Below are 72089 nucleotides of genomic sequence, written 5' to 3' on the forward strand. Positions count from 1 at the left end.
AAGCTATCTAGTCGACGAGGTGACTTTGATCGAGTGCTCCTACAAAAAGAGAAGTGGTGGGTGTACCGATTAAAGTCCCTCATCCCCCTAAGCTTAAACACTGAATTGAATTTACAGGCCTTCTTAGAAAGCTAGACTCAATGACTACTTATCTGGAAAGCGATCTCACCCATAAACATAAAAGATTTCCATCTGATTAAATCATGCGAACACATTAGCGCCGTTTGGAGTCTGAACTAATGAACTAATGATCTCAACCCCTTAAAAGTAATTTTATGTCTTAATGTTGTTCCTACTGTTCCGAAGTATTGTCCTCTCTATGTGACCCTATGTACTTTCCCCCTCCCCCTCCACTAGATAGGCAGTAATCTGTACTCTTTTACTACATCTCTCCATACATAATGCATACTATGCAAAATGCTCTGCAAAGGACTCTATAAAGCTGCGGATGTATCGGTCAACCTCATGTCTTTGCTTTATTTAAATCTGAAGGTAATTGTTAATAACGAGCGGACCGTATGCTTTACATTGCTTTATAGCTAGAGACAATGTTTCTTGTTAAATCACACAGTTGATTGGATACACGGCTGCCAAAGCACACAATATAAAGGTGTGCGTCGGCCTCACCAATCACACGTCCAGGATGAAGCTACGCTAATAAGCTACAGCGAAACGCGTTGACATCATCCACTGCGCCGTCGCGATCCACCGAGCGGGTTGTGATAGGCGAGCGGAACAGCTGAGAGGTACCAGCCGAACGCCCAAACACACGGGGACATTGATCCGAGCCGTCCTGGTGATCGGGAAGGAGCTAGGCGCCTGCACACTACAAAACGCACGCCAACACCACTTGATTGCCACAGTCAGCAGCAGGCACTCTGCCGCCTCACATGCCCGTTGGATCCCGTCACATACCCAGAGGAGCTGATCCCGGATTAGCCTCCTAGGTCTACGAAGGGCGGTAATGTATGAGCGATCCTAGAAAGCATCCACTTTGGAAAATGCATATACCTGTATGTTGTGAAATACCGCCTTCATCGCTGCCAAACATACCGGTTTAATACATCTCTTATATGCCCGCATTTAGTGCCTAGTTCAAGAGGTTGTTAAAGTTTGCTGCGAACTGTGACATTTATCTCCTTCAGCAAAATTATCATCAGATCACCCTGACCAACCAGCGCTTTCTACACCTTATGCTCCGATCACCAACTTATGAATGAATTCACAGTCCTACTGTTGCTGAACATCCCAGGCTTGAATCCACGCCAACCGCCCACCCTCTATTAGCGGATTGCTAGGCAACCACAACTGGTGACCATCCATTAGTTCCCTCTCCCCTTCCCTCCCTGTTCCCATCATATGCTCCTCAGAAGCATACTTTACCTAATATTTACACCTAAATATATGGCTGCAACACTATTGGGTGATTGCTTTAGGCTAATTTGACTCATTAGCTGCTGAGTAACATATTTAGTCCGGACCGTGTTGGTGCCGTTATATGTGTGTATGTTTTATTTGTTGTCTTGTCTATAGTATTACCTTTTGATACTTGATGTCCCTTCCGTTACCCACATTGTAAGCATCATCTCCTTGATTGCCTCAATATGCTCTGCTGATTTTAATATTGTTTAATAAATTGGTAATTTTACGAAACTATTTTCTGATCACTTATTGCTGACATAACCGCTTTCCCACTTGATATCCTTTATATCGAGAGTCCCCTTCCCGTTCCTTCCCCTTATTCCTTGTATTACTAACCCTGCTTTATACTTCTTCACAACTTTATCCCTGACCTGTCTGGTGTGTTCCTTGGCCTTCATAATGCTGTTTGTTCACTAAGGTTCTCTAACAAACCTCTGAGGGCTTCACAGAACAGCTGTATTTATACTGAGATTAAATTACACACAGGTGGACTCTATTTACTAATTAGGTGACTTCTGAAGGCAATTGGTTCCACTAGATTTTAGTTAGGGGTATCAGAGTAAAGGGGGCTGAATACAAATGCCCCCCCCCCACACTTTTCACATATTTATTTGTAAAAAATGTTGAAAACCTTTTATCATTTTCCTTCCACTTCACAATTATGTGCCACTTTGTGTTGGTCTATCACATAAAATACATTTACGTTTTTGGTTGTAACATGACAAAATGTGGAAAATTTCAAGGGGAATGAATACTTTTTCAAGGCACTGTAAGTACTTATTCTCAAACCCTTTGTGATGGAGAATAAAACGGAAAATTGTATACTCACCTTTCCGTAATTTTCCTTTCCTGTCGTATCTTCATGGCAGCATACACTTTGGGTTGTGACTCCGCCCCTCACAACCTGATAGGACCACATAGCTATAAGTTGTAAAGATGGCCCCCGCCCCAGTATTCTCCGTATATATCACCTTAGACGGGTGGGAGATTGTATGCTGCCATGAAGATACGACAGGAAAGGAAAATTACAGAAAGGTGAGTATACAATTTTCCGTTTTCCTGTCTCATCATGGCAGCATACACTTTGGGGAGTAACTCGCAAAGACTGGGTGGGAATTCAAACGAAGTTTATTAACAAAGAATAGAAGAATTGGCCTGGATAACGGATCTTCCGAAATCCACTGTGGATAAGCAGGCGGAATCCACCTTGTAATGGGCCATAAAGGTGTTCCTGGAAGACCAGGTAGCCGCTCTGCAAATTGTCTCCGCCGAGACTCTACAATATGCTGCCCAGGAGGTTGCCACTGCCCTGGTGGACTGATGACTACTCAGTGAATAGGCCTTTTTGATGGTCTTCACCAGCCATGACGCAATGGTGCGTGAGGATGCCGCTTGACCTCTCCTGAATCCATGCGGAATGATTAGGAGACTTTCCGTTTTCCTGATGGACCTGGTAGCTGAGAGATACTCCAAGACATTACCCTTGACGTCCAGTCGGTGAGGATCGCCTTGTTCCGTACTGAGTGCCGGAAGGTTAATCTCCTGGTTGAAGTGAAAGGATGAAGACACCTTGGGGATGAACTGGTCCAAAGGTTTTAGGACTAACCTGTCTGGCAATACAACCAGATATGGATCACTGACCATTAAGGCTTGCATCTCTGACACCCTCTTAGCCGATGTTATGGCTATCAGGAATGAGACTTTCAGCGTCAGATCCCATAAGGATATGTTCTCATTAGGAAAGAAGGGCTCCTTAGATAGAGCTTCCAGTACGACTGAGAGGTCCCAGACTGGGAAGGAAGGTTTTCTAGGCGGTCTCAGCTTTAGACAGGCCCGTTGGAACTGAATCACAAGGGGATCTTGTGCCCATCTGACTCCTGTCAAGGCTGACAGGGCCGAGACTTGGACCTTTAGGGTACTTGATCTAAGGCCCTTCTCTAGACCTAGTTGAAGGAACTCCAGGACCTGTGACACCGATGGTGAGGATGAGTCCCAACCTTGCTGTTGAGCGAAGGCGGTAAACTTCTCCCAGACTCGCCTGTAAGTATTATTCGTGGTAGGCCTCCTGGCCTGGAGTAGGGTATCCACTACCCCCTGGGAGCAGCCTTGCTCTAGGTACTTAGCCCTTTCAGTCTCCAAGCCATCAAATGTAGCTTCTCCGGGTTCGGGTGAAGAAGATGACCCTGGGAGAGTAGGTCTGACGACAACGGAAGGGGCAGGGGATCTGCCGTATTCAGCTGCATCAGAGTATGGCTGGAGCGGCTTCTCCTGTGTGAGGTCTCTCTTCGCCTTGATTTAGACAACCTTAATGACCTGGTAGGGCTGACCAATTAGGCAGCATTAGTACGATCCTGCTCTCTTTTCAATCTTCACTACTTACCATGAACATCCCCCCCCTTACCTATTGGGCTGATGGTGATCTGCTGGGGCAGTGGTCTCCATGGAAAGGATAACTGTGATACCCTGGAGGGACACAGGCAGGTATAAACATGCAAGCAAACAATCAGAGGTACCAAGGGAAGAGAGAAACACTTACCTAAAGGAGAGAGTGTCAGAGATAAGGCAGAGCTGATAGCAGAGTAATAAAAAAAAAAAAAGACACCTGAACACAATTGTGCAGCTTTGACATGTGTCAGTAGATCTGTACATATCATCACAACTACTTTGTGTATCCGGGTGGACTATAGCATGTTTTTTTTTCCTGGAAAAATAGTTTTTTTCATTTAATGGTAATAATCTCCTGATATATTTTTTATTATCTAAGGAAAGCTGGCACAAAATAATTAAAAAAAAAAATTTTTTTTCTTAAATCTAGCAGTATTATTTCTTGCTATTACCATAATCCACCACCTAAAACCAATGCAAAATAAATTCTCCTGCTCTTGATGATCGCAGCGATAACGTATCCTGTATGCATAGATAGTATTATATGAAGTGTCCTGTATGTATGCAATGTTTTATATAATGTATCCTGTATACATACAACGTATTATAGAAAGTATCCTGTATGTATACAATGTATTACTGTATATAATATATCCGGTCAGGGCTGGTCCAAGACATTGTGCTGCCCCCCACCCCAAAAAAAAAAAATCATGCCCACCAAAAGTCCCCCACATCCATTATAATCCATAATAATTAAAACTGAAATTAAGTTGATCAGAAAGTCAAATTTAAATGCAACAGCACCTTGTCTATATGCAAAATTATATAACATACCATTATGTTCAATTCCAAGGGGCAGGCTAGGGTAGAATATAGGACAGGCTAGGGCAGTATATGACAGTGATATCAGTGGCAATGCTGGTGTGTGTGTGTGGGGGGGGGTGGGTTCAGTGGCAGTGCTGGGGAGGGGGGGTCTGTGGCAGTGCTGGGGAGGGGGGGGGGTCTGTGGCAGTGCTGAGGTGGCAGTGCTGGGGAGGAGGGTCAGTGGCAGTGCTGGGTGGGGGGGTCAGTGGCAGTGCTGGGAGGGGGGGGTCAGTGGCAGTGCTGGGAGGGGGGGGGGGTCAGTGGCAGTGCTGGGAGGCGGGGGTCAGTGGCAGTGCTGGGAGGGGGAGTCAGTGGCAGTGCTGGGAGGGGGGGGGGGTCAGTGGCAGTGCTGGGAGGGGGGGACAAGGGCAGTGCTGGGAGGGGGAGTCAGTGGCAGTGCTGGGAGGGGGGGTCAGTGGCAGTGCTGGGAGGCGGGGGTCAGTGGTAGTGCTGGGGAGGCGGGGGTCAGTGGCAGTGCTGGGAGGTTAATATTACAGGCAGTTGTACTCACTGTGGTGTCTGGCGGCAGTGACACCTATGCTGAGTGAGTAGATGGGGTCTCCTCCAGCCCCTCCCACTTCAATCACGAGTCAGCTGACCTCTAGTCTCCACCCCCCCGCCATTCCGCGAACTGAATGGGCGGCTGCAGGCTCCAGGGAGATCCCAGCTGCTGTGACTGCTTTGTGCACCACATGCAGCCCGGAGGCTGTGCTGACTGGGATGCCCCAACTGCCCGCCTGGATGGGGGGAGAAACGGTGCTTCTCGCATCCGGAATTCCCCTTTCCTTCTGCTGTCCCTAACAAGCACAGCCGGCCATTGAGCTGCACGGCGCTCCTGCACACAAAAATGCTGGGAAAGAAATGTGGGCGTCAATTTGCCGCCCCTCTCAAACGGCCACCTGGGACCAATGGACCCATGGCATGGGTGGTCCAGTATCCTGTATGCATACAATGTATTATATATAATGGATCCTGTATGCATACAATGCATTATATATAATGGATCCTGTATGTATACAATGCATTATATAATGGATCCTGTATGCATACAATGTATTATATAATGGATCCTGTATGTATACAATGTAATATATAATGGATCCTGTATGCATACAATGTATTATATATTGTATTATATATAATGGATCCTGTAGGCATACAATGTATTATATATAATGGATCCTGTATGAATACAATGTATTATATAATGGATCCTGTATGAATACAATGTATTATATAATGTATCCTGTATACATACAATGTATAATGTAATGTATCCTGTATGCATACAATGTATAATGTAATGTATCCTGTATGTATACAATGCATCTTTCTCTCCAGAAAAAATGGTCAGGCTGCAGTGTGACTGAACACTGATAGCCAATCACATGCCATCATAGTGATCAGGTAGCCAGGAACCAGAAGTCCTGGTTCCCAATCATTAGTATGAGACCCGGAGCTCTTACACAAACATTGGTATGCATATATGTGCAGCCTAATGGATATAGACCCAGACCTACGCTATGGAGTCATCTCTCGGTGAAGAACACCTCCTATTTTTTATTTTTTTTTTAAATCAGCATCTTCACCTGAGCAGCATACTCGCTAAATACGCCTTACATTTTCTAAAAAGGGAAACTCCACGAGGAACAGTGGAGTGGAACTGTGAGGAAAGGAGGAGGTGAAGGTTGGTTGGGGCTTTCAATCGTTTCCTGTCCAGATCAGGTGGGGTGGGCATTCTCTCAGTTACCTATCATGAAGGAGGAAAATACATAAAAAAGAAAAAAAAAAAAAAAAAAAAAAAACACAGCAGGAAGAGTGGGAACCTCTCATGACGGGAGAGCTGTGTCAAGCAAGGAACCAAAGTGCACAGAGATCCCAAGAGAGTCACCCCAGAAGATATGATAAGCTGACAGCTGGATTAAATCTCCTAACAAAAAGTGAACTATCAGTTTTGGAAGGGTTGACTTTTAAAAGAACAAAGAAAGCAATTTCCCCTTTATAGTAATCTCTATATGAACTAGTAAAGATGTTAATTCATTGCATTGGGTTTCTTTTTATGCGTCTTGTTAAAATGTGCTCTTTTATGTGTTACCCTCTACTCCCCCCTAGTGCTGCTTCAAATAATTACAACTGTTAAAGTGGCATTCCAGTCAAACCCTAACTAAGCCAATATCTACTCCCAGTCCCATTCCAATATTATTTTATCTATCATGTAAATGGAAAGATGCTTATACTTACCTCTTGTGAAGTTGCTCGGGTCCGGTCACATGATCGGTTCCCAGCACTGGCTTCAGTGTAGAGTAGAGGAGGGACAGCCGCCGAATAGTAAGCCTATGGGTGACGTCATCACCCAGGCTCTGTGTTCATAATGCAGCAGGGCAGTCGCTTGGCCCTGGACCCAGAAACTAGTGGAGATCACTGGAGTTGTGGTGTCTATAGAGAGATCTCCAGCTTCTAGAAGAGGGGCGGGCAATTAATATTTTGAAGAGGACACATGAGAAATTGGGATGGTTGTTGACTGGCCGAACTTAATTCTTTTTACTCCTTCGCGCCAAGTGTATGCAAACAGGCGCCCCCACTGGACTGGGATTTTTTTTTCCCGTGGGGTGGCATTTTTGCATATCTCCCTTTGTGCTGGGGGCTCCTGATCACTGTGATAGCCTCGGATTGACTATCACAGTGATCAGTTACTGTGAAGCTCACCCCCGTGTTTTCTCTCTGTGATTAGAGGAGAGAGAGATGCATCCTATCTCGCTCTCTCCTTGCAGAAAAAAATAAAATAAAATAATAATAAAAAAATAAAATAAAAAATACCTAGATCAAGGTTTGATCTAGGTCAGCACCAGAGGAATTTATTTTGGGTTGTTCTTTGGTGGTAGGAGGTTATGGTAGTAACAAGAAATATACAGCTAAATGAAAAAAAAAATTCTTATTATTTTGGGCCAGTTTTTCTTTGATAATAAAAAAAAAAATAAACATAATCAGGAGATATCCATTTACCACCAAATGAATGCCCAATATGTCCTGAAAAAGAAACGGTATAATCCACATGGATGCGCAAAGTAGTTGCAAGCAATTTTACTAATGCATTTCAAAGTTGCAAAATTGTGCTTAGGCATTAACATTCGTTTTACCCTTAGGTGTAAAGGGGAACGTCTAAGTATGTAAACTAGGGATGCACTACGAGTACAAGTACAGATACGCTTTTTAGCATTCGCCAATTCCAATAACCGATACCTACCGCAACTGTTGTGTTTTCACTTCAGCTGTCAGCAATGGTACAAAAGCATTGAAAAGTTATTTACAAATGAAATAAATTGATTTTCTTTTTTAATTTTGCGCTTTTTCAATGTGAAATGTGTAAATATAGGTTAATACATATGTGTAAAAAAATTCACAAAGTAAACAAAAAAAAGTTTTAAAGTGGTGTTCCAGCCGAAATGATACTTTTTAAATAAAAATACCCCTATAATATACAAGCTTAATGTATTCTAGTAAAGTTAGTCTGTAAACTAAGGTCTGTTTTGTTAGTTTATAGCAGTAGTTTGTTATTTTATAAATTTACAACAGGCCGTGGCCATTTTAAGTGTGGGCATCTGTATTTCTCCCTGGATCTCATCCTTGCAGATCTCACACATTCTCAGTGCAGCACAAGCAGTGTAATAGGTTTCAGGTCAGGTTTCCATAGCAACGGCAGTTTCAGAGGAAGCTGCCGCCCCTTCCCAGAAGGCATTGCAAACAGGAAATGATGCGATGGGCCGCGGCCAGGGAGGAGGAAGTGAAAAATGAATACAGCAGATATAAAGTATATAAAGATATAAAGTAGGTGCTGAGAAAAAAAATATCCAATTTGTTTACAGTGCACAGTTTAGTGAGGGATGCTGAAGAGTTGTAAAAGTGGGTGGAACTCCACTTTAAATTGTTCATCGTTCATAAAATAGAGCAGGAAAATTAAATGGAGAATAGGGAGTTAATTAAAGACGATTAGAGTAAATTAAAGGTTAATAAGGGGTTAAAGTGAGGAACGTTTTGTTCATCCCTTTGATCTTCAGATGAAGAAACAGAGAGATACAAAAACAAATGTTTCTTTTCATTTTAGTGTTTCAGGGCTGGGCAATATTGTTAATAAACATTGCTGGCTGCTTTGTTTTTTATTTTTTGACAGCTCCAATTACCGGACCCACTGACAGCTCAAAGTACCGAGACTGAAAATATCGGTTTCAGGCATCGGTGCATTTGCACGAAAAACGATACTTGTGCAAATACTTGTTATCGGTGCAACCCTAATGTAAACATATAAAAAACAAACACCTCATGCTAGGAAGAAGTAGTATAACTGTTCATGAAATAGGTCTCTTTAAGATGAGCGGTCGAGGGGTGGTCTAAACGGGCAGGGCAGTTGAACCATGGTTCTACCTCTCCCGGCCACTCACCTGAACTATAAGGGTTCTTTCCCACTGGGGCCGCGTTTGTGGTAAAGCGCTGCTAGTTTTAGCGGCACTTTACCGTTGTTTTTGTGGCGCTTTTTGGCCACTAGCGGGGTGCGTTTAACCGCAAAGAAAGGGTTAAAACCGATTGTATTGCGGCGCTTCGGAAGCGATGTCCATGCATTCCAATGGGCAGGGGCGGTGTAGGGGCGCTGTGTACAGTGCTCCTACACCGCCCCAAAGATGCTGCTTGCAGGACTTTTTTTTCCCGTCCCTCAAGAGCACCGCCCCCCATGTGCAAGCCCAAGTGCATTGGGAGGCGGTTTTCAGGCACCATTTTTAGCGCTAAAATGCCTGAAAATAGCCTTCAGGCGCTATTTGTAGCGTTAAAACGCCTGAAACTTGCCTTCAGTGTGAAAATAGCCTAAAACAACAGACAGGGCTGGTCACATGCCACAGCTGAATTGCTTTGCATGGGGGGGAAAAAGACGCACCCGCCGCTCCAGGCGAGACCAGGAAGCCGAATGATCCAGTGGGTGCTCGCCTCCGCACACAATGAAGTAGAAGAAATGTCTGCACACCACTGTAGATCAAAATCCTTTTTATTTGGACATCCCAAAAACTACAGGAATCAAAATGCTGGGTAAACACGTTTCGCACACTTCACGTGCGCTTAGTCATTACCATTGGTACCAATTACAAATGGTAATGACAGTGCACGTGAAGTGTGCGAAATGCGTTTACTCAGCATTCTGATTCCTGTAGTTTTTGGGATGTCCAAATAAAAAGGATTTTGTTCTAAAGTGGTGTGTGGCCATTTCTTCTATTGCTTTGCATGGGGACAGGGCATAATTCGGGGTGCAGAGGTTGGCAAGCAGCACAGCTCGTCAAGCTCGCCCATTGAGTTCAGTGTGGCTGCGCCGCAACCACATGCAATGCACGTGATTGCGGTGTGGTATTATAGGGTTAAAATCAGGCGGTGAGGAAGCGATAACACCTCTCGTCATTGCCTATCAAACGCCGTCTGAAAAGAACTGTGACTGAAAGGAGACAGCCTAAGGATCAGGAATGCAGGATTTCTGCAGATCCGTACCTGGAGTGAGGAACAGGTGCACGGCTCCTGGAGCTCGCAGCATACAGGCGCTAACACAGGAAGAACTTGGCTAGGCAGAGTGGCAGGAGAGCGCCAGGATGACTGTTAGGCAAAACTCTGCTGCCAGAACCCAGTCTCCGCATTCTACAGATCAGCTCCTCAGGCTCTCTCCTTCCAGTTCTTGCAGCTCTCCATATGGACATCTGTCAGCGTTCCTCTCTGAGCCGGTCAGCTTCCTCAGTGAGAGGCAGAACGACAGTCGGGGCATCGAGGGCCAGATAGGGACAGCCAGAAATGTGACTTGAGGGGCCACAATTTGCCCAGGCCTGTTCTAGAGGGATCACACAGGTATGGTATATACATGGTCACATTGGTCCAAGCTGGATCAAAGTAACTATGTATAAAATATCCATACCTGGAATCCATATACAAACTCTAAGATTCCCATTGTTAACAAAGATTTCTCTGCCTTACAGCAGTAATAGACCCCGATGACAAAAGGCATAATAAGAGGGGAGGCTGCCTTCTGTATAAATGTTAACCACTTGCCAACCGCCGCATGTACATATACGTCGGCAGAATGGCACGGACAGGCAAATGGGCATACAGATACGTCCCTTTAAATCACTTTGATCACTGTATAAATGTGAATGGTCCCAAAATAACACCAAAAGTGTCTGATCTGTCTGCCATAATGTCGCAGTCACGATAAAAAAAAAAAATAAATAAAATCGCTGATCGCCGCCATTACTAGTAAAAAAAAAAAAAAATTAATAAAAATGCCATAAAACTATCCCCTATTTTGTAGATGCTATAACTTTTGCGCAAACCAATTAATAAACGCTCATTGTGATTTTTTTTTACAACAAAATATGTAGAAGAATACATATCGGCCTAAACTGAGGAAAAAAACATTTTTTATATATTTTTTGGGGATATTTATTATAGCAAAAAGTAAAAAATATTGCTTTTTTTTTTCCAAAATTGACGCTTTTTTTTGTTTATAGCGATAAAAATTAAAAACCGCAGAGGTGATCAAATACCACCAAAAGAAAGCTCTATGTGTGGGGAAAAAAAGGACGTCAATTTTGTTTGGGTGCAACGTCGCACAACCGCGCAATTGTCAGCTAAAGTGACGCAGTACAGAATCGCAAAAAGTGCTCTGGTCTTTGGCCAGCCAAATGGTCCGGGGCTGAAGTGGTTAATATCATGTACATTTTTAACTATTATATGGATAGATTTCCAAGCAGTGAAACACTACTGAACTTAAGGAGCAATAAACACAAACTCTTAGCAAAACCACAAATCAACTATGACATGCTTTATTCTGTCATTTTAAAATAAATATAGAACTTGGCGTCTATTGTCCATATTGACTGTCCATTATCATATCATACATCATTATCATACATTCAATGACTTTGCTCTCCCTATCTTAACCCCTTTGGGGTTGCAAGCGCTGACCGCGTGTCCCTTTGACAAAATCCGGTTGTTAGACCAGCTTCTGTCAGACAGACAGCTGTACACATTGACCGAAAAGTCGTCTGGTTTCTGCTGAACAGGCTGATTTTCAGCAGGTTTGTACCCAGCTTTATACTTCTGACAGCTGTCAATGGGACAAAAAGTCAGAGTAAAATCTTCCAAAGAGAGATACAGATGGCAAAGAAAGAAAAAATGGGAGTTTCTGACCCTTTCTTACACTCTGCACAACAATAGGGCTGAAGTTGTTCTTCAATTCAGAAGTTCTTGCGTAACCCAGACAGAGGGAAAGTTGCTTCAGACCAGACTGGATACAATAGGCCATCTGCATACCCTTTGTTTAAAGTCTGATGGTAGATATAAATCATATACAAATCGCAATTTTTAATAGTTCAGTCATTCTGTTTGTTTCAGGGCTGTAGCCCAAATGTCACTAGACGGTGGCATGGGCAGTACCCACCCACGAGGGATACTACTGGCATCAGGATGGTCAGGTGGAGCCAAGAATTGATCCCACTCGTGTCTGAAAGACAAGAAAAACAATTACTTTCAAAAGAAAACGAAAATAGCTATTTTCTCATTAAAACGGAACCGGCCACATTATCAGTATGGAAGTTCTCACTATTAGACTCCATGTACAATAGTGTTTTTAATAAAGCTCAAAAAACACTAGGGAAAAAAAATAAAATGCTGGATGAAAAACGCCGATAATAGCTTTTTTGTACCGGCTTGAAGTAGCGTTTGTGTTTTATAAGTGTTTTTACAGTAAATTAAGAAGAAAAAAAAAAACATAAATAAAAAAAAAAAAAAACAAACAAAAAAACCCGAAACACTTAGGCCCCTTTTACACATGCTGTCTGATCAGGTCTGCTTGTCAGTTTTTCAGGCGGACCTGATCGGACGCTCCATTCACCTCTATGTCACCGCTGACATCTGCCACCATCGGGTCCGCCAAATCCAGACAGATAGAAACCCTATTTTCCATTCATCTGGGGGATTGGATCGAATCAATGAAAAAAAACGGACAGGCGGATCCATTTTCATAGATGAGAGCAGGGCTCAGATAGGTCCATCTCCACACAGTGAGCAGACATGGACCTATCATCCGCCTGCTCAGCGGACATCAACAGATCGATCCCTGCTGAGCAAGCGGAGTCCGTCAAATCGGACGTTGCCCCGTGTGAAAGGGGCCTAAGGAGCGTTCAGCGTTTTTTCTGCTGGAAACAAAAACTACAAAAAAACATTTCTTTTCTGCTTGTAGACACTGAAGCTCACAAAAAAACGGCAATAGCCTAAAGTAGTGTGCATGGACACATAGGATAACACTATTAGCTTCCAGGAACATAAAAAAAAAATGCTAACAGCTTTTAGGAGCTTAAAAAAACACAAGTGTGCATGGAGACTTACTATTAGGGTAGACACTGACCTGGAACAGACATGAACATATTACTCTTAGATTGTAAGCTCTAATGAGCACGGCCTTCCGATTCTCCCCCAGTTGGGGAGCCTGGACAGGGCAAAGTTTGAAGCTTTGATGACATTTTTTGATTTATGTCTGTTGTGCCATTGGGGATTTCCCTCACTCCCTGTCTGGTGAAACCATTCTCATCATGACAGGAAGTGAGAGGAAATGTCTCAATCAGAGCACCAAATAGTTTAATAGTAGGGATGCACCGAAATTTCAGACACCGAAACATATCGGCCGAAAATGGCCCTTTCGGCAAAAAGCCGAAAGAGAATTGTTGCCGACACTGGTGCCGAAAATGGGGCGGGGCCTGGGCAGGGGGTGGGGCTCCGCCCCCACCCTTGGTGCTGCCTATCAGGGGGACTTCTTATATCGTTGAAAGGGGGAGAGCCGCCGCCTTTTTGATTACAGCGCCGGGAACATCACAGCTTTCATTTCAATAGCTGTGTGTTCCCCGCTGCGCGCCGTCACATAAAGCCCCTCCCCCTTGTCCGGGCACTTTCCTGGGATGGGTGATCTGTCTATCAAAGTTCCCTGGACAAGGGGGAGGGGCTGTATGTGACGGCACGCAGCGGGGAACACACAGCTATTAAAATGAAAGCTGTGATGTTCCCGGCGCTGTAATCAAACAGACAGCGGCTCTCCTCTCCCTTCACTGGCTGCAATGGGGACACTGGCTGCACTACTGGGGACACTGGCTAAGCTGCACTACTGGGGACACTGGCTGCCCTGCAATGGGGACACTGGCTGCCCTGCAATGGGGACACTGGCTGGCTGCATCTGACGGGCACTGGTGAGGCTGGATTGATCTCCTGGACCACGTCCCCAGTCTCTGACCATCTCCTGGACCACGTCCCCAGTCTCTGACCATCTCCTGGACCACGTCCCCAGTCTCTGACCATCTCCTGGACCACGTCCCCAGTCTCTGACCATCTCCTGGACCACGTCCCCAGTCTCTGACCATCTCCTGGACCACGTCCCCAGTCTCTGACCATCTCCTGGACCACGTCCCCAGTCTCTGACCATCTCCTGGACCACGTCCCCAGTCTCTGACCATCTCCTGGACCACGTCCCCAGTCTCTGACCATCTCCTGGACCACGTCCCCAGTCTCTGACCATCTCCTGGACCACGTCCCCAGTCTCTGACCATCTCCTGGACCACGTCCCCAGTCTCTGACCATCTCCTGGACCACGTCCCCAGTCTCTGACCATCTCCTGGACCACGTCCCCAGTCTCTGACCATCTCCTGGACCATGTCCCCAGTCTCTGACCATCTCCTGGACCATGTCCCCAGTCTCTGACCATCTCCTGTATAAAAATCTTTTTAAAAAAACAGTCACTTTCGGTATAGGTGTTGTTTCAGTATCGGTTTCTGGGATCAAGGAAGATTTATTTTCGGTATCGGTTTCGGCACCAAAAAACCCATTCGGTGCATCCCTATTTAATATGGAACTTCACTCTCTCAATCAACATTGATTATTTTAAATCCTAATGCTCCTAGCATTAGTAAATAGATAGGAAGCTACAGTGGGGAAATTATTTGATCCCCTGCAGATTTTGTAAGTTTGCCCACCTATAAAGAAATGAAGGGTCTATAATTTTTATCATAGGTGTATTTTACATGATAGAGACAGAATATCAACCAAAAATCCAGAAAAAAAAAAACACAGGATACAAATGTTATAAATGGAGTTGCAGTTCAGTGAGTAAAATACAGTGAGGGAAAAAAGTATTTGATCCCCTGCTGATTTTGTACATTTGCCCACTGACAATGAAATGATCAGTCTATATTTTTAATAGTGAGAGGCAGAACAAAAATATCCACAAAAACGCATTTCAAAAAAATTTTACATTAAATTGCATTTTAATGAGTGAAATAAGTATTTGACCCCTTCGCAAAACATGACTTGGTACTTGGTGGCAAAACCCTTGTTGGCAATCAAGAGGTCAGACGTTTCTTGTAATTGGACACCAGGCTTGCACACATCTCAGGAGGGATTTTGTCCCACTCCTTTGACTCTCCAAATCATTAAGGTTTCAAGGCTGATGTTTGGTAACTTGAACCTTCAGCTCCCTCCACATATTTTCTATGGGATTTAGGTCTGGAGACTGGCTAGGCAACTCCAGGACCTCAATGTGCTTCTTCTTGAGCCACTCCTTTGTTGCCTTGGCCGTGTGTTTTATGTCATTGTCATTCTGGAATACCCATCCATGACCCATTTTCAATGCCCTGGCTGAGGGAAGGAGGTCCTCACCCAAGATGTGACTGTACATGGCCCCGTCCATCGCCCCTTTTGATGCGGTGAAGTTGTCCTGTCCCCTTAGCAGAAAAACATTCCCAAAGCCTAATGTTTCCACCTCCATGTTTGATGGTGGGGATGGTGTTCTTGGGGTCATAAGCAGCATTCCTCCTCCTCCAAACACGGTGAGTTGAGTCGATGCCAAAGAGCTCAATTTTGGTGTCACCTGACCACAGCACTTTCACCCAGTTCTCCTCCGAATCATTCAGATGTTCATTAGTAAACTTCTGACGGACCTGTACATGTGCTTTCTTGAGTAGAGGGGCCTTGCGGGTGCTGCAGGATTTCAGTCCCTAACGGTGTAGTGTGTTACCAATTGTTTTCTTGGTGACTATGGTCCCAGCAGCCTTGAAATCATTGACAAGATTCTCCCGTGTAGTTCTGGGCTGATTCCTCACTGTTCTCATGATCAATGAAACTCCACGATGTGAGATCTTCCATGGAGCCCCAGACCGAGGGAGATTGACAGTTATTTTGTGTTTCTTCCATTTGGGAATAATCACACCGACTATTGTCACCCTCTCACCAAGCTGATTGGCGATGGTCGTGTAGCCCATTCCAGCCTTGTGTAGGTCTACAATCTTGTCTCTGACATCCTTGGACAGCTCTTTGGTCTTGGTCATGGTGGAGAGATTGGAATCTGATTGATTGTTTCTGTGTACAGATGTCTTTTATACAGGTAACAAGCTGAGGTTAGGAGCACTTCCGTTAAGAGAGCGCTCAGCTCATTACCTGTATAGAAGACACAGGGAGTCAGAAATCTTGCTGATAGGGGGATCAAATACTTATTTCACTCATTAAAATGCAAATCAATTTATAACTTTTTTGAAATGTGCTTTTCTGGATATTTTTGTTGTTATTCTCTCACTGTTAAAATAAACCGACCATTAAAATTATAGACTGATCATTTGTCAGTGGGCAAATGTACAAAACCCACAGGGGATCAAATACCTTTTTTCCCCCTCACAAAGTATCTTATCCCCAAGCAAAACAAGACTTAGTAGTTGGTGGAGAAACCCTTGTTGGCAATCACAGAGGTCAGACGTTTCTTGTAGTTGGTGACCAGGTTTGCACACATCTCAGGAGGGATTTTGGTCCACTCTTCTTTACAGATCTTCTCTAAATTCCTAAGGTTTCTTGGCTGTCACTTGGCAACTCAACGTTTCAGCTCCCTCTATAAATTTTCTCTAGGATTAAGGTCTGGAGACTGGCTAGGGCACTCGTGACCTTAATGCGCTTCTTCTTGAGCCACTCCTTTGTTGCCTTGGCGGTATGTTTTGGGTCATTGTCATGCTGAAAGACCCATATTCAGTGTACTGGCTGAGGGAAGAAGGTTCTCATCCAAGATTTTACAATACATGGCCCCTCAATGCAGCAAAGTAAGCCCCAGACTGAGGGCGATTGATGGTTATGTTGTATTTTTTCCATTTGCAAATAATCGCTCCAACAATTGTCTTCTTCTCACCAAGTTTCTTGCTGATGGTCTTGCAGCCCATTCCAGCCTTGTGCAGGTCTACAATCTTGTCCCTGATGTCCTTTGACAGCTCTTTGGTCTTGCCCATGATGGTGAAATTTGAATGGAAGAGATTCTGTGGACAGATGTCTTCTATACACTTAATGAGTTGTTGTTAGAAGCACCTTCTTACATTGACAGGACTAATCTGTGTACCACATGAGCACCTACTGTAGCCAGTCTGTAGGAACCAGAATTATTGTTGGTTGGTAGGGGATCAAATACTTATTTTACTCACTGAACTGCAACTCCATTTATAACATTTGTATCATGTTTTTTTGGGGATTTTTGGTTGATATTCTGTCAATATCATTTAAAATACACCTATGATAACAATTACAGACCCTCCATTTCTTTTGTAATCGGGCAAACTTACAAAATCTGCAGGGGATCAAATAATTATTTTCCCCTCTTTATATCATATTTAGTGGGTTTGAAACTTTTTTTTTTTTTTTTTTTGCATTTCTTCAGTTACCTTCTTGGTTTCTTCCCTAGGCAAATGATGTCATATATGACAGGAGTCTTCAGAAGGGGAGGAGAGGTTTTCTGAGCCAAGCACACTTTCCTGCATGCATGCTTGAGCTAAGGGCAGATGGATTCCAGGAAGCAAATTTTCGATGAATCATCTGTCCATGCTCAAGATGGCCAGAAATGCTAGCGGGGTGTTTTTCAAAGGGATCTCTCAACAAAATAAAGCATGGAGACATAGATGGGGGAGTTTGCTTTGATTATTTAATAGTTAAATTGTGTTTTGGTTTGTGGTGCTCACATGGAGTGAAGATCCGCTTTAACCAAAAAAAAACAAAAAAAACAAAAAAAAAAAAAAAAAGAAGAAGGAAGGGGTTCTAACCCTTTCTACTCTATCAAAAAATAATGTTTGTCTAAGCATACACATTTAACCCGCTTGCCGACCAGCCGCCGCAGTTGCACTTCGGCAACATGGCTCGGTTGCGCGAATTGCCGTCATGTTAAGTCACTTCCCCTTTTGCCCACTAGGGGCGTGCGCACGCCCCCTGCTCGCCCATGGAGCCAATGCGAGTGCCCCGTATCGCGATCACCGCCGGGCTCCCACAATTGCTCGGGGCACACGGAGAACCCAGATCTGTGTGTGTAAATAGTTTCCGGTTCTCTGAGGGGAGGAGAGACTGATCGTCTGTTCAAACAGAGTACGAACAGCGATCTGTCATCTCCCCTACACAGTCCCCTCCCCCCACAGTTAGAACACACATTAGGGAACACATTAACCCCTTGATCGCCCCCTAGTGTTAACCCCTTCCCTGCCAGTGACATTTTTACAGTGATCAGTGCATTTTTATAGCACTAATCGCTGTATAATTGTCAATCGACCAAAAAATGTGTCAGAAGTGTCCGATGTGTCCGCCATAATATCGCAGTCTTAATAAAAATCGCAGATCGCCGCCATTACTAGTAAAAAAAAAAAAAAATAATAAAAAGGCCATAAATCTATCCCTTATTTTGTAGACGCTATAACTTTTGCGCAAACCAATCAATATACGCTTATTGCGATTTTTTTAACCAAAAATATGTAGAATATATATCGGCCTAAAACGGAGGAAAAAATTAGTTTAAAAAAAAAAAATAAAAAAATAATGGGGATATTTATTATAGCAAAAAGGTAAAAAATATTGCGTTTTTTTCAAAATTGTCACTCTTTTTTTGTTTATATTTATTTTATATTTATCTGTGAATGTCAGAGTCTTACAATGCCTCACAGGATGTGTACACCCGCAACAGCTGGAGGGCCATATTTTGGAGATCCCCACTCTAGAGCAAGAATGAGCATGCAACACACAAAAGATAGAGGGAAAAAAAAAATAAAAAATTTAAAAAAAATAGTATTAAAAGCATTTTTTTTTTCGGTCTGTGTTTCAATTGCAGGCTAAGCTCACTTCCTGTCTGGCAAAACATTATCAGTAGGACAGGAAGAGAAAATAAATCTTATTAACAGAGCCCCGGATAGCCAACAGGGGTTCTAACCCCTCCCTAATCTAACCAAACATTAGAAAAAAAAAAAAGTGGATATACATTTTAAGTGATAAGAACCAACATTAAAAAAAGTGATCAGTGTTGAAACCTGACTGAACAAAATGTCCATTACATCCTGCAAAGGCTGGATACAAGACTCACCGGATCTGGACGAGAGATACAACAGAGTGTTCAGCTTGGAGGTAGTACTGACGGAACGGCTGGAGGGGGTGAAGAGCTGGAAGCTGGTCTATAAAGAAGAAAGATAAAACAAAAGTGAAATCGGTGAGTTCCGTATCAAACATATTCTGGGGCAGAGGTGAAGTATGAGATTCATTTGCTTTATTGTGGCTTCTGAAACTCAACATTTATATTCCTATGTACAGTGGGAATATAGAAAATAAAATCACTCCCCTTTAAAATAGTTACATTTTGTTGCTTTGCAGTCTAAAAAGAACAGACAGACACAGTTTTTGTTTATCCAGCTGTGCAACTCAGTGCAACTTATAACATCCAAGTGAAAGATAACACCAACATTTTAAAGACATTCAAACACAGTTGGAAAATGGACCCCCCCCCCCCCCCCTTTGTGTCAGTATTTTATTCCAGCCTTTAGACTGTTGGGATTTGTCTCCACTCACTTTGCACATCTAGACTTTGCAATATTTGCCCGCTCTTCTTTGCAGAACTGCTCAAATTCAGTTACATTTGATGGTGACCGTTTGTGGTCTGCAGTCTTCAAGTCATTCCACAGATTTTCAATGGGGTTTAGGTCTGAGCTCTGACTAGGCCATGCAAGGACATTCACCTTTTTCTCCTCCAATCACTGTGTGCTCATTGTTGCTGTGTGCTTTGGGTCATTGTCATGTTGGAAGGTAAACCACCTTCCCATTGCCAACCTTCCTGGCAGAGGGCAGCAGATTTTCCTCAAGAATTTGATGGTATTTACAATTTTTTCCTTCTATCCTGACAAGTGGCCCAGTCCCTGCTGCAGAGAAATATCCCGATAACAGAATATTACCACCTCCAGGCTGGAATTAAAGCAAAAGGTGGTTCAACAAAATACTGACATAAGGGGGGGGGGATCCTTTTTTAAATGCAGTGATTGTTTTTGAATTTTGCTATTTTTTCCTGACATGTTGGTCTTACAGTTAATTCGGGAAAGTATTCACAGGGCTTCACTTTTTCCATTTTATTATGTTACAGCCTTATTCCAAAATTGATTAAATTCATTATTTTCCTCAAAATTCTACAAACAATCCCCCATAATGACAACATGAAAGGAGTTTGTTTGAAATCTTTGGAAATTTATTAAAAAAAAAAAAAAATCCCATGTACACAAATATTCACAGACTTTGTCATGACACTCAAAGTTGAGCTCAGGTGCATCCTATTTCCACTGATCCTTGAGATGTTTCTACAACTTGGAGTCCACCTGTGGTAAATTCAGTTGATTGGACATGATTTGGAAAGGCACACACCTGTCTATATAAGGTCCCACAGTGCATGTCAGAGCACAAACCAAGCCATGAAGTCCAAGGAATTGTCTGTAGACCTCCGAGACAGGAATGTATGGAGGCACAGATCTGGGGAAGGGTACAGAAACATTTCTGCAGCATTGAAGGTCCCAATCAGCACAGTGGCCTCCATCATTTGTAAAAGGAAGAATTTTGGAACCACCAGGACCTTCCTAGAGAGGGCCACCTGGCCAAACTGAGCGATAGGGGGAGAAGGGCCTTAGTCAGGGAGGTGACCAAGAACCCGATGGTCACTCTGACAGATCTCCAGCGTTTCTCTGTGGAAAGAGGAGAACCTTCCAGAAGAACAACCATCTCTGCAGCACTCCACCAATCAGGCCTGTATGGTAGAGTGGCCAGACGGAAGTCACTCCTCAGTAAAAAGGCACATGACAGCCCGCCTGGAGTTCACCAAAAGGCAACCGAAGGACTCTGACTATGAGAAACAAAATTCTCTGGTCTGATGAAACAAAGACTGAACTCTTTGGCCTGAATGGCAAGCGTCATGTCTGGAGAAAACCAGGCACCGCTCATCACCTGGCCAATACCATCCCTTCAGTGAAGCATGGTGGTGGCAGCATCATGCTGTAGGGATGTTTTTCAGTGACAGGAACTGGGAGACTAGTCAGGATCGAGGGAAAGATGAATGCAGCAATGTACAGAGACACCCTTGATGAAAGCCTTCTTCAGAGTGCTCTGGACCTCAGACTGGGGCGAATGTTCATTTTCCAACATGACAACGGCCCTAAGCACACAGCCAAGATAACAAAAGGAGTGGCTACGGGACAACTCTGTGAATGTCCTTGAGTGACACAGCCAGAGCCCAGACTTGAACCTGATTGAAAATCTCTGGAGAGATCTGAAAATGGCTGTGCACCGACCCTCCCCATCCAACCTGATGGAGCTTGAGAGGTCGTACAAAGAAGAATGAGAGAAACTGCCCAAAAATAGGTGTGCCAAGCTTGTAGCATCATATTTAAAAAAGACTAGAGGCTGTAATTGGTGCCAAAGGTGCTTCAACAAAGTATTGAGCAAAGGCTGTGATACTTATGTACATGGGATTGTTTTATTTCTAATAAATTTGCAAAGATTTCAAACAAACTTCTTTCACGTTGTCATTATGGGGTATTGTTTGTAGAATTTTGAGGAAAATAATGAACTTAATTCATTTTGCAATAAGGCTGTGAATACTTTCCAAAAGCACCGTATATCTTTCAATTGGATGTTAAAAATTGCACTGAGTAAATACATGTCTGTAGTATGTCTGTCTTCATTTCAGGCTGCAAAGCATCAAAATGTGAATATTTTAAAGGGGTGCGATTCTCTATAACCACTGTACATGTCAATGGAAAAGCAATGTGAACATGTAGTAAACACAATGTCAAGCACTCAAATAAATGCAAGTTTGTTTTTTGTGAAAGTATGCTGTAATGATTTCAAGATAAAAATATTTTAAATTCTTGGAAACTTAGAATATTTATATTATGTAGCACTTATTACTTTTATTAACATTTTGTAGCCCTTGTTCACACCATAAGTGCTGGGCTGAACTAGGCAGCCTTGTCCAACACAGTACAAATGCATAGACAAGGCAACGTGTCCTAAATTCCAATAGGCTTGGCAAACATGGGTAGTGTCCCCCCCCCCTCGTTAAGCTATTGAATGGATGAAAAAATAAAAAATAAAAAAGGAGGAGAAAACAGAATCCTCTTCCCTCCACAGAGAGACGATGAATTCTGACAGCTGCACCTGCCAGGGTAAGAATACATTGATCCGTCTGATTGACAAGCTTTCCAATATGTCCCTTCGACAGAAGTCGATTAAGCGATCGACTTCTGTCAAGCAGGGATGGCCACACATGGATTAAAATTAGTCCGGTCCCTGCAGAACTCACTGAATTTAGATCCATCATATTGGTCAGGTTTATGTTAGTTCACAGTACTGCACTGAAGAAATTCGATCATGAAGTCCTTTTTTTCCCTTTTCACTGCAGCATGTTCTGGCGCAGTACACAGAATCACAAGCAGCTGCAGCAAATAAAGATCAATGAAATGTCACTTTAAACCACTGGACCGTCGAAAGAATTACCCCCTTTCATGACCAGGCCATTTTTTGCATTAAGGCACTGCGTCACTTTAACCACTTGCCGACCAGCCGCCGTCGTTATATGACGGCAGGTTGGCTCGTTCCCCCGCGAATCGCCGTACCCATACGTCAGCACCATTAAGAGCCATAGCAGGCGGGGTTCCCCCCATGCATGGCAGGGGACCCGATGCCCGTGGCCAGCAGCCGCGATGTACGCTGACCACCGGCGAGGCACGAGAGCCAGAACGGGAATCTGTGTATGCAAACACACAAATCCCCATTCTGACAGGGGAGGAGAGACAGATCTGCTGTTCCTAGTCATTAGGAACAGCGATATGTCTCCTCTTCTAGTCAGTCCCCCCCCCAGTTAGAAACACACACTGAAGGAATACAGTTAACCCTTCTCTGCTAGTGACATTTACACAGTAATCAGTGCATTTTTATAGCACTGATCGCTGTATAAATGTCAACGGTCCCAAAAAAGTATCAATAGTGTCCGATCTGTCCGCCGCAATGTCGCAGCTGCTATGGGGCGGACGGCAAGTGGTTAATAAAATGTTACAAAGTTGAAAAACAGAAAGAAAAAAGCGAACCGTGCGATGTGTCATTTACAACGCATTGGCACTTTTCCCTTCCCAGCGCACAGCAGCAGTCGCTGTAACAGAGCAACAGTGTGAACAGGCCCTTAATAAATGAGAGGAGTAAGAAAAGAGAACGACAAAATCAAAAGGAAGGTGTATAAAAAAAAAAAATAAATAAAAAAAAAAAAAAAAAAAAAAACCACACAAAAAAAACCAAAACACTATTTTAAAACAAAGAGGAGTGAAAGATCTATGACTTTTAGGCTCGGTTCACACTGGGGCGGCATCAATGTCGCCCGACTCTAAAGCCGACCCGCACAGCGTGACTTCAGCGCAGCTTGCAAATGACTTTGTTAATAGAAGTCAATGCAAACCGCTCTGAAGTCACCCCCCAAGTAGTGCAGAACCTTTTTCTAGTCACTCTCCATTCAGTGCAATGGAACCATTCTAAATCGGAGCGACTTGAACAGTTCCATTGCATTGAATGGAGAACAACTTGTCAGGCGACTAAGTCGCCTGACAAGTTGCCCCAGTGTGAACCGACACTTAGAAGAAAACCTGCCCATACCATCATCTCCAAACAATATAGAATCAAGTTCTCGCTGCTTTTGGAGAAATTTCTCTCTTTGTTTCTTTAGCCTCTTGTCTTTGTCCCGTTGTCGCTCTTCTTCTTGTTCTCCCTCCAGTATGACCCTGAGGGCCCTCTCCTCCGCATCATACAAGGCGACCCGCTTGTGGACCATGCTGCGAAGCCTGATAACATGATTTTTGAATGTTTCATCTGCGCTGGGTGGAGGACTGACACCTGAAAAATGAGAAAAACAACAGCCAACATTATGTAATAACTGTTCCTAAAACCCCATACACATCAGTGAGAGTGTCAGTTCTGGCACACACTTATCTATAAAAACACTCATGGAACACGGAGGGGATTAACAAACAGCCAAGTAAAAGCCACTGCCAAGCACAGACAGTCCTTCAGAATTAGAAGGATGTTCAGCAGCTCCATTACTTTTGTAAATAAGTAGTTTGCAGGTCTGAAAATTTAATGGAAGCTTCCACCTCGATTTCAATATTATTCCCCTCTTTTTTAAAGCTAGATTTGGCCTGACTACTCGTTCCTCATAGCTGCCAGCTGTACCTCTGCTTTTAAAACTTTTTAAAGTGACTGTAAAGTCCAGATTTTACTAAAATAATAAAAACATGTCATACTTACCTGCTCTGTGGAAATCAAAATGCCCAAACCTCCTCTTCTCGGGTCCCCCGCCAGCTTCTCCTATTCTCTGAGCGCCCCCCATAGCAAGGCGCTTGCTATGGGGATAGATGTGTGTATATGTCCCGAGGTGTGCGTTTCTATGGAGCCATGCTCCACACAGCATGGCTCCTATTCCCTCCTCACAGCATTTGATTGACACCAGTCGGAGCCAACGGCCTGGGTCCCTGTGAAAAGAGGGAGAGAGGGGAGAGAAGACTGCAGCTGGGCACAGCGCTGGATACCTGGCAGGTTCAAGTAAGTGTTTAGAGAAGGGGGGGGGGGAATAGTAAGTGGGTGCTTTTTTTAACTTAGTGCAGGGAATTGATTGGAATTGATTAAGGTTAAAAAAAAAACAGAGCCTTTATAACCACTTTATGGCTGTTTTCACACTGGGGTAGTGGCGCTTTACTGCTGTTATAGCGGTGCTTTTTTGGGCCGCTAGCGGGGCGCCATTAACCCCCGCTGGTGGCCAAGGAATGGGTTAAAAGAGGCGCTTCGGCAGCGGTGCCCATTGATTTCAATGGCAGGGGCAGTTTAGGAGAACTGTATACAGCGCTCCCGCACCGCTCCAAAGATGCTGCTTGCAGGACTTTTTTCCCATTCTGCAAGCGCACTGCCCCAGTGTGAAAGCACTCAGTCTTTCACACTGGGGCTGCAGAAGAGGCAGTTTACAGGCGTTTTTCAGGTGCTCTTTTTAGCCTGTAAAACACCTCAGTGTAAAAGTAGCCTTACAGCCCTTTCACACTGCTAGCACGGCCGCTTTAGCGGTAAAGTGCCGCTAAGGCGCTTTTCAAGCGCTATTTTTTTTTTCGCTAAAACGCCTGAAAAGCCCCTTCAGTGTGAAAGGGGTACTAAGTCATCGCTGCAGAACAAGTGAGCCGATCAGATCTTTCACTCATAGTTAGTGTTTAGCTGAAGCCATTTATTATAAATCGTGTTTACTCTTTAAATCATAATGGCAACAGAAACTACCCAAATGACCCTGATCAAAAGTTTACATACCCTGGTGATTTTGGCCCGATAACATGCACACAAGTTGACACAAAGGGGTTTGAATGGCTATTAAAAAAAGTAACCATCCTCACCTGTGATCTGTTTGCTTGTAATTAGTGTATAAAAAAGGTCAATGAGTTTCTGAACTCCTGATAGACCCTTGTATCTTTCATCCAGTGCTGCACTGATGTTTCTGGATTCTGAGTCATGGGGAAAGCAAAAGAATTGTCACAGGATTTGCGGGAAATGGTAGTTGAACTGTATAAAACAGGAAAGGGATATAAAAAGATATCCAAGGAATTGAGAATGCCAATCAGCAGTGTTCAAACTCTAAATCGAGAAGTGGAAAATGAGGGGTTCTGTTGAAACCAAACCACGGTCAGGTAGACCAACTAAAATTCCACCCACAACTCCTAGGAAAATTGGTTTGGGATGCAAAGAAAAACCCACCAATAACTTCAGGTGAAATACAGGACTCTCTGAAAACATGTGGTGTGGCTGTTTCAAGATGCACAATAAGGAGGCACTTGAAGAAAGATGGGCTGCATGGTCGAGTCGCCAGAAGAAAGCCATTACTACACAAATGCCACAAATTATCCTGCTTACAATACGCCAAACAGCACAGAGACAAGCCTCAAACCTTCTGGCACAAAGTCATTTGGAGTGATGAGACCAAAATTGAGCTTTTTGGCCACAACCATAAACACTACATTTGGAGAGGAGTCAACAAGGCCTATGATGAAAGGTACACCATTCCTACTGTGAAACACGGAGGTGGATCGCTGATGTTTTGGGGATGTGTGAGCTACAAAGGCACATGAAATTTGGTCAAAATTGATGGCAAGATAAATGCAGTATGTTATCAAAAAATACTGGAAAAGCATTTTGCATTCATCAGCTAGGAAGCTGCACATGGGACGTACTTGGACATTCCAACATGACAATGATCCAAAACACAAGGCCAAGTCGACCTGTCATTGGCTACAGCAGAATAAAGTGAAGGTTCTGGAGTGGCCATTTCAGTCTTCTGACCTCAATATCATTGAGCCACTCTGGGGAGATCTCAAAACGTGCCGTTCATGCAAGACAGTAGAGCTGCATGTTTGGGGGTTAAGTAATGTCTAGCAATTTATAGCAAAAAAAAAGGATTTTAACTTGAAAACATCAACTGTCAGAAAAAGGTTTAGTGTTTAAGTGGTTAAACGTTCCTATTTTACATACAGAAGTCTATTCCTTTGATGTAAAAGACAAATGGATACAATGTTTAGACTTAACATTCCACTGATAGAATGTTTAAAACTTGGCAGACTGCCCAGACTGACTTTTGACAAGAGCAGAGAGCAGAGAGAAAATTCTCTGCATACCAAAGATCGGGAAACACTTTGTCAAGATCGCAAGGGGAAAAAAATCACGATAACTTGACGATTAATCGTGCAGCTCTACAAGACTGCCCAAGAATTTACAGGAACTGGAGGCTTTTTGCCAAGAGGAATGGGCAGCTTTACCATCTGAGAAGATAAAGAGCCTCATCCACAAATACCACAAAAGACTTCAAGCTGTCATTGATGTTAAAGAGGGCAATACACGGTATTAAGAATTGGGGTATGGGCGTGGCTTGCACACGGCGGAGTGAAGACGCTCACTGCTAGAGCTCCCGACTCCCGGCCCATTAATCAAGGCTGATATGTCCTTTTACAGAGTTTCTACCTAGGCCATGAGCTATCGTAAGAGACGGAAGACCAGGGGATCGTCTAAAGCGGCGCCAATGGCTCCGATCAGCCGATATTTTCAAGATCCTCCCCGTGCCAGTCCGCATACTAGAGGGACACATGGACCAAAGGCCTTCACCCCCGCTCTCCCCTCCAATGGCATCTCTGCAAAGCTCGGTGCCAAGCTCACTGGCGGGTATACTGTCCCTCCTAGACCCCTCGCCCGGCACCTCGAGCAGCCCTGGACCGGCAACTCAGCTTTCCAGAGACAATGCTGACATCAGGGCCCTGCTGTGGGCTCTCCCCACTAAATCAGACATGGAAGACCTGGTGCGGATGTATCCTGAGCAACTCTGCAGAGGAGAGCAATACTGAAGCCCTTGTTGGAGACCCTGCGCTGTGCGGAGCTGCCATACCGATAGGGGATTTCCTCTCCAGCTGATCGTCCGCAAAGACAGCACCTCACTCACACTGAGGCAGCATGCAGATCTCCCAGATCTGTGCAGGTTCCTGGAGATGGAGGCAATTCCACTGCAAGACTTGCTGCGCCCTCTTCCCGGGAGAGACCCTCGCTTAGCGCCTCAGGCAACGCACCAGGGACTGCCACGCTGCTTCTCAAGACGCTGTCGGGGAGATCCAATGCCGATCGAAGCCCACGATCCTGAACCGTGACGCAGCGGGAGACCGCTTGTGAGTGGCCGCTAAACTGCTCTGTCTGCAGCCCGACTTTATGGCTTATTTTGTTTGCCCGCTGTGACCCAGCCCCCCCCCCCCCCCCTCGCCACACAGGACTATATTGGCCCCCCCTGTTCGTTCCCCCTCACTCCACTCCTTAGATGTTTTAACAGCCCTCAGGGATCTTATCCTGCACTGTTCACTGGGCTGCAGGAAGCAGACCTTCCCACTGGCTGCATGGAGCGACTATGTACCCCAAGACTGCCGCTTTGCTATGCTATCGATATCTGCAATGCTATAGATATTTGCCATACTATAGATATTTGTTATGCTATTGATACCTGCTATCCTAAGGGTATATGTGGCGGGACAACACCAGGCTGTATACTTGGTACTGTTTTTCCCATGTGGTTCCTCACAGGAGGTCCACCACTCCCCCAACCCCCCCCACCCACCAACACTATCTCCCTCTCCCAGATCAGTATGGGAGGGATATCCCAGTTAGCCCCTGCCGTGTTTAATACTGTTTTATATGTGCAGTGAGGAGATGTTTACAGGCCGGGCCACTCTGAGTGACGGCACATTTACCCCAGGCTGGGACATGTGTCTGGGCTTATCAGCCAAATGTAATTGTTTTTTCCTTTCGCTACATAGTTTGAAAGTTTTATTGTAGCTTGGGTCGGGATAGGGAGATCCTGATCCCTGCTGTGTACAACCACTTTCCCCACGTAGGGTTGCACCTTGTCAGTGGCTCAGCTTGAGGGCCTCTGGGGTGCTTTGAGACGGTGTCTCATCCACACCTTGGGTGTGTTAATATTCCGTAATTTCCTTTTCTTTCCATCTTCACCCTCTACTCTCCCTCTCCCCCGCCTAAACCTGAACCTGTTTGTGAAGGGGTTGAATACCCCGGAGAAACAAACAATCTATGGTGCTTTCCAACTTGAAACATATGAAGGCGCATGTATGCTTCCTCCCGGAGACTCATTTTCGTGCCGATAAACTACCGAGACTTCGTGTTTTTTTCCCCGACGGAATACCATGGCTGCTCTCCTGATTCCAAGTCAAAGGGTGTGAGCATCCTGGTACGCAACACAACTCCTTGGTTGATGCAGGATCAGTGGAAAGACGCAGAGGGACGAGCTGTGTTTGTGAAGGGCACCCTGGGCAGTTCCTTAGACACCTTGGTGAACCTCTACCTCCCTAAATCGAACCAGATTGACTTTTTGGAATCCATTCTGACCACGTCCAGGTGTGCATCTCGGATCTCGTACATGGTGCTGAAATGTCTAAAAAAGAATTTCTACGCCTTTCAGTTAGTAGACGTCTGGAGGGTTCTGAACCCGACCCAAAGAGATTACATGTTCTACTCGCATCCACACGACTCGTACACCAGAATTGATCTCTTCATGATGCCACAATCACTTCTGTCCAGGGTTGTGTCAGCCTCAATCGTCTCCATTACTTTCTAGAACCATGTGCCGGTCTTCGTGAACATTGAAGTGTTGCCTCCCATCCCCAAGCAGTGGATCTGGAAGCTTAATGACTCCCTGATTCAGACCCCTAAGGTCATAGAGGAGGTGTCCAGGGAATGGAGACATTTCTTCTCTTCCAATGTGGACCCAGATAGTGTTCCCTTTATGGTCTGGGAGACTCACAAGAGCTTCATTAAGGGGAATTCTGATCAAGATTGGTTCCCGACTTAAGAAAGCGAGGACTCAGCAAACTATTGACCTACTCGAGAAGATTAGGTCCCTGAAGACCATTCATAACAGTTCATTAGCTGCCCAGGCACTAACAGACCTTATGAATCTGAGAAATCAGCTGCATTCCTTAGCATTAGTAAGGGTTAAGGCCGTGATTGCTAAATGCAAACGTACATTCCGAACACAGCAATAAGTGTGGCAAGCTTTTAGCGAGAGCCCTCAGAACCCAAAAAGCCAGAGCATTTATCCCCAAACTTCCTAGTGAGAGCAATACATGCCACGGAAGAGATTGCTGATCAGTTCCGCAAGTACTACACCTCTCTTTACAATCTTCCGCACCTGTTCTTTGACAGGGAGAAATCTTCGGAACACGGAGCCATACGGGACTACTTACAAAAATCAGATCTGCCTCATCTGTCTGATGAAGCTGTGGCAGCACTAGAGGCTCCTCTATCCAGCGCGGAGGTGGCCCTGGCAATGGCTCGGATGCAACCCGGTAAAGCCCCGGGCCGAGGTGGGTACTCCCTCTTGTACTACAAAACCTTTGGGGAACGCTTAACTCCACATTTCCTTACGGCGTACAATGCGGCCGGAGAGGGAGTTATTCCCCCGGAAGACACGCTGCGGGCGTACATCACGGTGATCCCAAAGGAGGGTAGAGATCCTCTCCTTTGCCAAAGCTATTGGTCGATATAACTCCTTAACTTAGATCTTAACATTTTCGCCAAGGTCCCATCGATGCATTTAATGGACCTGATCCCTCAACTAGTCCACTCCGACCAAGTGGGGTTCGTCAACACGCAACAACACCGCGAAGGCGATCAATATGATTCATGCGGCTCGAACGAGGGGGACCCCTATGCTGCTTCTGTCGACCAACGCCGAAAAGGCATTCGACAGGGTGAACTGGTCCTTCTTATTTGCGACCCTCTGCTGCGTGGGCTAGGACACGAATGATGAACTCGGTTCAAGCCATCTACTCCCACCCATCGACCCAAGTGAAGGTGAATGGCCACCTCTCCTCATCCTTCGGGATAGTCAGTGTGACGGGATAGTAAGTGGGATGAGACAGAGTTGCCCCCTGTCCCCCTTAATATTTATCCTGACACTCGAGCCCTTTTTGCGCTTAGAGACAATCCCGACATCACGGGCCTCCGCTTAGATGCATCGCTTTCACCGCTGCATTCGCTGACGATCTCCTATTCTTTGTGTCTAACCCCCTGGTGTTTCTCCCCAACCTACTGTAGGAATTGAAGATGTATGGGGCATATCCTTCAAAATCAATTTCCAGAAATCAGAGGTGCTGAACATCTCCATGCCGGCACCTCTGGCCACATTACTTCGGTCAGACTTCCCTTTCAAATGGGCGATGCCACATGTTAAATATCTGGGCATCCTTTTGCCCACTAGGACAGAAGACATATTCCCCCTCAACTTCCCTCCCCTTCTGACGACCAATAAATCGGACCTTCAGTCCTGGCAGCACGGAATGTTTTCCTGGTTCAGTCGATGTGGAATTGTAAAAATGAACATTATGCCCCAGTTGCTATACCATCTTAGGCCCTCTCCGTGCCGATTCCTTTCTCAGGGCAGTGAACCACACTAATGTATCCTTCCTATGGGCCCAGAAACCCACGCGGCTGGCCCAGTCTATTCTGCGACTGCCAAAATGTTGGGCGGCATGGCTTTACCGGATATCAACCTCTATCATATGGTCTGCCATCTGACACGAATCCTGGACTGGTGCTGCCACGTTCCTCTGAAACAGTGGATACAGGTGGAGGGGCTCCTGGTTGGGACCCGGCTAGATGTGTTGCCCTGGTGCCAGTCAAACCTACCACGCGGCATATTAGACCACCCCACTGTGGGTGAAACATGGCGGATGGCTGAAAAAGCCTTTTTCGACTTTTCCATAGCACCCACCCCTTCGCCGCTCACCCGTCCTGGGAAACCCTGCCTTCAGTCCGGGATTCAGCGACCCTAGATTTCAGGATCTGAAGGAGACTGAACGATTCCAGGTCTCCGGCACTTCCCCACAAACGGACAATGGATGACCAGGCCACAAATCATGGATGACCCATCTTTGGCGGGCCTCTCCTTCTGACAAAAACTACAGTTAGCCCATTTCATTGGCACCAGTTCTCCCCCCGAACCCTACAGAAGAAGCCTTACTTCCTTCAAGTTACTGTGTCTAGAACAATCCCCTATGCGTCACGTTGTATCCCAGACTTACTAGTTGCTCCTAGCACCACCCCCCAAATTTCAGACCTTCCTATATATCCAAGTGGGAGCAGGACTTGGGTCTTCAGTTCACGGAAAGGCAAGTAGAAAGACTTCTGCTCTTCTCCTGTAAGATCTCAGTTTGTGCGAACCACCAGGAAGTGGGATACAAGATACTGACCAGGTGGTAGTATACGCTAGTAAGGATCCACAAGATGTTCCCGCAGAGCACTGATCTCTGCTGGAGGTGTGGGGAGGAACCAGGTTCTCTCCTACACATCTTCTTGTCCTGTCGCCTTTTGATGCCATACTGGACTGAGATTCATCGCATTGTTCATAAATTTACAGATCGCGAGCTGCCCAAGACCCCAGCGTTCTTCCTCCTTCACCACCACGAGATTCCAAGCAAGATGTATAGGAAATCTCCTGCTTACAGCAGCGAAGAGCTGCATTCCATTGTACTGGAAGCAGATACAGCCACCGGTGGTTGCCGTCTAGTTGAAAAAAGTAGCCGAGATCAATGCCATGGAGGACCTGGTGGCCACGGATAGGGGCCTCCGGGAGAAATTCCTCAAGAAGTGGTTTTACTGGCACAAATTTGTCTACTCTGAGGAACATGCGGAGCTCGTGACTTAACTCCCCTGGCAGATGGGCCTACTAGAAAGGCTCCCCAGATGTTGTTGGGGGTGCTGGCTGGTGGTTGACCCCCCCCTCCCCCTTCCATCTTATTCATGATTTTCCCTAATGCTCTCCTTGCTGTTTGGCCCTCTGCGTCTTACCTGTTCCCTCAATCTTTTTTTTTTTTAGTTTTTCTCTCTTTTTTCAAATAAAGGAAACGGTGTTGACCATTAAATTATGCGGGATACAGAGACTTCCTAGTCCTTGAGGCCCATTGTCTGAAAACGCACTTCCTAAGTTTACCTAATGTTAACCGGGCATGTGGCTTTATAGGTGGAACTAATCCACTGTATGTTCAACATTGTTGATGTTCCTTCTAATGCATTATCTAACACGTTGCGATTAACCATTTAGGCGAATGGGGAAGCATCACAAAGATCCCACAATCCCATGCAATGCACATAGTTGCTGCACATTTGCTCGGCAAAAATTGGGTTAAAAAAGGCAGTGAGGAGGTATCACATCGCCTCCTTTCAACCTGTCAATCGCCTCCGAAATGTAATCTGTACGTGGATTGCTTTTCAGAAGAGCGCCGGTTTTAGATGCGCATCCCTGAAGCGAACAAGGGATCTTGTTCGCTTCAGGGATGCGCATCTAAGCAGCGAGGCCATGAGTGGCTCTGCCAACACGGCTGCATCAATCATTCACATTTTCCTGAGAATGCATGAACTACAACTACCGTCAGTCATTACGGCGGACAGGTTGTAGTTCGAGAGCGGGGGGGGGGGGGGCTCTCGCTGATGTGCACTCTCATAGTTCATTCACAAGCCCTGCAGTTTGTAACCAGTAAGCCTGTATGAAGGTACCTGATGAACGCTGAAGGGCTTGTCTGCAGGAGACATTGCACCCCTGATCACGAATACAGGCTCCTGCAGTAAAAATAAATGCCCTTTTTTTCCTGAAAAAATATGTACATTTATTATTAATTTTTCCCAAAAGGTGAACTTATCCCTTAAAATGTGCTGGTGCATTTACCTGAATATAGTTTATAAACTGAACTGCTCAAATCAGCTGTAATTATAGTGGGAAGGTGTACTATTTACAGATGGTAGGTGGGAGTGGGATAGATTTAGAAAACTCCTTAGAGGGGGAAGACTATCGCATGGTGAGCACTAATAATCCATAGAACAGGCAGGATGTACAAAAATGAAAAAAATAAAAAACACCACCACAACGTTAGCTGGAACAGCCACATGGTGGCAGGTGGCTGGTTAAAATCCTCAGTTGAATGTATATGTGAATTTCTTACCTTTCCTCGCAGCCGCCTCTTTTCTCAGCTTTCTCAGCTTTTCCAAGGATTTCAGCATATCCAACATTTTTTTGGCATCGGCTTGTTTTCTCCTCACCTCACTGAGCACACTGTCAGCTGCAGCTTTTAGTTCCCGTTCCTAAAGATGAAATGTGTAGAGAAGTTAAAGTGTTCTATTTATACACATTTTATAACATACAGAACATGCTAAGAAGAGCCCAAAAGATATTGTCTCCCCGAAATATGACAGCGACAGCCACAAAGACTGCTCAACATCTTTCCAAGTGTAAGTGCTTTTTTTGTATTGTTTGTTTTTTGAATCCTGGAAAAGAGTCCGGATCCCAATGGTGATGATATATAATGTATAAGGCTTTGCACACACAGGGATCAGCTGACGTAAGAGCAGTGCATACAACAAGCTCTTACAAAGCATTTGCAAAGCAAGAAATTTGCTCCGTTCAAGCATTCTGGCCACCTGAAGAATCTGTAGGTTTTGAAGGAGTGTTGGATGTCTGCGTCCACACTGGCTGGCCGTGGGCACCCTCCTGCACCCCTAGTGGCTGGATGCGGGCACCCTCCTGCCCCCCCCCGCTGGCTGGATGCGGGCACCCTCCTGACCCCCCCGCTGGCTGGATACGGGCACCCCTGCTGGCTGTATGCGGGCATCCTCCTGCACCCCCGCTGGCTGGCTTAAACTCCTTCTTTGGGGTCAAAAGCACCACGCTAGTGGCAAAAAAGCGCCGCTTAAACAGCGGTAAAGCACCACTAAACGAGCGACACTTTAGCACTAAGGTGGCCACACCCCCAGTGTGAAAGGGGTCTAATAGAGTGTAAATCCTTCAATGAGGACACTCGTTCAGATGACACTCCAGGATTCCCCCAACTTTGGAAGGATTTCCTCTTACTTCCTGTGGTGGCTATGGGACAGGAAGTGAAGGGAACTCTCCCCAATGGGACAAAAAAAAAATAAAAAATAATAAAAGCTGACGGGCTAGAATCCTATCCTACTCTATTCAAAATTTAAAATATGCCTTTAGTTCTATTTTAACCACTTTAGAACCGGATCATGTAGCTTTACTGCTAGAGCGGTCTCACTAGTGTCAGTCACTACAGCACAAGTCGATCTGGCTGAGCGAATGACAGACGAGAGCTCTGTGTTGGTAAACAAAAAAAAAAAAAAAAAAAAAAGGGGGGGGGGGATGTATTAGCCATCAACAGACATGGCCTTGAATCCTTCTACTATAAATGGGCTTATTGGGACTCACTTAACAAGCTCTCTGATTTATGACACATTATATTATAATAAATATTATATTATATTAATATAAAAATCTATGGTCTGTTTTTTTAACTATAAAGGTGCGAGTTGTATTTGTTTGTCCTTTCCTTAAATGTTTCATTCTGTTAAATTGTATTCCATTTTCTTTTACTTTCACCTGCTAGCACGGTTTGTCTGGTAAAAATCCTAGGCTTATGACATCATGCACAGCTCTTTCTCTCATGAGAGTTTGCCAGGCAGGGAAGGGGGATGAGTTATAAGGAGGGCCAATGAGAGCTGTAGAGCTGGGGGTGTGCCCGTTTGAATCCAGGAAGTGAACAGGCAGCAGCTTCAGCTGCCCAGTTAAAATGGATGCAGCCAGACTCAGTGGAGGGAGATCTCTGCAACATATTTGACAAGTACAGAATCACAGTGTATATAAAATAATATGCAAAGTGGTTGGAGGGAAGATCCAGAATGGCAAAGATGTTTTTATTACAAATTATGTGAACAGACTGCAGTTCCTCTTTAAGGATTTAACAACAAAAGCTACATGATCATTACCCACCTTTTTCTTCTCCTCCACTTCTTGGACACGCCTCATCCTCCAGCTGTCGATCTCAGCCTCTCTCTCTGCGGCACGTTCCGCTGCCTCCTTTTCCTCTTCACTCGTTTGCCTCCTGCGTTGGCAGCGAAGCCTCTTCTTACGTATTCGATCCATTTTCAATTTAACGCATTGAATAAACCCTGGCTTCTCCAGCGCCTTTATTCTTTTCTCCAGATCAGTTTTTATGTCTTTGGTTTTTTCATAATCTTCATCCCAAGAGGGTCCTTCCTCTTTATTATTTTCCAGACTCTGACACAAGGAGCTGAGCTGTGAGACGAGGGTCAGGGCACCGTATATTAGGTTCCGGGCCTCTGGTATAGAAACAGTTTGAACAGATTCAGGCTTAGGAGGAGGAAGCTTATTTTTCCGACATGCCAGGAAGTTGTACAACAACCGCTGAAAGAGGTCCTTATCTGCTAGGTCCTCCTTACACACCAGCATCTCGCTTTGCCCGTTTGGGTTCGTTATACTTTTCTCATGCTGCTGTCGTGAGAAATGCGGATCTCGACGGATGTCCGGTACATTTTGGTGGAAAAAATTTGTATTACCTACTTGAAAACCTGACTTATTGAAAAATGGATTGTTTTGCATACCTGTTACTTCAGAAGTTCTATAGGGATCAGGTGGGTGCCCAGGTCTCATCTCCTGATGCATGTGGGTGTCCTGCCTATGAAGATTAAAAAGAGCCGTATTGTCTGACCTTTCTGGCTGCTGATTCAAAACACTTTTCGGATGCTGAGCTTGATTCTGAATGTGCGAGACCTCCTGGCCACCTTCTTTGGGAGGGCCACCAAATACAGCATCCATCGGAGGATGAAAAAAGGATGGAATAGTTGCGGGATTCAGTGGGGGTCCATGAAGAGGTGGAGGAAAACTGTATGGGCTCTGTACAGGATTGCTGGGATGTTGAATGTTTTGAGCAGGCCCTAGTGGTAGTTGTGTAGAGCTCTGCTGTATAATACTTGGAGGGGGTACTCTATGATGGAACACATCATTTGGCGGTGGCCTATTCAGAGATGTTGGATTAAATCCTTCAGGCTGGGAGCCTGCAAAAGATGAAATTCCTGGTTCTCCAAGCTGAGGAGCATTTTGAAAATTTAGAGTTTGCTGCTGCGAATCTAACACCCTGAGCGGGTCTTGCCCAGGACCTTTGTGCTGCAATTCTTCATGCCGGGGTCCACCAAAATAAATGCTCCCGGGTTGGGAAGGTACACCCTTAAAATCACCAGACTCTGGGCCTCCAAACTGAAGTGCTCTCTGCTCAGTGCTCGCCATATGAGGAGGAATATCTGACTGGTGACCTCCATGCTGAGATATTCTCTGCTCGGTGTTGGCCATGTGAGAAATACCAGGCTGAGCAGCTCCATGCTGTGATAATCTCTGCTCAACACTAGCCATATGGGGAAGAATATCTGATGGTGGACCTCCAAATTGAGGTACTCTAGGCCCAGTGCTGACCATATGAGGACCTCCGTGCTGAGATGTTCTCTGCTTAATACTGGTCATATGAGAAGTAATACCAGGCTGAGGTGCTTTATGCTGTGATACTCTCTGCTCAGCGGTGGGCATACCAGGAAGAATATCAGAAAGAGGACCTCCAAGCTGAAATCCTCTCTGCTCAGTGATGGTCATACCAGGAGGAATATGCTGGCCATGCCGAGATAATCTATGCTCATCGCTGGTCATATGAAGAATATCTGACTGAGGACCTCCATGCTGAGATAGTCTAGGTCCACTGGTGGCTATATGAGGAGAAATATCCAACTGAGAACCTCCATGCTGCTCAATGCTGGCCATATGAGGAATACCAGACTGAGGACCTCCATGCTGCTCAATGCTGGCCATATGAGGAATACCAGACTGAGGACCTCCATGCTGCTCAATGCTGGCCATAGGAGGAATACCAGACTGAGGACCTCCATGCTGCTCAATGCTGGCCATAGGAGGAATACCAGACTGAGGACCTCCATGCTGCTCAATGCTGGCCATATGGGGAATACCAGACTGAGGACCTCCATGATGGAATGCTCTCTGCTCAATGCTGCTCATATGAGGAGGAAGACCAGACCTAGGATCTCCATGACGAGATGCTTTCTGATCAGTGCTGGTCATATGAGGAGGAACACCAGGCTGTGGACCTCTCTGCTCAATGTTGGTCATATGAGGAAGAATACCAGACCTAGGATCTCCATGTTGAGATGTTCTCTGCTCATTGCTGGTCATATGAGAAATAACAGGCTGTGGCTCTCCATGTTGAGATATTCTCTGCTCAGTGCTGGCCATACGAAGACGAATATCTGACTGGGAACCTCCATGCTGCTCAATGCTGGCCATGTGATCAATACCAGACTGAGGACCTCCTTGAGATCTTCTCTGCTCAATGCTGAGCATATGAGGAATACCAGACTGAGGACCTCCATATTGCAATGTTCTCTCTTCCATGCTGGCCATACGAGGAGGAATATCTGACTGAGAACCTCCAGGCTGCTGCATATGAGGAAAACCAGGCTGAGGACCTCCGTGATGAGATGTTCTAGCCTCCCTGGAAAGCAAATGAGGAGGAATCTCAGGCTGAGGACCTCCATAGTGAGAATCTCTCTGCTCATTGCTGGTCCTACGAGGAGGAATCCCAGGCTGAGGACCTCCATGCTGATTAGCGACGATCCTATGAGGAGGAATCCCAGGCTGAGGCCCTCCATAGTGAGAATCTCTCTGCTCATTGCCGATCCTATGAGGAGGAAGCCCAGGCTGAGGACCTCCATAGTGAGAATCTCTCTGCTCATTGCCGGTCCTATGAGGAATCCCAGGCTGAGGACCTCCATAGTGAGAATCTCTCTGCTCATTGCCGGTCCTATGAGGAGGAAGCCCAGGCTGAGGACCTCCATAGTGAGAATCTCTCTGCTCATTGCCGGTCCTATGAGGAGGAAGCCCAGGCTGAGGACCTCCATAGTGAGAATCTCTCTGCTCATTGCTGGTCCTATGAGGAGGCCCAGGCTGGGGACCTCCATAGTGAGAATCTCTCTGCTCATTGCCGGTCCTATGAGGAGGCCCAGGCTGAGGACCTCCATAGTGAGAATCTCTCTGCTCATTGCCGGTCCTATGAGGAGGAAGCCCAGGCTGAGGACCTCCATACTGAGATTCCTTCTGCTCATTGTTGGTCCTATGAGGAGGAATCCCAGGCTGAGGACCTCCATAGTGAGAATCTCTCTGCTCATTGCTGGTCCTATGAGGAGGCCCAGGCTGAGGACCTCCATAGTGAGAATCTCTCTGCTCATTGCCGGTCCTATGAGGAGGAAGCCCAGGCTGAGGACCTCCATAGTGAGGATCTCTCTGCTCATTGCTGGTTCTATGAGGAAGAGGCCCATCTCCTCTAGCACTGACATGAGAGAACAGACCCGACTGGTCCTCATAGTCCTCTACTGAATGTAACCGCCCATGATGGAAGTGCTCCGCCTCCAGGGCCCCAGGCAGTCTTCGCTCAGACCCCCCGATCCTCTGAGGGGCCCCTGGTCCATACTGCTGCTGAGCCGCACTCTGAGCTCTACTGTTCAAGGCCCCGGGAGTCCGTCCATGGGAGAGGTCCGTGTACGGCCCGGGACGGGGATACCCAGAGGAAGCTTCGTGATAATAGTCCCCGGGCTGGCTGAAATGAGCGGCGCCATGGTTAGGCCGGCTCCATGGACCATCGTCCTGCCGCCGCCTCCTCTCCATGACAACAGGGAAGTGAAGCGGAAGTCGTCAGACATCACGTGAGAAGCGCGAAACACAGCGGGTGTCGTGTAAAACGACACCTAGTGGCTGGAGGATGAACTGTGACACGGGTGTCCTGTCAGATTACCTCTGTTTCATCAGATTTTAAAACGGAAGTGACGTTTCGTCGCCGCCATCTTGCTACACCCATCAGTCGCCCACAGTAAGCATACCGTGAGAAGGCGGCAAGCGGACATCTTGTTACACCCACCGGAGTCTTGCATTTCACACTTATTTTTACAAGTAAACTTGGCTTATATAGTGAAATTCAGTATTTTTAAATCCCTCAGATTGTTTTGATATTGATCTTTTTTTTTTTTTTTTTAAAGCAGCGGTGTTCTGTCCTATTAACAAACCTGTGGCATCAGCATACCTCCAAAATTTTTAAGATGGGAATGAGGGACACCTATCAGCAAAAGTATGCAGGTATAGGACACACCCCTTGCCACGCCCCCTTAAAGGAGAATTGTACAAAAAAAACCCCCAAAATTGGTTAAACCCACAAGTGTTTTTTTTTTTTTTTTTTTTACCACTACTATGCCTTTATATTGGCTTTTGGAATTTACAAATGCAGCAATTTAGAATTTGGTTGAAAGGTTTAGCACTGGGAAACACTTTTTGAAAGATAAAAAGTGCATTTTATATACATCTATATAGATCAGGCCAAAATGAGGGACAAATGAGGAGGAAAGAGGGACAGAGGGACATTGCTCCAAATCAGGGACAGTTGGGAGCTATGCTTTAGCAGGCTTGCCTATGCTTTTAAAATTCAACATCTAACAGTCCAACGGATTTTTAAATCCTGTATTTCACCATATAAGCTGAGTTTACTGGTAAAAATAAGTGCAAAATGCCAGACTCCGGTGGGTGTAACAAGATGTCCGCTTGCCGCCTTCTCACTGTGGAGAAGTGCAGGATGTAGCAAGATAACGGCGACGATAGGCCACTTCTGTTACAAAATCCGACGGGTCGCCTAATCTGACGAAACACCGCTACACATCAGAATATGTAACGGAACTGACGTTCCGTCGCTGCCATCTTGCTACACCCTGCACTCATCCACAGCAAGGATACAGTGAGAAGGCGGCAAGCAGACATCTCGTTACACCCACCGGAGTCTTGCATTTCACACTTCGTTTTACCAGTAAACTCAGCTTACATAGTCAAATACAGTATGTGGAAGTCCGTGTGACTATTTTGAAGTTGAATTTTAAAAGCATCAGCAAGCCTGCTGATCTCACAGAAGACCGCTGCTTTAAAAATTCAACATCAAAACAGTTTGACGGATTTCTAAATACTGAATTTCACAATATAAAGTCAGTTTACTGGTAAAAAAAAATAAGTGTGAAATGCAAGACTCCGGTGGGTGTAAAAATATGTCCGCTTGGCGACTTCAGACTGTAGGCTTACTGTGGACAAGTGCGGGTGTACCAAGATGGGCGCAACGCCACTTCGGTGGCACTTTCTGATGGCTAGCGGCTTTCTGATAGAACGCTACCCATCAGAAAATATAATGGAAGTGACGTTTTGAGCAAAAAAAAAAATGCTTACCGCGCATGCGCTATGCGTTCCATTAGGTTACATGCCTCCCAACATTTTGAGATGGGAATGAAGGTCACCTACTAGAAAATGTATGTAGGCAAAGGACACACCCCCTTAAAGGAGAATTAACCCCCCCCCCCCCCCAAAAAAAAGGGCTTTTCCTACTACTATTCCTTTATATTGGCTGTGAAAATTTACAAATTTACAAATGCAGCAATTTAGATTTTGGATGGAAGGTTTAGCTCTGGGAAACACTTTTTGAAAGATAAAAAGTGCATTTTATATACAATTACATAGATCAGAGCAAAATGAGGGGCAAATGAGGAGGAAAGAGGGACAGAGCTCCAAATCAGGGACAGTTGGGAGCTATGTAGGTTACCTAATCTGAAAGAACAAGAAGCCAGCAGCGGGCATCCCCTTATGCCGCGCACACACGACCGGTTTTGCTGTCGGAATAAACTCCGAAGGTTTCTCCGACGGAATTCTGCTGAAACTGTCTTGCAAACACACGATCGCACCAAATTCCGACCGTCCAGAACGCGGTGACGTACAACATGTACGACGGGACTAGAAAAAGAAAGTTTAATAGCCAGTAGCCAATAGCTTCCGTCTCGTACTTGCTTCAGAGCATGCGTCGTTTTTGGTCCGTGGGAACAGCATACAGACGATCCGTTATCCCGATAGGAATTGGTTCCGTCAGAAATATTTAGAACATGTTCTATTTCTAGGTCCGTCAGAATTTGTGAAAAAAAAAAAGTCAGATGAGGCCCACACACGATTGGAATAGACGATGAAAAGCTTCCGTCTGACTTTTTCTGTCGGACATTCCGCTTGTGTGTACGAGGCATTTCACCCAGGCAAGCAGACAGAAGGTGGCGACGACCATCTTGGTACACCCCAGTGGCGAACTGATTATATACTGAAATAGTCTATTTCACTATATAAGGTGAGTTAACTGCTAAAATAAGTGTGAAATTGAAGACTTGCCTGGGTGTAAGATGGCCCCTGTCGCCTTTGTGTTCTTTCACATTAGGAAACCTGTTGAAACCCATAGAGCAGGGATCCTCAAACTACGGCCCTCCAGCTGTTGCAGAACTACACGTCCCATGAGGCATTGTAAAGCTCGGACATTCACAGACATGACTAGGCATAATGGGAATTGTAGTTCCTGAACAACTGGAGGGCCACAGTTTGAAGACCCCTGCCATAGGGAATGAACAATAAGCAATTTTGTTTGCAACGACACTTCCCTTCATTTTCTGATGGGTAGCGGTATTCTGATAGAACCCCGGTGTTCCGTCAGAATCACTGACCCATCAGAATAAGTAACGGAGGTGGCGTTCCGGCACAACACCGCAACAGCCATCTTGCTACACCCCGCACTCGTCCACAGTAAGCTTGCAGTCAGAAAGAGGCAGCGGACATCTTTGTACACCCACCCAAGTGTTGCATTTCACACTTATTTTTACCAGTAAAATTAGCTTATATGGTGAAATACAGGATTTAGAAATCCGTTTGACTGTTTTGAAGACGAATTTTTTTTTTTTTTTTTTTTTTTTTTTTTTAAACAATAGATTTTTATTGATTTTCACTTTGTACATTACAGAGCATTCAGTATAGGCATTTCTGAAGGTTATACAAGGTGAATATGTATATACAACACTTACAACTTAAGTAATCAAGAATATACAACATGTATTCAAGCTACTGATTGGATTATATGTTTGACCTCTATAGGAGGTGCAGCCTGCCACCCCTTTTGGGTTCACACTGTGACCAGGCTTATTGCTGGTTAACCGCATAGTAGCTTGCCATGGGTCCTATGAGGGATCCATGGTAAGATAGGCTGTGAGCAGTAAGTGCTATTAATTCAGGGTATAAAACATAAACAACGATATATAGTTGTCATAGATGCAGAGTGCAGAGTCATCCCCACACACCAAACACACCGCAGTTAGTTGCTCCTTGGTAAATATCCAATCTATGGATGTTGAAAGATGCTGTTAGCATACCACCGCACCAGAGGCATTCATTGTACTTTATTGTATCAGTAAAAATGAGTGTATCAATGTGAGGAGGTGTATTTGGAGGATCTCCAAATTTCCCACTGTTTATGGAAATTCGGGGATCCTCCTTTAGCGTAGGCCAGAGCTCTTTCCATTGTATATTGGGCGTTTACTCTCGAGATAACTTCCTCTATTGTAGGGGGTGCTAGTGATAGCCATTCTTTTGCTATTGAAATACGAGCCGCAAATAAGATATGAATTACTACTTTCCTCATTAGGGGGTGATAGGCTTCAATGCCCAGGCTCAGGAGTGTTAGTGCTGGTTCAAGTTTGAGATGGGTATTGGTAACATTGTAAATGAGGGATTGGACCTCCTCCCAGAACGGTTGGATTTTTTTACAACCCCAAAATATGTGGAGAAGATTGCCTGTAGCTAAGCATTCTCTCCAGCATAATGCTGATGTGGAGGGTTTCATCTTGTGCAGTCGGGAGGGGGTGAGGTACCACCTATGTAGTAATTTTTGTGCGTTATCCCAGTGGTCTATGCAAGAGGAAGACTTGCTATTATATTTTATAGCTATGTGCCATTGGTGCAGAGGATATACCCTTTGTAGGTCCCTCTCCCATTTATGCATGTTAGGTAATTTAGCTTGCAGATAGGTAGGGGAGGCGAATGTGTAAAACAAGGATATGCCCTTGCGAGTAGGCGGGGATTTATTGAGCAGATACTGCCATAGGATCTGCGGGATTGTGATTGGACGTGTCGGGTTGGAGTGTGAATAGTGGTTTAGTTGGAACAGTTTGTATCTATCAAGTTCATCCATTGTGTCCAGGTCAGTAGTGTTGAAGTGTACTCCCTGTTTCTTCCAGCTGTGGACTGAGAAGCTCGGTATTAGGTACTCATAAGCTGCTAGTGGTATGCTTAATGTGCGGGTTGGAATGTCAGTGAACTTAGAATTCACTAAAGAGGACCAAGCATTAACAGTAGCTTGTATGGCTGGGTACGGGGGAACCTTGGGCTTGTGATGAAGGCTAGCGGCTATAGCTAGTGCTGGTAGATCGTGACCAGGGGTCACTGTACGTTCAATGTCTGACCATCTATTGTCCGTTTGGCATGAGAACCAGTAGCGCATCTGGTCCAGTAGTGCTGCTTTATAGTATAGTTGAGCATTGGGGAGGCCAACGCCGCCTAGATGTTTAGGTTTATAAAGCTGTGCTAGTGCGATCCTCGGTTTTTTACCGCCCCATATGAATTTGTTAAGTAGTTTATCTATGTGTGTAAAGAATTGTTGGGGGACAGGGATGGGTACGGTCCTGAAAACATAGAGAATTTTGGGCATAACTTGCATTTGATATGCAGCTATCCTCCCCAGCCACGTGAGCGGGAGCTTACTTATTTGATTTAGTTCCGCTTCCATTTTAAGCAGGAGTGGAGGGAAATTGCAAGAGTAGATGTTGGTGGAGGAGGAGGCTAGCTGCACACCCAGATATGTAATTGAGGGCGGGTCCCAGTTGCAAGGGAAAATTTCCTTTAGTTTCGGCTTTGTTTTTTCAGGCATGTTGATGGTTAATGCAAAGCATTTACTGGTGTTGACTTTGTAGTAGGAAACATTTCCAAACTTATGTAGGAGGGAGTTAATAGCAGGTAAGGATGCAAGTGGATTAGTTATTGTTAAAATAATGTCATCCGCGAAGAGCCCTATTTTATGGGATTCGTGACCGGTGTCGATGCCCTCTATCACAGCATCGCCTCTTACATATGCCGCTAGTGGCTCTATAATCAAGGAGAAAATTATCGGCGAGAGTGGGCACCCCTGCCGGGTACCATTAGATAACCTGAAGGGGTCTGAGAGCAACGTGGAAGTGTAGATTTGTGCTGTGGGGTTCGTATATAAAGACATGATGGCTGAGTGGATCAGGCCCGAGATGCCAAACTTGTGCAAGGTCCTAGACAGGTAACCCCAGTGGACCCTGTCAAAGGCCTTTTCCGCATCTAAGGCCAGGAATATGCTGGGTACCTTTTTGGTTTCAGCCATTCTCAGGAGATTCAACATACGTCTGGTTCCATCCGGCGCCTGCCTGCTTTTGACAAAACCGACCTGATCCAATCCTATAAGGGAAGGGGTGATGTCTTTTAATCTATTCGCTAGGATTTTAGCATATATTTTGAGGTCCGAATTCAAGAGGGATATGGGCCTAAAGTTTTGGGGGTTCGTTGTGTCCTTGCCACTTTTCGGTATTGTGACTATAACAGCTTGTAGCATCTCTCTGGGGAAGCTGCCTGAAGTGGCCGCCATATTAAAGACTTTAACTAGTTCAGGGGTAAGAGTCCGAGTAATTGCCTTGTAGTACTCGGCGGAAAATCCGTCCGCACCAGGCGATTTATGCATGGGTAGAGATGCGATTACTGCTTCTACTTCTTGGTGGGTAATAGGGGAGTTTAGTTTTTGGAGTGACGCTTTGTCCACCGAAGGTAGGCGAATTCCAGTAAGGAACTCGTCTATCTCCTTGGTTGTGGGCTGGTGTATTGTGGGGTCATTGTTAAGATTGTACAGGGATTCGTAGTATTCTTTAAATACCTTAGCTATGTCTTTGGGGTTTTGAAATACAGTGTTGTTGAGGTGATGCTTAATGTGAGCGATGTTCGAGCGGGCCTGTTTTTTCTTGAGTTGGGCAGCTAATAATTTTCCCGAGCGGTTATTCTGGGAGTAGTAAGTAAGTTTTAGCTTTTTAAAATACGTTTCGTAATCTGCTCTTAGTTCCTGTCTAAGTTCCTCCCGGCAGGTTGTAAGCCGGGAGAGGACCTCGTTGGATCTGGTACTGGGATTTTTGTGTTTCAGCTCTAGTTCTGCTATAGTGTCATGGAGTTGTGACATACGTTTCATTTTTCTTTTCCTCTCTCTAGAAGCAATCTGAATGAGGACACCTCGAGCAAAGGCCTTATGAGCACACCATATCGTCATTGGGGAACATTCCTCAGTATCGTTAAATTTAAAATACTCAGCCACTTTCTCTGCTATTTCATCCCGAATTTTGGGTTGCGATAGGAGAAATGTGTTATTGCGCCACATCGGTTTTTGAACGGTTTTTCTGCCGTCCACAACCTCAATCGTCACAGGGGCGTGATCAGACCAGGTGATGTTGTGGATGTCAGCGGTCTGGACCTTCTGTAGCGTGCACAGATCGGTAAGGAAAAAGTCTATTCTAGCATAGCTGTTGTGGACTGCAGAGAAGTGCGTATAGTCTCTTTCGGTGGACCTAAGGCAGCGCCAGGGATCAAAAAGCCGTTCCTCATGACAGAGGGCTCCCAAAGAGGGCCTCTGCCTAAGAGCCACAGAAGAGGTGTCCCACTCTGCATTCATAACCATATTGAAATCGCCACAGATAATTAGACTACCTTTCTGCATTTTTTTAGCCATTGTGAATACTTTACGAATAAATTTGAGGGAGCTCACATTAGGTGCATACAGATTTACCAGGGTATAGGTGACATGGTCCATTTCAGCTACTAAGATGAGAAAGCGACCACGCGGATCAGCATGTACCTGCAAAAGAGAAAAGGTTAATCTGTCCCTAATAGCTATTAGCACTCCATTCTTCTTGGCGTTGTTGTTGGCTGTATATACTTGCTGGAATTTGGGATGTGAGCATTTCGGTGGTTTCGTGCTGGAGAAGTGAGTCTCTTGCGCACACAGGATGTCGCAGTTTGCTTCTATGGCAGTTTTCCAAAGAGCTCTTCTTTTGTAGGGACTATTCAGGCCCCTCACATTGAAAGTCATTAGCTTAAGATTCATTCAGGTGGTAGAAGGTGCGTCTATGCCATCCGGCGGTGGAAGCGGGTGTTGAAGGTGACGTAGGTGGCGTGGTCAGCGTGTAGGGAGCCCTCCGCAGCTCCGCCCCATGTTGATCAGACAGGCTTGTGGTGTCAGGAACCATAAAAACTTGAACTGGTGAGATCTTATAACGTGTAGATCGCATCAAACTTGGAGAACAGGTTACGGACAACATCTCGTAACTTGAATTGGGGTACTAGAGTACAAAGTCAAAAAGAAGAGTAGAAATAAAATTAAAACAGCCGAACAACGGGCGGTGGATCCTTGAGCATTACACTCGCTTTGTAGGGTGAAGGCACACAAATTAGGGTATATTTGGTATACCGGGTGTATTAAGAGTAGGTTGGAGGCTTGGAGAGGTAGTACCAGCTCGGATGAGTCGGTTACTTGGTTCTTCGTTGCCGGTTGTGGGTGTTGTACCTCCCGTGGAGAGGGTCAGGGTCTGCTAGCTCACCATTCTCCGGCAGCAGCTTCCATTTGCGGAGTAGCTCCAGGCCTTTATCAAGTGATGTGATGGCATGCGATTCGTTATGCATATCCACAATTAGCTTGGCTGGGAAGCCCCATTTATAGATGATTTTATGGTTACGCAGGATTTTGGTAATTGGCACCAGATTGTGCCGTGCTGTAAGAGTCGCTTGGGACAGGTCAGCATACAGTGCAATCCCGGTAAAAGGGTCAGGTAGAGCAGGGTGTTGTCTTGCGTACCTCATCAGTTGGTCTTTGATATGGTAGAAGTGGATGCGTGCGATAACATCCCTGGGGGTCTGGGCAGGTAGGAAGGATGGCTTCGGAAGTCTGTGGGCCCTGTCAATCGTTAGATCCGCAGGTCCTAGTGCTGGGAGGGCCGTTATCATGAGTTTTTGAAGATAAGCCGTAAGATCAGCCGGTTTGACCGACTCAGGGACACCTCTGAATTTGATGTTGTTCCTGCGAGCCCTGTCTTCGATGTCGGCCATTTTGAGTCGCATGGTTTTGATCTCTTCCTCAACATCAAAGTGTGCATCCACTAGTTCGTTATGTGCCAATGTGAATTCCTCCATTTTTTTCTCCACATGTGTCACTCTGGTAGCTACTGCTGTTACTTCACGTTTGGTGGTCTGCATAAATGCTGCCATATCGCACTGGAGGGCCCCTCTTAGCGTTTGTAACATCTCCTTCATGGTGGTGTCTAAGATGGGTTGCCCTGAGGTGGGGGAAGGCATCTAGCTTTTGTGTGTAAGCAGAGGATTCCTCCATATCTTCCCCCTCCATTTCTGAGCTATCCCGGGTCCCATCCTCTCCCCCAATCCTCCTTTTCTGCTTGGCAGGGCTACTAAATGGGGAGGATGGTAACGGATGGTCACTGGCATTTGACTCACCCGAGGATGGCACTGGATGGCTGTGTAGCTGTGCTGTGGAGGCTGTGGCGCGGCTCTCCGTGCCGGCGCCATCTTGGAAATCCCGGGCCGTGCTGAGGGGATAGAAATCTGTTAGTTTCCTCGGTCCCTCTCTCTCCTTTCGTTTGGCCATCGCTGCCGCTGTGTGCCCCACGTCCTAAGAAGACAGTAGATGTGCTTTTGGGGTGTTGTAATGTGCTGTGAGCCGCTTAATGTCGCCCGTTGTAGCAGAGCTTAGGTGTCACACATCCATCAGCTCTGGCTGCCGGCTCCGCCCCCCCTTGAAGACGAATTTTAAAAACAGCGGCAAGCCTGCTAATCTCACAGGCAGCGCCGGTGCTACCGCTAGGCAAACGAGGCAGCCGGCCACTGGTGTTCCTACTCTCTTCTCTCTGCAGCAAGCAACTAAGTCTCAGCATTAGCAGGCAGTGGCCACTCCGTTCGCACATAGTGCCAGAGGCGCAGTGGTGATGGAGGACTGTGTGTCCCGACTCCCGGATGAATTGAAGCAAGCAAACATTCATTGACGGCACTGGTAGGCTGCATTGATGGGCGCTGGTGAGGCTGCATTTAGGCGCTTCATTAAAAAGGTGGGGGTATACATGGGCAGGAAAAAGGGGGTGGCAAAATGAGGTTTCGCCTAGGGGCAGTGACGGCGAACCTTGGCACCCCAGATGTTTTGGGACTACATTTCCCATGATGCTCATCTACACTGCAGAGTGCATGAGCATCATGGGAAATGTAGTTCCAAAACATCTGGGGTGCCAAGGTTCACCATGCACTCAGGAATTTGCATGTCAAATTCCTCGACAGATAAGGCACATGGAAATACACTAACACTTTTGAAATGTAGAGTGTTTAACTGCTACTCTGCCAACCACCCTAACTGTGCATGCGTGCAGTCAGTGTTTAACTACTGTAAGTGTTGTAATGTAAGCAGACGTCTGTGTATTTCATTAGTGTATTTGCATGCGCATGTGCCGTACTGCTGTCGAGGAATTTGACATGCAAATTCCTCAGTGTCCCAACATCTGCGCTCACATCATACTGCGCTACAGCTGTGTCAGCACACCAATCACAGGCGGCCCGGATAGAGGTAACGTGACCTGGGTAGCGATCCAGCAGCTTAGCTCACGTGCCCACAGAAAGGGCCCTGCGTGCCATAGGTTCGCCATCACTGGCCTAGGCCATCTTTATGTAGAGCAACAATTCTTTTTTTTCAGATCCTCAGAGAGTTCTTTGCCATGAGGTGCCATGTTGAACCTCCAGTGACCAGTATGAGAGAGCGAGAGAGAGATAACACCAAATTTAACACACCTGCTCCCCATTCACACCTGAGACCTTGTAACACTAACAAGTCACATGACATCGGGGAGGGAAAATGGCTGATTGGGCCCAATTTGGACATTTTCACTTAGGGGTGTCCTCGCTTTTGTTGCCAGCGGTTTAGACATTAATTTTATAGTGAAAAAATTAGACCTCCACCCTTATGGTGAAAATGAAAAATGAGGAGCTGCAGCCTCTATCAATAAATTCACCCCAAAGTAAATCTAGAAGAAATGTGAAAAAGAGGGGATGGGTATGGCGCTGCTCTTATTAAGAGGTGACCTACAACCTTTAAATACTTGAGGGGTGTGTGTGTCACGGGTGCATTTAATGCAAAAAGTGACAATAAAAGTGCAGAAAATAAAATATTTGTATATTCACAAAAAATCCTACTGTGTAAACTTCCTAACCGCTTATATATAATGCATATTGTTATGTTCAAACGAAAATAAAACAAACACAATCCTGTGCAAAACCTGCAATTCAGGTTTGGGAGTACTGATGGGTACTCACATTTAATAAATATCATTAAAAGCGAAAACAGTATTTAAAAACAGGAAACCGGAGTGATCTGCGCTCCACGGCTCGAAAACCGGAAGTGATGCAATGACGCTGTATAGTGCCGCCCTACGTGCTTCGTCAATGGGACGTCATCTGGAGCGGTGAAGGTGAAATACCTCCTTGCGGGGTGAATAATAGCGGTGAGTGCATTTCTTATGGGGCACTGTTTTCCAAGAATCACAGAACAATTTGAAGGAGCACATTGTCACTTTATTGGACTTTTTTTTTTTTTTTTTTTTTTTTTTATACACCAGGGTTTAAGGACGGTATATGCATATTTCTGAACGCAGTTTCACAGCAATAATATACACCAGTCATAGATGTTCGATTTTTTTGCACAGAAATGTCACTTTGAATTGCAGGTTTTGCACAGGATTGTTTTTATTTTATTTTCGTTTGAACTTTACAATATGCATTATATATATAAGCAGTTAGGAAGTTTACACAGTGGGATTTTTTGTGGATTTTTGTGAATATACAAATATTTATTTTCTGCACTTTTATTGTCACTTTTTGCATTAAATGCACCCGTGACACACACCCAAGTATTTAGAGGTTGTAGGTCACCTCTTAATAAGAGCAGCGCCATACCTATCCCCTCTTTTTCACATTCGTTTTATAGTCTGCACATCCAGAATTTGTTTGTTTTGTTGTACAAAAAAACCCGGAAGCGGCTTTCGAAAGCACCATACTCAAAACGATCCGAAAATTGCCAGATGGTTCAGACAAAAATTTATTTTTTTTATTTTCGTATTGTGTGTACGGGCCTTAAACTTTCAAAGACCAAATAATATACACTGATTTTGATTGATTATTTTTACCAAAGAAAACGTAGCAGTATAAAATTTGAGAAATTATTTTCTGTTATAAAATTTTGCAAATAAGAAAAACAAATTTTTCATTCTTTTTTCATTTGTAGCGCAAAAAACAAAAACCCCAGTGGAGATTAAATAAATACCAACAAAAGAAAACTGTGTGAAAAAAAAAAAAAAAAAAAAAAAGATAAAAATTTCATTTGGGTACAGCGTTGAAGGGGGTGAAAGTGATCAGTGTTGGGGTGGTTAAGCATCTATCCACCAGAAATAACAACCAATCTGTCATCAATCAGCAATAATAAAAAAAAAAAAAAAAAAAAAAAAAAAAAAAACAACAACAACACACACCAATGTCCTGACTTATGCAAACATCAATTAGATTTGTCCCAAGTAATTTCACATCTTTGCAAAACAAGAAAGTTTGAACTTCTATACAGCCAGAATGCAGAAGCGGATTTTATCCACCTGATTTAAAGTGTTACTAAACCCAGGACCCTGAATTCACTATACAGTGGAACCTTGATTTACGAGTAATGCGGTTAACGTGTATTTTGAAAGACGAGCAACCTTTTTTTTTTTTTTTTCTAAGTCCTGACTCAGTTTGCGAGTGTTGTCTCGCAAAACGAGCAGGATTCAAGCCAATGGGGTGTGCAGTACCGCATTTGGCCAGGGCGCGCCGGCGACACTCAGAACCATTTGGAAATACTCGGAAACACTCCGTTCGAGCGTTTCCAAGCTCAGCCGAGTTGTCAGAGTATTTCTGAGGCTCTCCGCCGCCCCCCACCCACCTATGGACACATGTGGTATTGCATGCAATAGAAGTCAATGCGGAACTAACCATCTTCATTTCCATTGACTTCTATAGGGAAACTCGCTTTGCTATGCGAGTGCTTTGGATTACAAGCATTCTCCCGGAACGGATTGTGCTCGTAATCCAAGGTTCCACTGTATCTGGTCTCCCACAGCAGTTTATATTTAAAATAATTGCATTTTCATGTTCTGTGTACTAATTATCTTCTCATCAGCAGTGTATAGCAGTCTTGTGACTTCTGTGTCACTCTGGTTAAAGCTTGTAAGGGTTTTCATTCCCCTCTGACTGTCCCATGAGGCTACAGGACCTCTGACCCTGTCTGAACAGTGCAGATTGGCCCTGTGCTGAACACATGCACCCCCTCCCCCCACCCCCCCCCCCAAAAAAAAAAAACTTCTAGTAATACACAAACGGAGCGTGTGCAGAGTGACTCCAAAGGCTCTGTCTTATCAGGAGATGGATTGGGGACAGTGCAAGGCAAGTATCAAAGACTGAATCAAAAAGCCTTTTTACACAATGCGGAAGATTAACCCTCCACAGCGAGTACACTTTACTGTACGATTTTACTGTCACGGGTTTAGTAACACTTTCATTGAAGTAAAGAAACCACACACATATGAAAACAGACACCCTTCAGGGTTACACAAAAGATTTTTGGCTAAAGGAGCAATTTTATTCAAGTGAATGTCATATGAATTGAACATTAACTTATCGGAAATCTTAAAATCAAAAAAAAAAAATATTAATAATAAAGGGAATACAGTAGACAAGCATTTTTGTCCAACTTAAAACTGTGTTCACACTAATCCGGTCACTACTGTGGGGGGTCTGAAGTATGTTCTAGAGCATTTCCAACAGGAAATTCAATTAGAAAATCAATTACGTTTAAATCTGAAATAAATCCCTTTATTGCGGTCTACGAAATACTAGAAATGTGTTCTGGAGGTACAAAAGGTCATTCACCCATCTCAGTGGTTTACAAACCTATATCTGAAACAATGGTAGGCACATAAAAAGGGGAACATGAACAAAAACCAGTGCAAGGGAAACAAAGTGGAGGTTTAAATGACAAATATTAATTCATTTTTAAACTTGCAAAAAAAAAAAAAAAAAGTTTCACTGTGAACACCTCTCTCCTCTTTCTTTACACTAATCTAAAAAAAAAAAATAAAAAAAATAAAAAATGGAGCTTCACAGACTTTTTATGTCCCATGGATGCAGCTTAGTTGCCTTTCTTACACTTAAAACCCAACCGCAGGCATGATAAATGCACTGAATATTGCTAAAAAAGGGGATCTTTACCTTTACATCTGTTTTATTACATGGGGGCTGTCAATTTGTTTTTTGTTTTATCTTGGTTCTGCTGGATATCCCAGCTGCCATTGTACTTCTGGCTTGCTGCCGATTCCACTCTGTTGGTCGTGTCTCTGCCCCCTCTCCACTCAGTGCCGGTTCACACAAGGGCGACCTAGCCGCCTGACAAGTCGCCTCCCGTTCTGTACAATGGAACCGTTCTAATAGGAGCGACGCAAGTCGCTCAGACTTAGAAAAAGGTTCCTGTACTACTTTGGGGGCGACTTGCATAGACTTCTATACAGAAGTCGTTTTGCAAGTCGCCGTGGAAGTCGTGTGCAGGTCGCCTCGGTGAGGCAACCTGCAAGTCGTGCCGCCCCTGTGTAAACCGTGGCTTAGTCATTCACAAAGCACTGCTTGCATCGGTGCTGGAAGTACATTGGTAGCAGTACTAACCACGATAAAGTCTTTTAAAAAAGAAGAAGGATGGAAGACAGCCACCTGCATGCTACTATACAGGTACAAAGACGACTTCCTTAGGAATCTAAATCCAGTGCATTTACAAGTATTGGGCTTTCAGCATGATGTTCCCCTTGTGCTGAGTCTTCTTGGTTTAGGAGACATTTTTGTCTCCCCTGCATTCCCCCCTCCCCCAATCTTCCAGAGTATCGGGGGTTATTACAACAGAGGGGCTGTCAGGAGCTGGACTATGCCCGCTGTGCCATTCATAAAAGCCATACTACAGCTTCTATGAACATAGGAACACTGAATGGAGGGCGAGTGGGTGAATGATCATACTACAGGGATAAACCTATCACTCACCCGCTCGCCCCCCCCCCATTCAGTGTTCCTATGTCGTTCATAGAAGCTGTAGTTTGGCTTTTATGGCTGGCACAGCGGGAGTAGAAAGGTCAGGCACAGTCAAGTCCCTAACTGCCCCCTTAGTTGTATTAACCAGTGCTGCACCAGAAAATTAGGGCAGTGGTAGGAAAGACAAAAAAAATTCTCCTAAATCAAGAAGAATCAGCACAAGGGACACATCCTACTAAAATGTAAGTTATGTCCCTTGTGCTGATTTTTAGGTTTATAATTTATGCTAGACTAAGACCCCATACACACTAGATTTTCTGCAGATTTTTGTCTTCAGATTTGCCAAAACCATGTAGTGCAAGGGCCTGCCTGATGGCATACAAATTGAAACTCTTAAGGTTTGACTTCATATTATATGGTTTTGGTAAATCTGAAGGCAAAAACCTGCAGAAAATCTAATCGTGTGTATGGGGTCTTAGTTTAGCATAAATTACACACCTAAAAATCAGACCGCGGACTCCGGTTCCACAGGCCAACCGCGGACTCCGGTTCCACAGGCCAACCGCGGACTCCGGTTCCACAGGCCAACCGCGGACTCCGGTTCCACAGGCCAACCGCGGACTCCGGTTCCACAGGCCAACCGCGGACTCCGGTTCCACAGGCCAACCGCGGACTCCGGTTCCACAGGCCAACCGCGGACTCCGGTTCCACAGGCCAACCGCGGACTCCGGTTCCACAGGCCAACCGCGGACTCCGGTTCCACAGGCCAACCGCGGACTCCGGTTCCACAGGCCAACCGCGGACTCCGGTTCCACAGGCCAACCGCGGACTCCGGTTCCACAGGCCAACCGCGGACTCCGGTTCCACATAATTTCCCTAATTTGTGCTACATCTTTAAGTGGTTTGGATTTTTTCATCATAACTATTACAGATAAAGTGGCCTGTATAAGAACAGAAGAAAACCTGAAGTTGTTGCCCATGGGTACCAGGTTTCATCTTTCATTTACTGGATTGAAACAAGGAATCTTATTTGCTGCTATAATTGTTTTACATTTCTCCTAAGCATGAGCCAATAACTTGTTCTAGGAAGAGTGACAAGTCACTAACACTCCCCAGTGTGTTAGCCAAGAAAACTAAAAACAGGTGCTCAATGGGCACATCCCATCTGGCTTCTGTGTAGTGTTCGTGTGATTATTACTGAAGAAGTTTTTCCTGTAGAACTAAAGGGGCAAGGAATCACCGTCCAACCCCAAAAAAAAAAAAAAAACAACTTAAAGTTCGAGAGAGAGAGGGCGATCGAGAGGGCGATCGAGAGGGCGATCGAGAGGGCGATCGAGAGAGAGAGAGAGAGAGAGAGAGAGAGAGAGAGAGAGAGACCTGCTCCATGGGGCTTAAAAAATTGCCGGCAGAGCTCTGCTTACAGGAGTGAGACTGAGGCTCATCTGTAATAAGTACGGAAATGCACCTTTGTGTTTACTACCAAAATCACTCATATATCATTTTTGTAAGTGGCAAATACGACTGAAGAGGATAATAATGGGGGAGATTTACTAAAAAAAACTGGTTTACACAAAATCTGGTGCAGCTGAGCATAGTAACCAGCTTCAGCTTGTTTAATAAAACCTTGAAGCTGATTGGTTACTATGCACAGCTGCACCAGATTCTTTGTGCGCCAGTTTTAGTAAAATCTCCCCCAAAATGTAGTGCCAAAGTAAAAGCCATTGGGGAACAAAAAAATAAATACAAAAAAATGACAAATCCAAAGTGGATTGTTATAGGACGACATTAAAATCTGTTGTGATCAGTAGCATTTTCCAGTTTTTTTTTTGTATTAAACCAGTTAATGAAATTAAAAGGAGACATAAAATCAGGGAAGAATCAGCAGCAAAAAAAAAAAAAACACACAAGAGAAGCCGCAAAATGTTTGGGGACTGATAGGAAGCATCTGCATAGACCGTCAGGTTAACAACTGAAAAATTGAACACAATTGTAAAATTAACCATGGTTAATCCCAGTAAATGTACTTCTAAGAATGGTTAAAGTATCTCTTTTAAAAAAAAAAAAAAATCCAAGATATATTATACATTGTTGTTGTCTAGCATTGTATATAAACGCCGTTCTCAACTGTAGAAACTGAAGTTTTGTAAAACGCATTGGCTCGATTTAGTTCCCAGAGAGTTTTTTTTCAGGTCACAAAACAGCTGTATTTAGTATTCGTGAGAAGTGCGTTTCAGAGCAGGAAATTGCAGCGATCCAGACAGTCTAATTGTTTGCTGCATCAGCCTGCCGGGTCCAGCCTTCTTCTTCCACCCCAGAGTCATACTCTTCCTCTGTCACCTCTTTATTTTGGGTTCTGGAACAAAAAGGGAAAAAAAAAAAACAAACAAAATTAACCACTTGCCTACTGGGCACTTTCACCCCTTTTCTGCCCAGGCCCAAATTTTCAGCATTCAGCACTGTTGCACTTTCAATGAAAATTGCACGGTCATGCAACACTGTACCAATATTAGAGATAATATTAGGAGACAGAGAATATATATATTTTTTTTGAGACAGTTCTTTTGGCGGCATATAACCACCCCCCGCCCACCATATAGACCAATCACATGTAAACAAGGAAATGCCAGTTAGCTTTCCTCACACTGACAGCGTGTGAGGAGAGCCAATAATAAGCATTTCCTCTCAGGGGAGACCTGTACAGGTAATCAGGGAACAGATTGTCAGTGCAGGAGAAAAATTTAGAACATTTTCTAACAGAAACAAAGACATTTTCATCTTGTTTTTTTTAGCAAAACCCCCCCCCCAAAAAACGCAGTGGTGATTAAATACCACCAAAAGAAAGCGGTGTCTCAAAAAAAAAAAAAATGCTAAAAATATCATTTGGGTACTGCATTGCATGACCGCGCAGGAAGCTGAAAATTGGCCTTGGCAGGAAGGGGATTAAAGTGTTCAGTATTGAAGCAGATAATCACTGGGTTTTTTATTTTTTGCCAAACAAAAAAAAAAAAAAAAAAACTGAAAATTTTGAATTAAAAAGTTTTAGTTTGTTATAAAATTAGTCATTTTTTTCAGCGCCACTGAGGATCACTGTTGGGGCTGCACTGATCATCAGGACACTGATAATCAGTGCCCCGATTATCAGTGAAGATGTCCCCTGTGTGGATTGCCGATTAGCGGCTCTCCTCTCATGCGCTGTCAGCATGAGGAGAGGACTAGGAAATTAATTAAAAAGCGTCTGCTTCCGCATGTTTTTGTGTGCGCAAATGGAGACTTCCACTGAACCAATATCAGTGGAGCTACTACAGGCTCCGCCTTGCTCAGCAGGGATCGCTCCGTTGATCCCCGCTGAACAGGGAGATGACAGATCCGTCTTTGCACACTGTGCAGGGATGGACCTGTCAGAGTGCCGCTCTCCTCTATGGGGGATCGGATGGAGGACTGTAGAGTCTGTTTTCATTCGATGGATGGATGGAAAAAAAAAGGGTTTCCATCCGTCATACTTTAGCGGATCGGAGCGGGTCAGATGTCAGCGGACATGTCACTGCTGACATCCGTCGCTCCACAGACCTGTATGGAGCGTCCGTTCAGGTCCGCCTAAAAAAAAAAAAAAAAACTGACAGGCGGACCGTGTGAAAAGGGGCCCTAATGCAATTGCTGGGGGAGAGCAGGTACTTTACTCATCTACACAAGGAATTCAGACTTACCTAATGTAACCAGGCTCTTTCTTTCCTTCCACTACGTCCTGATCAACCTCCACGCACACTATGTCAGAGTTCGGAACCTCAAACATTGGCTCAAGAAGCAGCTTTTCCTAAAATGGTAAACAATTTAGAGTTAAAAAAAAAAAAAAAAAAATACAATCGAGTCAATGATACATCAAAATACATCCATACCTCCCAAACAAAAAAATGCATGGCATCATTCACTTTTAGGGTTTGTGCATGATGAAATTCATGGTACTAATGGCTTAGTCTTTCCCCCAAACTTTTGCGTTTCCTTTTTATACACATTTTGAAGCAGTGACTGTTGACTCACCGTCATTTTAAATTACTTTGATAAGCGCCTTGAGGCAATTCAGTTCGCATTTGCAGCGCTATACAAGTCTTTTTCATTTATTCATTCATTAGCGATTTAGAAAAAAGTTCCACGAGATAGTTTACTTAGCCACTTCAGCTCCGGACCAGGACATTTTTTTGCCATCACTACACTAATTTAACTGGCAGTCATGTAACACTGTACCCAAAATTTAAATTAAAATTTTTTTTTTTTCCCCACACAAATAGAGCTCTCTTTTGGTGGTATTTGATCACCACATTATATAAACGAAAAAGACTAAAAATTAAAAAAAAAAATTAATTTGAAATCACATGTACACGATTGTGCCTGTACCTACCGTCCGCTCGCAGCATTGTTACATTTAGTTTAACATATCTTTGCAAAGGAAAAAGACTTGTGCATATATAACCAGTTCAAAAGCAGACAGACCCTTTCAGATTCAGTATACAGTCAGCAAATTTCTGTAACCGCAGACAAACCCCTCAGAATAAATAATTTGCGCTTTTTGCAGGAAAAAAAAAAAAAGAAAAGCATAAAAAATGTGTTGGTGCATAAGAATCGAGCTCACCATGATTGACCGGAGTCCTCTAGCACCAGTTTTTCGTTCCAAAGCCAGTCTAGCTATTGCTCTTAGAGCACCTTCAGTAACATTCAACTCGCACTGCAAAATGGACACAAGTTTTAAAATTTAAACACACAGCAAAAATGTATTCCCAACTTACATTCTTAAATTAAAACTGAAAAGGCACACCTTTTTTCATTCTTAATTTTTGGATGAGGGGGCTATTTTAGCCTCCAACAGTCATCACAATTTTCTCCTCGTGGAGCCGCTTCCCCCGCCAGGAGTCCACAATGGCTCCGCAGGAGGGATTCCCCCATCCTCATCAAACACTGACTTTGGATGCAGTAAAGAAAATACGCTACCGTCTATGACAGGCTTAAAAAGTGAATGTAAAGGCTTGTTTATTTTTTATTGAACTAACGAACATGTTATACTTACCTCCACTGTGCAGCTCGTTTTGCACAGAGTGGCCCCGAACATCCTCTTCTGGGGTCCCCCACCGGTGCTGGTAGCTCCTCCACGCATCAGATAACCCCCTAGGAGAAGCGCTCTCCCGGGGGGGGGTTATCTTTCGGGCATGTTCCTGAGTCCAGCATTTGCGTCTATAGACAAGAATGCCGGACTCGGCCCTGCCACCCGGGTCATTGAATTTGATTGACAGCAGCGGGAGCCAATGGCTGCGCTGCTATCAATTTATCCAAACAACAGTCGGGACCCCGTGCAGAGAGGGACAGCGCGTCTCCGCCGAGGGAAATTCGGGGCTCGGGTAAGTAAAACGGGGGGGTTGGGTGGCCGGTCACTGCCAGGTGTTTTTTCCCCTTAATGCATAGGATGCATTAAGGGGAAAAAACAAAGGAGGGTTTACAACTCCTTGAGACCCCCATCACACTGGGGCGCTTTGCAGGCGCTACAGCGCTAACAATAGCGCCTGCAAAACACCCTGAAAGAGCCGCTGCTGTCTCTCCAGTGCCAAAGCCCCAAGGGCTTTGACACTGAAGCGGTGCGCTGGTTGGACGCTAAAAAAAGTCCTGCTAGCAGCATCTTTGGAGCAGTGAAGGAGCGGTGTTATACACCGCTCCTGCCCATTGAAATCAATGGGGCAGCGCGGCTATACCGCCGGTATAGAGCTGCCGTGCTTTGCGGTGGTTTTAACCCTTTCGCGGCTGGTTTTTAACCCTTTCTCGGCCACTAGCAGGGGGTAAAAGCGCCCTGCTAGCGGCCAAATAGCGCTGTGAAATTGACGTTAAAGCGCTGCTAAAAATAGCGGCGCTTTACCGCCGGCATCGCCCCTGCCACAATGTGAAAGGGGCCTTAAGGCTACTTATTGCTGTTATGCTACTCATTCATCCAGCAAGCTAAGAAGTGTGTGGGGGGGGGGGGGGGGATAGGGAAGGAAAATGCCGGTAACCAACCAGTGGGCCTTTGTTTTGAGGACACCTAGCCTAGCTTTCAGCAATGACCAGCTGCAAGTACAGACTTACCTTTGTTATAAAGCGCAGATAACTATACTGTGACAAATGGTCAGCAAGAGCAGTTACTTGCAAAGAGATGGCATGATACCATTTTTTAAGACAACATATACAGGGGGAAAAAAAAAAACAAAAAAAAAACTGCAATTGCGTGTTGACAGCTGACCCTAGAAGTCCCAAAATAAAAACAAAAAACAAACCTTATCCATGCTGAACAGAGCCTGGTACTGTGGAACAACAGCATTTCTGGGTTCTGTGAGAATACGCACAAGGGTCTCCTCATCAAGGCTATGAAGCGGTACCACTACAGGAAGACGTCCCACAAACTCCGGGATCATGCCAAACTCTATAAGGTCCCTGGCCTCTACAAGTCGCAATAACCGGTCTTTCTCCTCGATGTCCTGCACGGCGTTAGATTCTGCGCTGGCATTCGCTAGGTCAGCTGCTGCTGCCGCTCGCCGTCCTTTACCCAAGTTAGAGGTTATGCCAAATCCCAGATACTGAAGAGAGAAGAAAAAGGAGGAGGTTAGATCTTGATGTACACACCAAAGATTGTGAAATGCTGAGTAACAATCCATCACATACGGTAATTGTCTGCACGCCAAGGACCAACCTGTAAATGCACTGAGCTCATCATACAAAAACTTCTATACCCGAAGACACTTGTGCTTCAGCCAGTCTCCTTTATGCTAGAAGAACGCCAGGCATAGTATATTTATATAGTTACACAGTCCAGCCTGGGCCAATGTAATTCTGTATATACAGCATACCTAGCCGATACCCTGGAAGCTGGAAATTACTTAACCCACTTCCAGCCCAGGTCAATTCTGGCATTTTTCTCCTACATGTTTTTTTTTTTTTTTTACAACACACCAATATCTTAAGGGCCTGCTGATTATCGGCATGGCCAATATTCACATTTTTCAAACTATAAATCAGACAGAACTGTACAGATATTGGTCAGACCTCCGCGCGGCACTCGCTGCAGTCTCTGCCAATCGGCCAGCAGTGCGGCAGAGAAGATCTCACTGCCCACCTCCCATCACCGCTGTTCCGCCCCTACAGCAAGGCCGCAAAGGCTGCTCGACAGAGCTGAAGGCAAGCAGAGATTTTTACATCATCTCTCACCTCCCGCATGTGGAAGTTTACCCGCTCCTCGGACGAGGCTGCCAGAAGTGGTGTAAGTAGGGCTGGGGAAAAAATTTGAATCTTGAATCGAGTTGAGAGGTCAAATCGATTTTTTATTTTTTTTTTTTCCACCAGGACTGGCGCTGACACCGCGCCGGTCCTGAGGAGCTGCGGGCAGGAGTTTGGGTGAGGCCACAGCTTCGGCCTAGTTAGCGAGGCCAGACGACGCGGACTAGGCCGAAGCCGCGGCCTTGCCTAAAAACTCCTGCCCGCAGCTCCTCAGGACCGGCGCTGTGTCAAAAAAAAAAAAAAAAAACATACATTTTCGCTGATTTTTTTTGGAGAAAATCGCCCAGCTCTAAGTGTAAGCAGTGACTAGCTGCATCTGGGTGGCAGGTGAAGAAAATTTTATATATATATATATATATATATATATATATATATATATATATATATATATATATATATATATATGTATATATATATATATATATTTTATTAGCGATATATATAATCTCTATCTATTAGTGAATATAAAAAGTCTAAAAGACGACAAAAGATAAAATCATTTCAGAACTTTTGCCACCTTTAATCTGACCTATAAACTGCACAACTCAAATGAACAAACTGAATTATTTTAGGTGGAGGGAAGTAAAAAATTAAATATGGTTGCATAAGTGTGCACTCCCTTAAACTTATTTTGTTGAAGCATCTTTTGATTGTATTACAACACTCAGTCTTTTTGGGTATCAGCATGGCACATCTTGACTTGGCAATATTTGTCCACTCTTCTTACCAAAAACACTCCAAATCTGTCAGATTGTGAGGGCATCTCCTGTGCACAGCCTACTTTAGATCACCCCACAAATTTTCAAAAATCGGATTCAGGTCTGGGCCATTCCAAAACTTTATTCATCTGGTGAAGCCATTCCTTGGTTGATTTGGATGTATGCTTTGGGCTGTTGTCATGCTGAAAGATTTAGTTCCTCTTCATGTTCAACTTTCTAACAGAAGCCTAAAGGTTTTGTGCCAATATTGATTAGTATTTGGAACTGTTCATAATTTCCTCTACCTTGACATAGGCCCCTGTTCCAGCTGATGAAAAACAGCCCCAAAGCATGATGCTGCCACCACCATGCTTCACAGTGGGTATGGTGTTCTTTTGGTGATGCACAGCGTTTTTTTGCACCAAACATCTTTATGAAATATGGCCAAAAAGGTTCAACTTTTTTTCTTTTAGACCACAACGCATTTTCCCCCCAAATGCTTTTGAGAGACTACTTACTTTTCTTCGTAAGAAAGGGCTTCTGTCTTTCCACTCTACCCCATAGCCCAGACATATGAAGAATACGGGAGATTGTCACATGTACCACACAGCCAGTACTTGCCAGATATTCCTGCAGCTCCTTTAATGTTTCTGTAGTCCTCTTGGCAGCCTCCCTGACCAGTTTTCTTCTCGTCTTTTCATCAATTTGAGGGACGTCCAGTTCTTGGTAATGTCACTGTTTCTTATTTTCTCCACTTGATGATGACCGTCTTCATTGTGTTCCATGGTATATCTATCTAATGCCTTGGAAATTCTTTTGTACCCTTCACCTGACTGATATCTTTCAACAATGAGATCCCTCTGATGCTTTGAAAGCCCTCTGTGGAGCATGACTTTTGCTGTAGGATGGGACCAAGGCTGCTTTCACACTGGGGCGGGCGTTGATGGTAAAACGCTAGTTTTAGCTCTGCTTTACTGTAGTTTTAGTGGCGCTATTCGGCCGCTAGCGGGGCGCTTTTAACCCCCGCTAGCAGCCGAATAAAGGGTTAAATGCGCCCGTGTAGTGCTTTGGCAGCGTTTCCCATTCATTTTAATGGCCAGGAGTGATGGAGGAGCGGTGTATACACTGCTTGAAAATGCTGCTTGCAGGACTTTTTCCCAACGTCCTCCAAACGCACCGCCCCAGTGTGAAAACACTCGGGCTTTCACACTAGAGATGCAGGGGAGGCATTTTTCAGGCACCATTTTTAGCCCAAAAGTGCCAGAAAAACACCCCAGTGTGAATGGGGTCTCAGAAAATGTCAAGAAAGACCTACTAGAACAGCTGAACTTTATTTGGTGTTAATCAGAGGCACTTTAAAATGATGGCAGGTGTGTACTGACTCCTATTTAACATGAGTTTGAATGCGATTGCTTAACTCGGAACACAGCTACATCCCCAGTTATAAGAGGGTATGCACACTTATGAAACCACATTATTTTCGTTTTTTAATTTTAGTTTTTTTTTTTTTATTGAATAGTAAAGTTGATAGGTCACGTAAAAAAGGTGGAAAAAGTTCTGAAATGATTTTTCTTGGTCTCATTTTTTTACCTCACAGAAAACTGACATTTTACAGGGGTGTGTAGACTTTATATCCACTGTATACACACACATCTCATGTGAGTACACCCCTCACATTTTTGTAAATATTCTGTTGTATCTTTTCACTGAAGAAATGACACTTGTCTACAATGTAAAGTAGTGAGTGTACAGCTTGTATAACAGTGTAAATTTGCTGTCCCCTCAAAATAACTCAACACACAGCCATTAATGTCTAAACCGCTGGCAACAAAAGTCAGTACACCCCTAAGTGAAAATGTCCAAATTGGGCCCAATATTGTCAATATTTTGTGTGGCCACCATTATTTTCCAGCACTGCCTTAACCCTCTTAGGCATGGAGTTCACCAGAGCTTCACAGGTTGTCACTGGAGTCCTCTTCCCCTCCTCCATGATGACATCACAGAGCTGGTGGATGTTAGAGACCTTGTGCTCCTCCACCTTCCATTTGAGGATTCCCCAAAGATGCTCAATAGGGTTTAGGTCTGGAGACATTTTTGGCCAGTCCATCACCTTTACCCTCAGCTTCTTTAGCAAGGCAGTGGTTGTCTTGGAGGTGTGTTTGGGGTCGTTATGTTGGAATACTGCCCTGCGGTCCAGTCTCTGAAGGGAGGGGATCATGCTCTGCTTCAGTATGTCACAGTACATGTTGGCATTCATGGTTCCCTCAATGAACTGTAGCTCCCCAGTGCCGGCAGCACTCATGCAGCCCCAGACCATGACACTCCCACCACCATGCTTGACTGTAGGCAAGACACACTTGTCTTTGTACTCCTCACCTGGTTGCCCCCACACACGCTTGTCACCATCTGAACCAAATAAGTTTATCTTGGTCTCATCAGACCACAGGACATGGTTCCAGTAATCCATGTCCTTAGTCTGCTTGTCTTCAGCAAACTGTTTGCAGACTTTCTTGTGCATCATCTTTAGAAGAGGCTTCCTTCTGGGACGACAGCCATGCAGATCAATTTGATGCAGTGTGTGGCGTATGGTCTGAGCACTGACAGGCTGACCCCCCACCCCTTCAACCTCTGCAGCAATGCTGGCAGCACTCATACATTTCCCAAATAACCTCTGGATATGACGCTGAGCACGTGACCTCAACTTTTTTGGTGGACCATGGCGAGGCCTGTTCTGAGTGGAACCCGTCCTGTTAAACTGCTGTATGGTCTTGGCCACCCTGCTGCAGCTCAGTTTCAGGGTCTTGGCAATCTTCTTATAGCCTAGGCCACCCTTATGTAGAGAAAAAAATTTTTCCTCAGAGAGTTCTTTGCCATGAGGTGCCATGTTGAACTTCCAGTGACTAGTATGACAGAGAGAGTGCTAACACCAAATTTAACACACCTGCTCCCCATTCACACCTGAGACCTTGTAACACTAAGGAGTCACATGACACTAGGGAGAGAAAACTAATTAGGCCCAATTTGGACATTTTCACTTAGGGGTGTACTCACTTTTTGTTGCCAGTGGTTTAGACATTAATGGCTGTGTGTTGAATTATTTTGAGGGGACAGCAAGTTTACACTGTTTTACAAGCTGTACACTCACTACTTTACATTGTATCAAAGTATCATTTCTTTAGTTTTGTCACATGAAGATAAAATATTTAGAAAAATGTGAGGGTTGTACTCACTTTTGTGAGATACTGTACATACTGGAATTTTTTTTAATTTGTACTAGTAATGGCGTCAATCAGCAACTTGCAGCGAGACTGCGATAAAGCAATCTGACACTTTGTGGGAACCAGTGACACCAATAGTGATCAGTGCTAAAAATATGCACTGTCACTGTACTAATGACACTGGCTCGAAAGGGGTTAAACATAGGGCAATCAAAGGGTTAACTGTGTGCCTAGTCAGTGTGTGTGTACTGTATGTGCTGCTTTCACTAAGGGATGCGTTTTGCAGGGAAAGAAAAGTCGAGCACATCCCCGCTGACAGGACAGAGCCCTGTTCAGTCTTCCTCCAACGATCATTCATTGGCTGTCACCCGTGGATCGGCACGTCCTCTACCCGGAGATAGAGCTATAATTCTGCACATTTGCCAACCGCATGCTGAAGCAGGCTACAGTGCGGGCGAGGAGGAGAGGATTGTCTGCCATAACGTGCTAGTAAGCAATGCTTTTTTTTTTCCTCCTGAGACGTTACTTTAAGAAGACTTAAAGCGGAACATCACAAAAGAGGTGAAGTTTTGCTTGTTTGGCACTCAGTTATCCTGGGGGGGTGGGGGGCACATCACAGGTGCCAGAAAACTGCAGAACCATTCATAAAAAGGCAGCACGGCTCGTGGATGGGCAGTGGGAAGCAGCCCGCTTCCCTTAGTCAAGATGGCGGGGCTATGGACCTGAAGCCCAGTGAACCGACTTATGTGAGGACAGCACTGGATTCCTAGACAGGCAAGTGTCCCTATATTCAAAGTCCGCAGCTAAAGAATTTGTACAGCAGACTTATTTTTTTTTTTTACTGAAGCTCCTCTTTAAGAGAGTTGCTCAAATTTTGATTGCTCTCCTGTACGGAGAGTTCCTTATTTCTTGCACATATCAGGAATGAATATTCGCTTTCCTAACACTAAACCGCCTCTCTGCCAATCAGGTGCTCGGGTCTGTTACCTGTCGCCTGATAGGCTTTCAATAGCGCGGCGCCTGTTTCAGCCAAATCAGGAGGAGAGGACGGGAGATGGAGGACGGCAGGAGACACATGGAGGACCCCGCTCATTGCAGTCACCCCCGCTGCCCCACCAAGACAGGGTAAGTGCTGGGCAGACGGCAAGCGGGCATCACAGTGGCAGCAGCTGATTTTTTTTCCTTCAAAATTTTTTGCGCCCCCCCCAAAAAAATTTTGAGCACTAGCCGCCACTGCTGCTCAGTGTGTCCTACTTCTACTATATATTGATGTGAACTGTTTTACAAAGTTGCATTTTAAAATAACCTCAACAATTGTTAGAGTCAGAATGTTTTTTTGTTATGCCTCAAACAACTTCAAATTTAACTTGTGGGAAGCAGAGAACTCTTCACATCAGAATTGGTAGCGCGAGAAAAAAAACAAAAAAAAAAAACACACAAAACTGCCATCACGTCAGTGAATTGAGAGGACGACACTGTAGTCAGCATCTCAGACATGAAAATGCTGACAGCAGGGCTATAGCCAGCATATGTAAACACTGGAAAAATGACTGACCTCTGCTAAAAAAAAAAAAAAAAAAAAAAAAAAAAAAAAAAAAAAAGGTATGCAAACTTGAAAAGCAGCTTTGCACATTCATGTTTGCCTGCTACAGAGTGTGGAAAAAAACCAACGGTATTCCTGTTGCCCTTCCATGTGCACCTTACTGCAAAGTCTAGTTATAGGTTGGGGTCGTTGCCAATCGGTAATAACTTCCTGAGAAAAAGCGGTAAGCATCATAAAAAACACAATCCTTGTATTACATTAAAGAAGTTGTAAAGTCAGAAGGTTTTTTTTTTTTTTATCTTAATAAAAGGAACTGCAGTCTGCTCACATAATTTTTAATAAAAACCATCTTCGCCACTCTGTAGCTTCCCTCCAATCACTTTGCATATTTATATATAAAAGGTGTGTAAATGGATGCAATGTGCAAGTAGTGTCATGCAATCCATGTGCTTTTTAGATGGTAATGAACATTTCCTTGCATTCCTTTCTCTTTACAGGACCCTGAAAACCAATCACCGCCTTCAGGATTTCTAAGGGTGTAAATTTTTGATTTCACTCTTCACTGCCTATCACAGTTTCGGAGGCCATGGAATGCCCAGGTGGCACAAACCCCCCCCCCCCCCCCCCCCAAATGACCCCATTTTGGAAAGTAGACACCCCAAGCTATTTGCTGAGAGGCATGGTGAGTATTTTGCAGCTCTCATTTGTTTTTGAAAATGAAGACAGACAAGAAAACATTTTTTTTTCTTTTCAATTTTCAAAACTTTGTGACAAAAAGCGAGGTCTGCAAAATACTCACTATACCTCTCAGCAAATAGCTTGGGGTGTCTACTTTCCAAAATGGGGTCATTTGGGGGGGGGGTTTTGTGCCACCTGGGCTTTCCATGGCCTCCGAAACTGTGATAGGCAGTGAAGAGTGAAATCAAAAATTTACTGACACCATGCAGTAATCAGAAAAAAAAAAAAAACAAACAAACAAAGCCGGCCGCCTCGGGCACCGGGGGGTCCGATCGGACCCCCCCTCCCGCGGGAGGCAGATAACGTACAGGTACGCGATTCTGCCGACGTACATCGGCGTGAGGTGGTCGGCAAGTGGTTAACTGACAATTGTGGTCGCGCGATCCTGTACACAAATAAAATAAATAAAATGTGTGTTCTGCTACATGTTTTTGGTAAAAATTCCAATAAGCGTATATTGATTTGTAGACGCTATAACATTCGCGCAAACCAAGGATTTTTATGGAGTTTATTTTTTTACTAGTAATGGCATGAACAGTGACTTAGCAGGACTATGACATTGCGGCAGACAATGCAGACACTTTACACTTTTTGGGGACCGGTGACACCAAATTCAGTGATCATTGCTAAATAATATGCATGGTCACTGTACTAATGGCAGGGAAGAGGTTATCAGGGGCTAAGGGTTAAGTGTGCCTAGGGAGTGCTTTCTAGCTTGGGGGGAGAGACACTAACTGGAGGAAGACAGATCTGTGTTTCTGTTCAGTAGAAACACAAGCTCTCCATCTTCCCCTCACAAAAATGACAGTCTGCCTCTCCAGAGAACAATCAGCGGGTCCCAGTGGACATTGCGTCCGCCGGACCCACTGATTGGCTCTCGCTGTGTCCAATCAAAGAGGGTCGCCGGCAGCACGCGCCCCAGACCCTATGCACGAAATCACATACCTGTATGTGATTTCACGCAGGGAGAGCAGCCCTGCCACAGTATATCTGCGCGGGGAAGGGCAGTCCTTCTAGGGGTTGTAAGCCTTTCGTGTTTTTTCACATTAATGCTTCCTATGCATTAAGGTAAAACAACTTCTGGCAGTGACCGCCCCCCCCGCCCTCCTGTTTTACTTACCTGAGCCCCTTCATTCACTCGGCGGAGACGCTCTGTCCCTCTCTGCATGGGGTCCCGGCTCTTGATTGGATAGATTGATAGCAGCAGGAGCCAATGGCTGTGCTGCTGTCAATCAAATCCAACGACGCGGGCGCCGGGGGGGCGAGTCAGGCATTCGTGTCTATGGAAGTTACAGTGGAACCATAGGCAAAACTTTTCCATCTTGGACAGCGCAAGGAAGGGATATAACCCAGTCAGGATTTTTTTTTGCCATGTATGTCCCATTTTGGAGATTTCCCTTTGCTTTCTGTCCCATAGCCAAAACCGGAAGGGAGATGAACGATTGAGGACCGGGAGAACGAATTGGCCGGCACCGGAAGAGAGCCATAGAGATTTCCAAGGGACAGATGGTCCCCGGCAATCTCTATGATCCTCGGTAGCCCGGGCGCGACATTATGAGGTCACGTCAGGGCCGCAAAGTAAGCAAAGCCGAGAACTTGGCTAGAAAAGCATCAGATCGGCAATTTATTTTTTGAACCGATGCTTTTCAGTCTGGAGGAGAGATGTGGGGTCTTGTAGACCCCACATCTCTCCATAAGGGTGGACCTGTCACGCACCGTTCCTATTACAAGGGATGTTTAGGAATAAAAGGGATCCCAAAAAAAATTTAAATATTGTATGTATGTATGAAGTTTGCACACAGAAGCAAACGCATATGCAAGGCGCGCCCACATATGTAAACGGCATCCAAACCACACATGTGAGGTATCACCGCGAACGTTAGAGTGAGAGCAATAATTCTAGCACAGACCTACTCCAACTAGGTAACCTGTAAAAAAATTTGCCTATGGAGATTAAGCACCGAAGTTTGGTGCCATACCACGAGTGTGCGCAATGTGACATGTGAGGTATCCATTTACTCGGTGTATCAGTCACATTATACAATAAAAAAAAAAAAAGCCAACTTTACAGTTTTCTTTTTTTTTTTGATTCATGAAAAATGTTTTTGTTTTTTGGAAAAACAAACGCGTTTGAAAAAATAGAATTTTTCAAACAGCTTACCTGTAAAATCCTTTTCTTGGAGTACATCATAGGACACAGAGCCTCAAGTAATTACTTGGTGGGTTATGGGCCTACCTTCAGGTGTTGACACTGGTATAACCAATACAGGAAGTTGACTCCCCTATATAACCCCTACTCCTTCCAGGAGTCCTTCGTTTTTGTAGCCAAGCAATATAAGCAATATACTCTCACCCCATAAAACAGAGGGGCGGGAGCTCTGTGTCCTATGATGCACTCCAAGAAAAGGATTTTACAGGTAAGCCGTTTTAAAAATCCCATTTTCTTTATCGTACATCATAGGACACAGAGCCTCAAGTAATTACTTGGTGGGATGTCCCATAGCAATGCTACTTGAGGGGAGGGAGACAACCCGTAGGGCACCCCAGACCTTGAGGAATTATACTGCTGCCTGCAGCACACTGCGCCGAAGGCGATATCCTCATTCCATCTTACATCTACTTGATAAAATTTTGTAAATGTATGCACTGAAGACCAAGTCGCGGCCTTGCAGATCTGAGATGTAGGCCTGGTGACGCACTGCCCAAGAAGCACCAACCGCTCTGGTAGAGCGCGCCTTAACTTGGAAAGGGGGAATCTTTCCCTTTAAATCATAAGTTTGAATTATAACCTGCCGAATCCACTTAGCCACAGTGGATTTTGACGCTGCCTGTCCTTTCTTAGGACCCTCTGGCAGAATAAATAAGACAGTCTTACAAATCTGAGCAGTTTTCTTTAACTAGATCTTCACTGCTCTCACCACATCAAGACAATGTAGTGACTTTTCTTCTTTGGAACATGGTTTTGGAAAAAACCATGTCAGGACAAGATCTTCATTCAGATGAAAGCCTGAAACCACTTTTGACAAAAAGCCTGGACGAGGGCGTAACACCACTCTGTCCTCGTGAATAACCAACATGGTTTTGGAAAAAAACGGCAGGACAATATCTTGGTTCAGGTGGAAACCTGAGACCACTTTTGGTAAAAAACCTGGACGAGGGCCCAACACCACTCTGTCCTCAGGAATAACCAAATATGGCTCTTTACAGGAAAGAGCAGCCAATTCTGAAACCCTCCTTGCTGAGGATATAGCAACCAAAAATATCAGCTTCCTAGTCAGAAGGACTAAGGGAACATGCTGTAATGGTTCAAATGGCAGTTTTTGTAACACTGACAAAACTAAAATTCAAGTCCCAAGAGCTTAAGGGTGATTTAACTGGTGGATTAATCCGCATCACTCCTCGTATGAAACCCAGGACTAATGAATGCGTAGCAAGTGGTCTTTGAAATAAAAATTGATAAGGCTGAGACTTGGCCCTTAATAGTACTCAGGGCCAACTTCATCTCTACGCCTACTTGTAGAAAGGCAAGAATTCTGCCTATAATATATCTCCGAGGGTGCCAATCCTTGGATTCACACCAGAAAACATAAGCTTTCCAGACTCTATAATATATAGCTCTAGAAGCTGGCTTCCTAGCATTAAAGTAGAAATAACTGCCCTGGAAAGCCCACGTTTCTTCAGAATGTGGGTCTCAATAGCCAGGCTGTTAAATTTAGCATTCGTAAAGTAGGATGGAATATCAGCCCCTGTGAGAGCAGGTCTGGCCTTAGTGGAAGGGACCACAGATCATCCACTGCCATCTTTACAACCTCTGCATACCATGACCTTCTGGGCCATGCTGGTGCTGCCAGAATTACCGGTTTTCTTTCCAGCTTGATCCTGCAAAGAAGTCAAGGCAGCAACTGAATAGGGGGAAATGCATAGATCAGTAAAATCTGATCCCACAGTATCATCAACGCATCTGTTCTGCATGCGAATGGATCCTTTGTTGTGGACACAAAGTTGACTAACTTTATGTTGCACTGGATGCTAGAAGATCTACATCCGGAGTCCCCCATCCTTGACAAACAGCCCGAAACATGTCGGGGTGAATAGACCATTCCCCTGGGAATAATCTGCTGGCGGCACATGTAGTGCGCATGCCCATTCTCTATTCCCGGAATGAAGACTGCCGATGGGCACGGAATATTTCTTCAATGCGAGGCCCAGGTACCATCCTATGGCCTCAGTGGCGAGGATGGATCCGGTTGCGGAGGTTTTTTAAATCCAGCATGGATCCCTCCCTGGAGCTCCTCAGAGCACATCTTCACTCGTGACCAACACCTTAGACACTGGCGAAAAAAAACTGAGGACTCCTGGCAGGAGGAGGGGTTATATAGGGGAGTCAACTTCCTGTATTGGTTATACCAGTGTCAACACCTGAAGGTAGGCCCATAACCCACCAAGTAATTACTTGAGGCTCTGTGTCCTATGATGTACGATAAAGAAATTACCGCGCAAATACCATGTGACATAAAAAGTTCCAATGACCGCCATTTTATTCTTTTGGGGCTCTGCTAAAAAAAAAAAAAAAAAAAAAAAAAATACATTTTTATGTATATGTTTGGGGGTTCTGAGTAATTTTCTAGCAAAAGAATTATGATTTTTACAGGAGAGAAGAGAGAAGTGTCAGAATTCACGCGGTATGGAAGTGGTTAAAGTGGTTGTAAATGGAAAAAGTTGTTTATCTTAATGCTTCAAGATAAAACCTGTGTGCAGCAGCCCCCCTCATACTTACCTGAGCCTCATCTCGATCCAGTGATGTTGCATGAGAGACTTGGCAGTCCAGGACTCTCCCTGGTTGGCTGAGACAGCAGCAAAGCACCATTGGCTCCCGTTGCTGTCAAAATCAGTGAGCCAGTGGAGGGGACGGGGGGGACGGGGGGGCCGGGAAGCAGCTCAGTATCTGAATGGATACACGGAGCTGCGGCTTGGCTCGAGTGCCCCCATAGCAAGCTGCTTATGGTAGGGGCACC

At 44.9% G+C, this 72089-nt stretch overlaps 2 protein-coding genes across 3 annotated transcripts in view; both read right to left on the minus strand.

Annotated features, from left to right (window-relative positions):
• Positions 1 to 11500: 11500 nt before the first annotated feature.
• PDCD7 (programmed cell death 7) lies at positions 11501 to 39201 on the minus strand. Its single transcript, XM_073618343.1, has 6 exons — positions 37882 to 39201; positions 35429 to 37824; positions 33603 to 33741; positions 23689 to 23925; positions 19100 to 19187; positions 11501 to 12196 (listed from the first exon to the last, which is right to left on the minus strand). The coding sequence occupies exons 1-6, from the start codon at positions 39176 to 39178 to the stop codon at positions 12070 to 12072; spliced, it is 4284 nt and encodes a 1427-aa protein (XP_073474444.1). The 5' UTR covers positions 39179 to 39201; the 3' UTR covers positions 11501 to 12069.
• A 15728-nt stretch (positions 39202 to 54929) lies between these two features.
• CLPX (caseinolytic mitochondrial matrix peptidase chaperone subunit X) overlaps positions 54930 to 72089 on the minus strand; it is an 85070-nt gene continuing 67910 nt past the window's right edge. For both annotated transcript variants that reach the window (XM_073618346.1, XM_073618345.1), the window contains 4 exons: positions 59881 to 60180; positions 58218 to 58310; positions 57298 to 57404; positions 54930 to 55946 (listed from right to left, as the gene is read on the minus strand). In XM_073618346.1, coding sequence (XP_073474447.1) covers positions 55856 to 55946; positions 57298 to 57404; positions 58218 to 58310; positions 59881 to 60180 — 591 coding nt within the window. In that variant the 3' untranslated portion in view covers positions 54930 to 55855. The remainder of the gene's footprint in view (positions 55947 to 57297; positions 57405 to 58217; positions 58311 to 59880; positions 60181 to 72089) is intronic.

The sequence above is a fragment of the Aquarana catesbeiana genome, linkage group LG03 (genome assembly GCF_042186555.1).
Source record: "Aquarana catesbeiana isolate 2022-GZ linkage group LG03, ASM4218655v1, whole genome shotgun sequence".
Taxonomy (NCBI): domain Eukaryota; kingdom Metazoa; phylum Chordata; class Amphibia; order Anura; family Ranidae; genus Aquarana; species Aquarana catesbeiana.

Excerpts from the sequence above, each read along its gene's own strand:
- PDCD7 (XM_073618343.1), bottom strand. The coding sequence starts at position 39,178 with ATGGAGAGGAGGCGGCGGCAGGACGATGGTCCATGGAGCCGGCCTAAC. Across the intron at positions 33,742-35,428 it reads AAGTGGAGGAGAAGAAAAAG|GAACGGGAACTAAAAGCTGC; the intron begins GTGGGTAATGAT and ends TTTCATCTTTAG. Across the intron at positions 19,188-23,688 it reads TATATTGTTTGGAGATGATG|ACCAGCTTCCAGCTCTTCAC; the intron begins GTATGGGCAGGT and ends TCTTCTTTATAG.